A 72,089-nucleotide genomic window follows, 5' to 3' on the forward strand; every position below is an offset into this window, starting at 1 on the left:
AGAATGCATGACTCGTTAGACTCTGTTGAGGAGCTTCACCGCATCTGGTGCGAGAAAACCAAATGTGTCAAATGCAAAAGGTACAAACACATGTTGATTTTCTATACATGCATTCTCGTGTTTTACCACTTTGCACGCAACGGCTTTCAAAGCGGCATGCCCTGCTGTGAAACCCCCGCTCCCCAAACCAACGAGATGAGAGACCCTAGTTAGATCCACGCACGCATGCTTCTCTCCTATCCATCCAAAGAGCAAAATGTCAGCCGGTCTAAGTGTGGACCTTCCATCCTGCGGGTCCGTCAAAAAGTTCATTGGCGCTTCTTTCTTCGCAGAAATACCAGCACGCCGACAAGCATCAAAGAGAACATCCCGAACCACATCATGTCTGTACTTGAAACCAGGGAGCTCTCTACAATGAACCCAATGTTCCCCAAAGGTATCCAAACATGTCTTGCGACAAACTGGGCATATCTCGTCAATTGGGAATAGGGGAATCATGAGGCAGTAACGAAGGATAGTCCGGTACTCCACAGGAGACATATGCTAGCCAGGGCCATCAATAGGGATAGTTAGCAGAAAATCCGGAGCATGAGGTGCCCGCAGACACTCAAAGACTGCTTTATGTCTGACAGTCATGTCGAAGTCAACTTCCATATCTTTGACGATTTTGCTAAAAAGGGCACACGCCAATGCTTTTTGGGATTTAGGCGGGGCGGTGTCCTTATTAGTGAAACCGCTACAGTCAAATCCCGTAATCGTATCGCGAAGACTAGTCATAGCACATAGGTAATCCAAGTTCATACCACATACGCCACTGTCACGTAAGATGTGGTCTTGTAATGTCCAAGATTGGGCCTTTGAGGCTACAAATGCGTAGGAGGAAACCTCGTATGCCGAGTACAGACCCAAACCACCGAAACGAATAGGTAAGGAAGCCAGCCGCCATTGTAAGTCTTCAAAGAAGGGGCCTCCACATACCACCATATCCTCGATAGACCTGCGCAATCCTTTGTCAAAGAAAAAAGTTGCCTCTTCTATGTGTATTGGCTGGCATGTCCTTAAACTAAAGAAAAGTTTTGCAATACCCATACATGATCAAAGCAAAAGGAGCTCACTCTGCGGGTCACATAGTTGTGGAAGAAGGCCCATCAAATCAACGGCATTAACCGCTCTCTTCATGGCCAACCCGCTAATAAACCATGCGTCTCTACTCACAGCCTCCCCAAGGAGCTTCACCCCCAAAGAAGGTCTCCCTATATCCGTTGGGAATAAATCGGCACGAAGCTTCCTACCATCACAAAAGGGCCAAAAAATATCCGTTTTCTTGATGTTCAACTCAAGACCCAAGCCTAGACCATGCAACTGAATAATGTTCAACACTCCTGCCACCTCCTCTGAATCCCTAATGACAGTCCCATCATCTAGATACCAAGCATGGAGAAGGAGCTTACAATTGTCTCTAATCTTGTGCACAAGCGGGTGCAAAACGAGGGAAAAAAGAAGAGGGCCCAAGGGGTCGCCTTGTTGCACCCCAGTGGCAGACCATATATGTTGGTCTTCGATATAAAGTCTCGCTGCTTACCCGTACAAGAAATTCACCCACAAAGAAATGGAAGGGCACATCTTCTTAACCTCGTGGAGCAATGCTGATCTATCCACCATGTTAATATTTTTCTACATATTTAATCTTTAATATTTTTTGCTGCAAAATAAGTCATTTTTGTTTTTTTGTACTCATTCAGTACTTATAAATGATTTCTTTAGGTTTTTTCACGACATCTTACGTGGGACAATCATAAATGAGGTGTTTGGGGCTTTTGATTCTTATATCCATCGCGATCTCGACTACTTGGTTGCTTAGGTCATGTGTTCTGAACGTCATAACTTCTTCATACGATCTCAGATTGTAACGATCTTTATATCTATAACGCCCGAGTCGTCAGGTATAAAGTTTAGCCATTTTGTTATTAAAATCAAAGATTAGCCGAGAGTACGTTGGGCATGCACAAGGTACGCATGACATACTCCCTTTGCATGCGCGTTTCAGGATGGCCCCTACGTACACTGGGCATACCAATGCGTACGCAGGGCGTACTCAAGTCAGGGGCAAACCCAAATTTTTTAGGGTTTGCACCCTATTTAAACTCATTAAGTGCCTCAAGTCCATCACCTAATCAGCCTCCCTTTACTCTTAAGTTATATCATGAAACCCTAGCCTCCCATAGTGTGTTCTTGAGTTTTGTAAGTAATTTTGTGTTGTTTTGTATGCATTAAAGAAGGTGGTGCTTGGTGACCAAGCTTTTGTTGGACTTGAAGTTGTAGATCCAGAATCTTCATCAAATTTGCTAGCTCCAGAAGGTATAAAGTTCTCATCTTGATACCTCTTTGCGTTAGATTGAGATTAGGGCTTGTTTTTTTAGCTTATTATGGTTTTATGAGTCCTCCTTGTGAGTTTGAGCCACTCCAGGAGCTAGGAATGCTAGATCTTAACTTCTCTGATGTTCATTGTGTAAAAAAAATGTTATCTTGATGAATCATATTGGACCATGCATGTCACACCCCCGAACCAGACGGCGGAAACGTCCGAGGGCTCGCGTGACTTAAATTGAAATATCATCACAATGAATATATATGAAACATAACACATGCATCACCAACCATTACATAGTACAACTGGCATTGTTTACATCGAGTACAAGGGCTACTACAAAAGAAAACTTTCAACACATCGGATGCCTCCTTGTCTAATGATTACCTGAGAATACAAGTTATTTTGAAAACGGTCAACATATATAATGTTGGTGAGTTCATAAGTGTGTTTGAGGTAAAGTAGTTTATGTCATTGGTAAAACCCAGAAAATCTGATATTTTCTGTAATAAAACATTCTTGAAAAATATTGTGATGATCCTGTAAGTATATGCGTGAATGATTTCAAAACATGAATAAATGAGAAGTTTTGCATTATAATGTTTGAAAGTACAAGTGAGTAAGATTTATTTCCCCGGAAAACCCGATGTCTTCCGAATAAAAGTTATGATTGTTTTGCTTTATTGAATCGTTACATCGAATGAATATGATTTCCATTGATTAATGATCTTCCTTTGATTAATGATTTCCCTTGATTAATGATTTCCCCTGATTAATGATGTCGGATTTCTACGTGAGTCGTTATAACCATGCATGATAATGACTAGTTCGTCTGTCTTAGTATTCTAATGAACACCGAATTTTGATCTTAAGACTTTGTCACCCTAGACTTGCCGAGTCTAACTGTAGCGAACAGCTTAGGTGTGGGGGAGTCACCCCCGTATAGATCTATACACAAACTCTCGCTCTCCCTCCAGGAGACTTTGATTACAACTACAGACTACGACCGACACTTATTGGTGTCACCCGTTATTACTCACTCAATCCACATGAGTTTGGTTAACCTTGATTAATGATCGAATTTTATTTTATACGAAAAGAAGGTAAGCCTAACAGACGAGGAGAAGAGGACTACTAGGCCCTACTAATTTCGTATGTTGTATAAGGCTGTCGAGTATACGAAAAGCGCATTGGCCCCTTTCGCATATAATTTACTTGGACCTTACTAGTAATGCATAATGGGCCACTGAGGCCCAATAGCATGTAAAAACCATTGAGGGTCCATTAAGCATGTAATTGGGTCACAGGAGGCCCAATAACATGTATTATTTATGTTGGGCCCAAAAGCCATGTTAATGAATCACGAAGGCCCATTAAGCATGTTTAGAATCTCTCAAGCCCAACCACTTGAACGTTTACTTGTTTTATATAGAATTAATGTTGCGAGTTATTTAATCGATGTGTCGTATAATTCACGAATTCGTTTTATAACGATTTATAGATTTGTAAAAATAGCTATTTTTCTATTTACAACCCATAAGTTATAAAGTTTTGCATATTTTGACCAAATTTTTATTATCAACATAATTGACCAAAAACATTAGTTTGACCTATTCAGCCCCCTTATTTTTTTAAAGTTGGCAATTTTTGCCCTTTTTATAAAAACATGACATTTTAGGTCCTTGAACCATTTTTCTTGACATCTTTGACCCATAGACTTGTTTAAGTAATGTTTTTAGCTCTAAATTTACTCTTTGGCAGTTTCAACCCTTTCAGCAAAGAGTTTTTCAGTTAAAGTCCAACCTTTTCGCAACTTTTACAAATTTGACCCAATTTCCAAAAACTTTACATTTTTTATCCTTTTTGGAAAAAAATCATTTTAACCCCTGAAATAGTTTTGTTTAACCTTTTACTCCCAGTTTTGAGAAATTTACCATTTCAACCCCTTGAAAATCACATTTTTCGCAATTTTTGGGCCTATGGGTCGAAAAGCCGAAAATTTGGCCCATTAGGCTACAAATCACATTTCTAGTCCCTTAAAGAGCATAATATTCATAAAAACATTTCTTTTAACTGTTTTGACTCTTTTGGTCCTTAAGAAAACCGTGAATGACCATTTTTAACCCAACTTTTGTTTATTTGACAAATATAGTCCAAAAATGAGTTTTATGTTGCAATATGTTTATTATAACCTTAGAGGGTAATTTTTCTTGACTTGTTTAGTGTAATACATCTTAGATCATGTTTATTTTCCTTCTTGTGCCATAGATCTCGAGATTTCTTTCTTTTTGTTACATATTTACCACATAAACACATGAAATCACACATAACATACACATACACATAGATCTACACATTTTACTTGTATCCTCCCCCATAAAACTTGTGAAAACCGAAAATAGAGGGGTATAAACTCACCTTTGCTTGTTGTTTTCGATTTGAAGAAGAAAGGGAAGAGTTTGATGCTATTTTTCGGCCCTAGCAAGCTTTCTTGGGTTGATTTCGAACTTAAGAAGTTTCTAAGAAGTAAATCACGAAAATGGTGTAAGTTAGGAAGAAGTTTTGATGAAATAAAGAGACTAGGTTATGGATCTAAACAATAACTTACCAATGATGATGATTATTATGGAATAACCTCCTTGAAGAGCCCTAACTCTCGAAAATTTTGAAGGAGAAGTGAAGAAGTTGTTGTGAGTTCTTGAGAGGATTTAGAAGTGAAATAAGTGTGTGTGTGTGTGTGTGTGTGTGTGTTGATACTCTCGGCCGAGAGTAGTAGAAGGAGAAGAGAGAGAGGTGATAGGATGGATGCATGGAAGTATGTGATTTGATGCATGGATATCCCATGGATAATTATGAAGTGGCACCATGGAAAGTCAACCCTCCCTTATCCCTTCTTTTCCTATTTTTTTTGTTTTGTTTAACTTGGGCCAAGAGAGAGAGAGAGGGAGAAGAAAAGATTTGGGCCTTGGTGTTAGAGTCCAAAATATGGAGCCCAATTTAATAACTTTTGGCCTATTTGAGCCTTTGGAGTGGATTACGGCCCAAATGTGCATGCAAGAATGGATTTGAGGCTTTTTAGGGCTTATTGGATTGTTATGGCCCAATAAGGCCCATTAAAGGTAACTAGTCCATTTTAGACTTATAAAGCCCAAAAAGGTTAAGTCTTATGATAGTGGGCCCAATTAGAGCCCATTTAAGAGTTCTAAGCCCAAGATAGTCACATTGGAGGTTTATTGGCCCATTAGGCCCAATAAAGAAATCCTAGTCCATAATGGACTTAAACCGGGATTTCTAGGGTTTCCAACCTTTTGTTGACTATTTGAGTGTTTTGAATAGAGTGTTTGATGGAATTTGGTTGTCATTGAATAAGCATCATACATTGCTTTCAAGTTTTTAGTTACAATGTTATCCTTGTTCAATGTTTACAAAGCATTAGAATTCCTAGTTGTGACATCATCCCCCCGTTAGAGGGAATTTCGACCCGAAATTCTTTTTGAAACTAGATTTAAGAATGCGAGAATAGGTGAGGGTACTTTTGCTTCTTCTGGTCTTCGCGTTCCCAAGTGAATTCCGGTCCACGCTTTGCTTTCCACCGAACCTTCACTATTGGAATGCGGCTTTGCTTAGTACGTCTCACTTCCCTGTCCATGATTTCGACGGGTTCTTCGATGAACAGGAGATTTTCGTTGATTTTGATTTCTTCTAACGGAATGACGAGAGTTTCGTCGGATAAGCACTTCTTCAAATTGGAAACGTGAAACACGGGGTGTACACTGCTGAGTTCGGTAGGTAGTTGCAGTCTATAAGCCACTGGACCGATTCGGGAAAGAATCTCGAAGGGTCCAATGTATCGTGGGTTTAGCTTTCCACATTTCCTAAAACGGATCACCCCTTTCTAGGGGGAGACCTTTAACAACACTCGATCCCCGACTTGAAATTCCAAAGGCTTTCGCCGTTTATCGGCATAGCTCTTCTGTCGGTCGCGTGATGCTTGAAGTCGAGCTTTGATTTGGGCTATCTTCTCTGTCGTTTCGCGTATGATTTCTGGTCCTGTCAATGCATTGCTAGATGTCTGCCCTCTTGCCAGCTGAGTGTTGCCTACCTCTGTCCAACACAACGGTGATCTACATTTACGACCATATAATGCTTCGAAAGGAGCAACTTTAATGCTTGTGTGATAACTGTTGTTGTATGAAAACTCAATTAAAGGTAAGTGGGTATCCCACGACCTTCCAAAGTCTATCACACATGCTCGAAGCATATCCTCAAGCGTTTGAATGGTTCGCTCACTCTGACCATCCGTCTAGGGGTGGTAAGCAGTGCTCATGTCGAGTTGTGTCCCCATAGCCTTCTGTAGTGATTGCCAAAAGCGTGAAGTGAACCTACTATCTCGATCTGAGATGATAGATATTGGCACTCCGTGGAGTCTCACAATTTCCTTGATGTAGATCCTTGTTAGTCGCTCCATCTTGTATGTCTCCTTTATTGGCAGGAAATGAGCGGATTTCGTCAATCTGTCGACTATCACCCATATGGTATCCAATCCATCTGTTGTTTTGGGTAATTTGGTCACAAAGTCCATAGTAATCCTTTCCCATTTCCACTCGGGTATTACCGGCTGCTGTAATAGTCCCGAGGGCTTTTGATGCTCTACCTTCACTTTAGCACAAGTGAGGCATTTGCTAACGTATGCGACAATCTCTGCCTTCATGTTAGGCCACCAATAACATTTCTTGACATCCAGGTACATTTTATCTGACCCTGTATGGATGGAGTATCGTGTCTTATGAGCTTAATTCATGACTACTTCTCTGAGTCCTTAATGTTTAGGGACCCAAATTCGGTTCATGAAATAATATGTTCCATCCACCTTGACTTCGAAGTTCTTTTCCATCCCACGTAACGCTTCGCTCGTTCTGTTTTCTGTCTTCATGGCGTCGAACTAGGCTGCTTTGATTTGTGAGGACAGATGAGATTGGATGGTTATTGAAAGAGTCTTCACACGACGAGGGGAGTATTCCTTCCGACTCAAGGCATCAGCTACCACGTTAGCCTTGCCTGGGTGGTACTTGATTTCGCACTCATAATCGTTCAGCAGCTCAACCCATCTTCGTTGCCTCATGTTGAACTCCTTTTGATTTAAAATGTGCTGGAGACTCTTGTGGTCGGTGAAAATGGTGCACTTGGTACCATAAAGGTAGTGCCTCCAAATTTTCAAGGCGAAGACCACAGCTCCTAATTCGAGATCATGGGTGGTATAATTCACCTCATGTGTTTTCAGTTGTCGGGATGCATAAGCTATCACCTTGCCACGCTACATGAGTACACAGCCTAAACCCTGATTCGAAGCATCGCAGTAAACTACGAAGTCCTCTGTTCCCTCTGGTAGTGATAATACTGGTTCACTACAGAGAGCTTGCTTCAAAGTTCGGAAGGCAACCTCCTGCTTTTCTATCCATTTAAATGGTACACCCTTCTGTGTAAGCATGGTAAGTGGCTTGGCTGTTTTGGAGAAGTTCTGAATAAATCTCCTGTAATAGCCTACGAGACCTAAAAATTGACGAATTTCTGTGGATGTCGCTGGGACTGCCTATCCTTCAATGGCTTTGATCTTAGAGGGGTCCACATGTATCCCTTCTTGGCTGACAACATGACCTAAAAAGTTTACGCTACGGAGCCAGAACTCGCATTTAGAGAGTTTTGCGTATAACTTTTCAGTTCGAAGGGTTTCCAAGATTTTCCGGAGATGTCGGCCGTGCTCCTCTTCGCTTCGAGAATAGACTAGAATATCGTCGATGAAAACAATGAGAAAGTTGTCGAGGAATGGTCGGCAGACTCGATTCATTAGGTCCATGAATGCGGCAGGGGCATTCGTTAGACCGAAGGGCATCACCACGAATTCATAATGTCCATAGCGGGTTCGGAAAGCGGTTTTGGGGATATCCTCTTCCCGGACCTTGAGCTGGTGGTAGCCGGACCGTAGATCTATCTTAGAGAAGTAATTTGCTCCCTGGAGCTGGTTAAACAGGTCGTCGATTCGTGGAAGTGGGTAGCGATTTTTGACAGGGAGCTTATTCAGCTCTCTATAATCGATACACATCCTAAAAGATCCGTCCTTCTTCTTAACAAAAAGGACCGGAGCTCCCCAGGGTGAGAAGCTAGGTCAGATGAATCCTTTACTCAAGAGCTCGCTGAGTTGGCTTGACAGATCTTGCATCTCCGCAGGAGCCAACCTATAGGGTGCCAGAAACACCAAGTCCTTCTTTTGAAGACACTTTTGTGCCTTAATGCAAGAGATAAGACGAAGGTTCGTACTAGGTTTGTCTCCGTATATAATTAGGGTTTCGTGATTAGGGAGGTGAAAGCAAACGGCCTTCTCGCGACACAAAATTTCGGCATGATGGGGGCTTAACCAGTCCATGCCGATAATCACATCAAAACTCCTAATAGTTACAGGCATCACGTTTATTTGAAAGGTATGCTGATTTAAAGTTAGGGTACATCCTACATAGATTTCCCCAGCTGATTCTGTTTTCCCATTGGCCATTTCCACCGTAAAGGTTTCATTAAGCTTTTGGGGTTGTTGTTTTAGCAAGTGTTTGAATTTGTAACTCACAAAGCTACGCTCTGCTCCGGTATCAAACAGGATGCATGCATATGAGTGGTTAAGGAGAAATGTAACGCCCGTAGATTAGGGCTAGTCAATTTAGAGACGATAAGCGTCAAAAATGACTTTTTGATGGAAGATTATATAGAAGGATTAATCTTACTTAAGTCGTAGTATATGTTACAAGGATTCCGTACATATAAAGAACGCCGAAATCTGAGTTATAACGAAGAAGTTATGACCTGTCGAAGTTTCGCGACAAAACCGGTACGACACAGCGCGACGTAAATAGTGAATTTACGTTAGGGCGATATTTGGCCTTACTGATCTAAACGAAAGTCGTAGAATACGTTAAACCGAGAGCGTGCGTGAAAAGAACGCCCAAATCTGACTTCGTATGAGGAAGTTATGATTTTTCAAACTTTCGGCTTAGCAGTGTACAACCCGAAGTTCGAGTATGAGATCGAGCGATATTTAGCCAAAACAATCTAAACGAGAATCGAAGATCTCGTTGATAGTAGTCCAACGGTAAAAAGACAGACGAAAACGGACGTCAAATGAAGGAGTTATGAATTTCTAACGGAGTTTTCCTGTCCCGGCCTACTAAAAATAATATAATAAAAAAATAAAGTCAAAATTAGCCAACGGAGTCTAAATGAGAGTTGTAGAGCATAATCTCACCTACGCGTAGATATAAAGAACGTCGAAAACGGAGCTCGTATCCGAAAGTTATGAATTTCTGAAGTTCGAGGCGTGAACCCCAAGGCTGTGTCAGTTCACGAGGTGAATATTAGAAACTCACGAGGTGAACAGATGATGGACGTCTTCCAGGGCAAGTGGCCATGATGAACGCAATGACGTATCGAGCTCACGAGGTGAATATTAGAAACTCACGAGGTGAGTCAGTTCACGAGGTGAATATTAGAAACTCACGAGGTGAACTCAGAAAATTCACCCTATAAATAGAAATCGAGGGTCAGCCGAGTTTGGTTGCTCATCTCTTACTCTCCCACTCCCGATACTCTCTCTAAGCCCTATTTTAACCCCCCGAAGCCCCGGTATCATTCCCGAGACCCGAAGCGAGTCCCGAAGCCCGAAGATCCCGAGAAGAAAAGAGTTTCCGAGCCGAAGCTCTGCCCGCGAGAAGCCCGGTGTGTGAAGTGATCCCGGTTTCACCGAAGAATACTACTCTTAGAGCCGTAGTGCTGTCCGATCATCTTCTGATCAAGTGAGTGTATAGTCCCTTTCATAAACACGATCTTAGTACAAATATTGGTAGAATGTATTATATCTATGTTATGAGTGAGTGTGTAGTTACTTTCTTCTAACACATAAATATGAAGTATTTTCTATGAAATACGTGATATGTGTTTATATATTGTTGTTTATTTGAGATGAGTGCGGAATGGATGTTTTATATAGTTTTTAAATAAGTTAAACTGTATATGTATTTTATATCTACAAATATGTTGGGTAGAACATGGGTAGATGAAATAGTTGGTGTGTGATGAAATAATGTGATGAGGGATAGGTGAGGATATAATGGTGATGATAATTAGGAGATGATAGGTAGGTGATGAATTACGAGTCCAGGCGATGTTGTGGCTGCGTATTCATGCGATGATAGTCTAACCCTTATTATAATTTACGAGTCCAGGCGATGTTGTGGCTGCGTAATCATGCGATGATACCCTAACCCTTACTAGACACATATTGAGGGAGTGATCCCCGAATTAGTATTGTCTATGCGATGTAGGCGATGATCCTTAGGAAAAGTTCTTAGGAACAAACATATAAGGAAATAAGATGTAAGGAGATGAGAAGTAAATATGATATAGGAGATGACCGTTAGGATAATATCTTTAGGGAAGATTAAATAAAGATAATGGGGATGGGTAATTGGGTTGATTGTTTGATGATTAAATATAATAATTATGTTATTGTGGGTTTAAAACCCTATACGCTCACCAGGCTCCCAAGCCTGACCCACTCAGTTTTCTTTGTATTACAGGTAATGGCACAAGAGTATAAGTTGGTTGACTCGACGAGAGATTTTGGATTATAGGCCATTAGATATAAATAAATGTTGTAAGGCCTATATGGTACTGTTTATGCTTTTGGTCTGTATCGGAACATGACATCCCGATATTTTACTATTTAATGAAAAGTACATTCTCTTTGAGAAATGTTTTGATAAATTTTTATCATATTTTGTTTTTGGGACAAATTCCGCAACTGTTTTCTTTAAAAAAGATTACTCTGATTTATAAAACAAAGCATAAACAAATCGGTCTTTTCTGGCCTTGAATTTGGGGATGTCACAGTTGGTATCAGAGCATTAGTTTAAGCGAACTAGGAATTTTGTAGAAAATTTCTAGACTTAAACTTAGAATGCCAAGTAATGATTGTGAGGAGTGTGTCCAAAATATGTTAGGTAGTACACCTAAATTGACACAAGCACTAGTATATTTTAGGAATGATGCCTAAAATGCTTTTATGTGCTAAATGTTATATGTTTGCCATATATGTTATTATTTGTTCGGATCTATGGTTTGTTGCCGACCGGATCTGGAGACCTTATGTGTTTAGGATTCTAAGCGTTTGATACGATATTAGAACTAGCATGTAAACGTTTCAGAGTGATAAGAAGATTTATACGTCTATCGTAAATAAAGCTTTCTTATCTTAAATTCTCGCCCGGTACACCGAACGTCTGCTTGGGTGTACAAAACGTTATGGTGGAGACTCGTAGAGAATTGAGTAAATAGAGGAAATGAAAGGCTTATGATAGTGAATGACACTTATCGGAAGATATCGTAAGAGTGGTATCTTGCCTTTAGAATATGGATGATAAAATAACGAAACGTTTAGAGGAGTACGGTACGTCTGAAGTACACCTTCGATTGGCAGGATGATGGAACGATTGGCGTAATTCTTGAAGTTGTCCCGTAGTCTGGAATTTCCATCACCAACCGAGTTGAAGTAGAATTGATGATTGAAGATACGCATGGAAGAAGTCCTAGTAGAGTCTAGGAAAATTTGTATGATAAATTGGACACATTTGTATGTGTTAAATTGTTTTGTGATTTTAGGACTTGGGGACTGCGAGACAATACTTGGGATGAGTATGAGTAGGTGTGAATAGTAGTAGAGATCTATACTACCGGAAGCACATGACTCACGCTTGGATCAGGGAAAGTCACAAGGTTACCAAGAAGCTAGTAATTGATTCCGTTTTATTCAAGTATGTCATTACCCTTGTTTCGGTAATGGCTAGTAGGATGATGGTTATTCCGACCCTAGTGGTCATAATAAATTGAGTCCGACTACGATGAGTTGGTTACATGGTCTAGAGGACCAAGTTCGATGTAACATCTGACTTAACTCAGAAGATTGGAATCATTTAACAAGCCCTATTTCGTTGATGATTCCGGGACGTAATCATCCTAAGGGGGTGATAATTGTAACGCACGTAGATTAGGGCTAGTCAATTTAGAGACGATAAGCGTCAAAAATGATTTTTTGATGGAAGATTATCTAGAAGGTTTAATCTTACTTAAGTCGTAGTATATGTTACAAGGATTCCGTACATATAAAGAACGCCGAAATCTGAGTTATAACGAAGAAGTTATGACCTGTCGAAGTTTCGAGACAAAACCGGTACGACACAGCGCGACGTAAATAGTGAATTTTCGTTAGAGCGATATTTGGCCTTAGCGATCTAAACGAAAGTCGTAGAATACGTTAAACCGAGAGCGTGCGTGAAAAGAACGCCCAAATCTGACTTCGTATGAGGAAGTTATGATTTTTCGAAGTTTCGGCTTAGCAGTGTACAGCCCGAAGTTCGAATATGAGATCGAGCGATATTTAGCCAAAACAATCTAAACTAGAATCGAAGATCTCGTTGATAGTAGTCCAAAGGTAAAAAGACAGACGAAAACGGACGTCAAATGAAGGAGTTATGAATTTCTAACGGAGTTTTCCTGTCCTGGCCTACTAAAAATAATATAATAAAAATATAATAAAAAAAATAAAGTCAAAATTAGCCAACGGAGTCTAAATGAGAGTTGTAGAGCATAATCTCACCTACGCGTGGATATAAAGAACCTCGAAAACGGAGCTCGTATGCGAAAGATATAAATTTCTGAAGTCCGGGGCGTGAACCCCAAGGCTGTGTCAGTTCACGAGGTGAATATTAGAAACTCACGAGGTGAACAGATGATGGACGTCTTCCAGGGCAAGTGGCCATGATGAACGCAATGACGTATCGAGCTCACGAGGTGAATATTAGAAACTCACGAGGTGAGTCAGTTCACGAGGTGAATATTAGAAACTCACGAGGTGAACTCAGAAAATTCACCCTATTAATAGAAATCGAGGGTCAGCCGAGTTTGGTTGCTCATCTCTTACTCTCCCACTCCTGATACTCTCTCTAAGCCCTATTTTAACCCCCCGAAGCCCCGGTATCATTCCCAAGACACGAAGCGAGTCCCGAAGCCCGAAGATCCCAAGAAGAAAAGAGTTTCCGAGCCGAAGCTCTGCCCGCGAGAAGCCCGGTGTGTGAAGTGATCCCGGTTTCACCGAAGAATACTACTCTTAGAGCTGTAGTGCTTTCCGATCATCTTCTGATCAAGTGAGTGTATAGTCACTTTCATAAACACGATCTTAGTACAAATATTGGTTGAATGTATTATATCTATGTTATGATTGAGTGTGTAGTTACTTTCTTCTAACACATAAATATGAAGTATTTTCTATGAAATACGTGCTATGTGTTTATATATTGTTGTTTATTTGAGATGAGTGCGGAATGGATGTTTTATATAGTTTTTAAATAAGTTAAACTGTATATGTATTTTATATCTACAAATATGTTGGGTAGAACATGGGTAGATGAAATAGTTGGTGTGTGATGAAATAATGTGATGAGGGATAGGTGAGGATATAATGGTGATGATAATTAGGAGATGATAGGTAGGTGATGAATTACGAGTCCAGGCGATGTTGTGGCTTCGTATTCATGCGATGATAGTCTAACCCTTATTATAATTTACGAGTCCAGGCGATGTTGTGGCTGCGTAATCATGCGATGATACCCTAACCCTTACTAGACACATATTGAGGGAGTGATCCCCGAATTAGTATTGTCTATGCGATGTAGGCGATGATCCTTAGGAAAAGTTCTTAGGAACAAACATATAAGGAAATAAGATGTAAGGAGATGAGAAGTAAATATGATATAGGAGATGACCGTTAGGATAATATCTTTAGGGAAGATTAAATAAAGATAATGGGGATGGGTAATTGGGTTGATTGTTTGATGATTAAATATAATAATTATATTATTGTGGGTTGAAAACCCTATACGCTCACCAGGCTCCCAAGCCTGACCCACTCAGTTTTCTTTGTATTACAGGTAATGGCACAAGAGTATAAGTTGGTTGACTCGACGAGAGATTTTGGATTATAGGCCATTAGATATAAATAAATGTTGTAAGGCCTATATGGTACTGTTTATGCTTTTGGTCTGTATCGGAACATGACATCCCGAGATTTTATTATTTAATGAAAAGTACATTCTCTTTGAGAAATGTTTTGATAAATTTTTATCATATTTTGTTTTTGGGACAAATTCCGCAACTGTTTTCTTTAAAAAGATTACTTTGATTTATAAAAAAAAGCATAAACAAATCGGTCTTTTCTGGCCGTGAATTTGGGGATGTCACAAGAAACGTACCGGTGACGACAGCGAGATCCTAAACCGCTTCTCCTTGCCCCATAGTCAGCACTCTTCCTGCTGTTCATGTCGCCTGGGTGTTCGCATTGGGACAATTTCGTCTGAAATGTCCAGTCTTCCCGCACCCATAACAGGTATAACTGGCTCCGTCCTTGGTGTTGTTGTTGTTGTTGTTGTTGTGCATATGGTTTTGTGGAAACTGGGCCTTACAATATTTTGCTGTATGGCCCTTCCGGATGCATCTTGTGCACATCATCTCTCTGCATTCCCCGAGGTAATGGTAGTTACACTTGTTACACTTGGGAAGATTCCCTGTGTACTGCCTCAGAGTATTCGACGTGGATGAGGCTGGAGCATGTGGTGCTGGGGTAGCTTGGGTTGCTGCATGGACAGTCACTGTCTGTTGCTTCATAAATGACTCTGAGTTCTGTTTACCTCTTCTCTTGCTACCCGGACACAGAAGGGATAACTCGCTAAACCTGTCAATCTTTTTCCCTTCTAAGGTGATCATACCCGGACACAGAAGGGATACAGAAGGGATAACTCGCTAAACCTGGATATGTATGCTTCGATGTTGGAGTTCTGAACCGTCAAGTTCCATAATTCTTGTTCCATCTTTTGTATCTTGCCGCGAGGACAGTACTCTGCCAACATCATCTCCTTCAGTTCTTCCCAGGGCATCGCGTTTGCCACTGGAAGGGTCATGGTTTCAATGTGACCATTGCACCATGAAAGAGTTTGATCAACAAAGGTACAGGCTGCGAACTTGACCTTGCACCCATCTGGACACCCGCAAATTTCAAAGACGGATTCGATTTTCTCAATCCACCTCTTTAGGGTTATGACGCCTCCCGTTCCATTGAAGGTTCGTGGCTTGGCGTTGGTGAAGTCTTTGTAAGAGCATGTTTTGGTAGGTCCTTGATTTATTCCATTGTTTGAACTTCTAGCTCCCTGCCCGTTTCCTCCGCCATTTTTCCCCTGGTGGATTTGCGCCATGGCTGCTGTGACTACTGCAGATACAGCGGCTTGAAACGCGGCTGAGTTGACTTCCGGTGGCGTCGGTGGTTGGTTATTTCCGCGGTTTGGTGTCTGAGGCATCTTGCTGTTATGGAACAGAAAGATGTTGAGTATGAATTGTTTTTAAGTTGAAGATTTCGTGAATCGATTTTTGTATCTAAGTGTTCCCATAAATTCACACCACACAATAATAGTATAAAAACACATAGCAGGTCACAACATCACCATAAAACACATAATATTTTTCACTACTAATATCCGTACTTTGATACATTAAAATTTGCTCGAAAGAGCATACATAGAGGTACAAAGTTTGACAGCATAACGACTCTATGAGTAGTGTAATAACTTAAACATGGAGTCGGTAGTACGTAATATAGCGAACATAGAGAACCTAGCACTAGTAGGGAAAAGCTACAGGTCTGAAGCGCTCTGAGATGTGTCGGGTGGTGGGGCTGATGATGTGGATGCACCCTGAAGTCGTGCCACCTGACGTTCTGTGGCTCGTAGTCGATCCTCCCACATCGCTTGACGTACTTGAAAGTTATGGATTACCTCTTGAGTTTCTCGCCCCGCCCGGGCCACTGCGGCTCGCATCTGATTCAGTTGCTCGGCCATGTCCTGGGCCAGGTCGCCAGTGTTCCGTAATCGTCTCACCATGACAGGAAGTGCTCGGTCAGCCGGTCCTCCCTCCCTCAGGTCATAGAACTGGCGAGCCATGCCAAACGGGGGTCGCTGTCCCTGTTGTCGGCTCCATCTCCAAATGTCGATACCCCAGGGAGGGGTAGGGCCGTTAGGGCCCATCCGGTGAGCTGGCACCCTCACTAGGTATGGGGGGTTGATGACTACAGACTCAGTGTCCGAATCATCGCTGCTGTCGCCACCCGACTCTTCCTCTTCCATGTCTGCCACAGGTTCTGTAGGTTCTTCTTCTATTTCCTCTTCCGGTTCCTCTTCTTCCATGGGGTCCTCTTCAGGCTCCTCGTCAGATTCCTCTAGCCATCCGTTATTTCCCTGATTGGGGAAATACGGATCTCCAGGGAGATGGAATCCAGCCATACTGTCTGCACCGGGGGGGGGGGGTATACGTGAAGAGGTATATAAATAAGCTATTTTTAATCCTAAAATATTTTTAGTTGTTATAAAAAGAAATTGGGTTGATGCATTCCTCTTGTTTAACAATAGGGTATGCCTTGGGTTTACTGACCATCACGATCGTTCCAGGGCATGTGATAGTTGTATTATGAAGAAATGTAGTTGATCAGGCTACATTCATCCATAATATAGCTGTGAACAGTCCTGGCTTAACCGGGATGTCAGATTCTCCCAATTGTTTTATTCGAGTTGTTATTGTGTTCGTTTTTCTTAGTCGCACAAATAAGAGTGTTTATTGGTATATTTTATTTGTTTTGTTCAGAGTTATTTAGTCCCTTGCTGGGTTTATAGTTGCATATCAATGTGTGGTTAGATATGCCAGTTCACTATAAACAGTGCTCTGATACCAACCTGTCACACCCCCGAACCAGACGGCAGAAACGTCCGAGGGCTCGCGTGACTTAAATTGAATATCATCACAATGAATATATATGAAACAAAACACATGCATCACCAACCATTACATAGTACAACTGGCATTGTTTACATCGAGTACAAGGGTTACATTACATGATTTCAAAATATAAAGTGTTTGGTGATTAGCTACTACAAAAGAAAACTTTCAACACACCGGATGCCTCCTTGTCTAATGATTACCTGAGAATACAAGTTATTTTGAAAACGGTCAACATATATAATGTTGGTGAGTTCATAAGTGTGTTTGAGGTAAAGTAGTTTATGTCATTGGTAAAACCCAGAAAATCCGATATTTTCTATAATAAAACATTCTTGAAAAATATTGTGATGATCCTGTAAGTATATGCGTGAATGATTTCAAAACATGAATAAATGAGAAGTTTTGCATTATAATGTTTGAAAGTACAAGTGAGTAAGATTTATTTCCCCGGAAAACCCAATGTCTTCTGAATAAAAGTTATGATTGCTTTGCTTTATTGAATCGTTACATCGAATGAATATGATTTCCATTGATTAATGATTTCCCTTGATTAATGATTTCCCCTGATTAATGATGTCGGATTTCTACGCGAGTCGTTATAACCATGCATGATAATGACTAGTTCGTCTGTCTTAGTATTCTAATGAACACCGAATTTTGATCTTAAGACTTTGTCACCCTAGACTTGCCGAGTCTAACTGTAGCGAACAGCTTAGGTGTGGGGGAGTCACCCCCGTATAGATCTATACACAAACTCTCGGTCTCCCTCGAGGAGACTTTGATTACAACTACAGACTACGACCGACACTTATTGGTGTCACCCGTTATTACTCACTCAATCCACATGAGTTTGGTTAACCTTGATTAATGATCGAATTTTATTTTATACGAAAAGAAGGTAAGCCTAACAGACAAGGAGAAGAGGACTACTAGGCCCTACTAATTTCGTATGTTATATAAGGCTGTCGAGTATACGAAAAGCGCATTGGCTCCTTTCGCATATAATTTACTTGGACCTTACTAGTAATGCATAATGGGCCACTGAGGCCCAATAGCATGTAAAAACCATTGAGGGTCCATTAAGCATGTAATTGGGTCACAGGAGGCCCAATAACATGTATTATTTATGTTGGGCCCAAAAGCCATGTTAATGAATCACGAAGGCCCATTAAGCATGTTTAGAATCTCTCAAGCCCAACCACTTGAACGTTTACTTGTTTTATATAGAATTAATGTTGCGAGTTATTTAATCGATGTGTCGTATAATTCACGAATTCGTTTTATAACGATTTATAGATTTGTAAAAATAGCTATTTTTCTATTTACAACCCATAAGTTATAAAGTTTTGCATATTTTGACCAAATTTTTATTATCAACATAATTGACCAAAACCATTAGTTTGACCTATTCAGCCCCCTTATTTTTGTAAAGTTGGCAATTTTTGCCCTTTTTATAAAAACATGACATTTTAGGTCCTTGAACCATTTTTCTTGACATCTTTGACCCATAGACTTGTTTAAGTAATGTTTTTAGCTCTAAATTTACTCTTTGGCAGTTTCAACCCTTTCAGCAAAGAGTTTTTCAGTTAAAGTCCAAACTTTTCGCAACTTTTACAAATTTGACCCAATTTCCAAAAACTTTACATTTTTGATCCGTTTTGGTAAAAAAATCATTTTAACCCCTGAAATAGTTTTGTTTAGCCTTTTACCCCCTGTTTTGAGAAATTTACCATTTCAACCCCTTGAAAATCACATTTTTCGTAATTTTTGGGCCTATGGGCCGAAAAGCTCAAAATTTGGCCCATTAGGCTACAAATCACATTTCTAGTCCCTTAAAGAGCATAATATTCATCAAAACATTTATTTAACTGTTTTGACTCTTTTGGTCCTTAAGAAAACCGTGAATGACCATTTTTAACCCAACTTTTGTTTATTTGACAAATATAGTCCAAAAATGAGTTTTATGTTGCAATATGTTTATTATAACCTTAGAGTGTAATTTTTCTTGACTTGTTTAGTGTAATACATCTTAGATCATGTTTATTTTCGTTCTTGTGCCATAGATCTCGAGATTTCTTTCTTTTTGTTACATATTTACCACATAAACACATGAAATCACACATAACATACACATACACATAGATCTACACAATTTAATTGTATCCTCCCCCATAAAACTTGTGAAAACCGAAAATAGAGGGGTATGAACTCACCTTTGCTTGTTGTTTTCGATTTGAAGAAGAAAGGGAAGAGTTTGATGCTATTTTTCGGCCCTAGCAAGCTTTCTTGGGTTGATTTCGAACTTAAGAAGTTTCTAAGAAGTAGATCACGAAAATGGTGTGAGTTAGGAAGAAGTTTTGATGAAATAAAGAGACTAAGTTATGGATCTAAACAATAAATTACCAATGATGATGATTATTATGGAATAACCTCCTTGAAGAGCCCTAACTCTCGAAAATTTTGAAGGAGAAGTGAAGAAGTTGTTGTGAGTTCTTGAGAGGATTTAGAAGTGAAATAAGTGTGTGTGTGTGTGTGTGTGTGTTGATACTCTCGACCGAGAGTAGTAGAAGGAGAAGAGAGAGAGGTGATAGGATGGATGCATGAAAGTATGTGACTTGATGCATGGATATCCCATGGATAATTATGATGTGGCACCATGGAAAGTCAACCCTCTCTTATCCCTTCTTTTCCTATTTTTTTTGTTTTGTTTAACTTGGGCCGAGAGAGAGAGAGGGAGGGAGAAGAAAAGATTTGGGCCTTGGTGTTAGAGTCCAAAATATGGAGCCCAATTTAATAGCTTTTGGCCCATTTGAGCATTTGGAGTGGGTTACGGCCCAAATGTGCATGCAAGAATGGATTTGTGGCTTTTTAGGGCTTATTGGATTGTTATGGCCCAATAAGGCCTATTAAAGGTAACTAGTCCATTTTAGACTTATAAAGCCCAAAAAGGTTAAGTCTTATGATAGTGGGTCCAATTAGAGCACATTTAAGAGTTCTAAGCCCAAGATAGTCACATTGGAGGTTTATTGGCCCATTAGGCCCAATAAAGAAATCCTAGTCCATAATAGACTTAAACCGGGATTTCTAGGGTTTCCAACCTTTTGTTGAGTATTTGAGTGTTTTGAATAGAGTGTTTGATGGAATTTGGTTGTCATTGAATAAGCATCATACATTGCTTTCAAGTTTTTAGTTACAATGTTATCCTTGTTCAGTGTTTACAAAGTATTAGAATTCCTAGTTGTGACAATGCATGAGTTGAAGTCCTTATTATGGGTCTTAATGGACACAATCAGGTTTTGGTTCCAATTAAGACATGCAAAGTGGTAAAGTTGCCAACTCTATGCATGAATACCTTGAAATGAAGTAGATCCGAGGTTCGAAATTTAAGAGCTTAAGTGGTTAAGACTAAAATTTGACAAATGGGAATCTGGCCGGTACGAGGGGCGTAATTCCTGGTACGCTGCGCGTACTGGGTTAACTGTCCGTTTTCCAGTCAACATTCGTACGTCGCGCATACGAGGAGTACGCCGAGCATACTCAGTGAAGTGGGCTTTTGACGCTTTGGGACTTTTTTTGGACTCGGGATTCTTTTGGGCTTTGGACCTTAACTAGATTTTGGGCCTTATGTCTGTTGGGCCATGGTTAGGCCTTAGGTTTATGATTTGGGCCATTTTTGGGCCTCAGGCCATTATTGGGTTTTTAGTTGGGCCCATTAAGGGAAGGGTAAAATAGTCTTTTACTCTAGGAGTGAAGTTGAGCAGTTGGGACCCGATTATGATTATTGACCTAATTATTAACTAGAGTTTTGTTTGTATGGTTAGTGAGGTGATTACCAGTTGCAACAGCCTGCTTATTTCGTTATCAGCAAGATCGAGGTGAGTTTGCTCACTATATTGTAGGACACTAGGATATGTTATGTGCTTGTAGTCTCTGTGACTCCTGTTGTATGTGTTATATGCATGTGTGCTTGTTTGCTATATATATGTGGGGGTGAAATAGACCCGGTACAGCCTTGTGATGAGATATGAGTTGAAATAAACTCGGGGTGAAATAGACCTGAGGTGAAATAGACCCGATACGGCTTGGGCCAACACATGAGTTGAAATAGACCTAGCACAACCTTGACCTGGATGATATGTATGGTATGAGGTATTTTGGGGAAATCACTAAGCTTCGTGCTTACGGTTTTCAGTTTATGTTTCACGTACTTCCGGATCGAAGGGGAAGAGCTCGGGATGATCGCATCGCACACACCATGTCGCTCCGCATTTTATTCAACTCTGATATATTTGGATGATTTTGACATATTCTAATTTTCTTATGATTTTATGAAAACACTTTGGATGTTGGTTTTATTATTATAAAAATTTAAATTTTAGTCTTAAATTTTAGGACGTTACAATATTAATGTGTTCGTATTTGAGTCCACTACAACTTTAGTTTAGATTACTCCCGTTAAAAAGTAATATATTTTTACTTATGATCTTTATATCCATACGTTTTTTATGAATGTATGAGTGTATGTTTTTTTTTTGTATAAAATCGTAAGTAAAAATGTATTACATTTTAACGAGAGTAATCTTAACAAAAGTTGTAGTAGACTCAAAAAACGAACACGTGCATATAAAGATCGTTAAAATCTGATATCGTATGAAGAAGTTACGATGTTCATAGCACAAGATCTAAGCCAAACCACAAAACCTACGCAACCAATCAGTCGAGATCGTGATGGACATAAGCATCAACAGCCCCAAACACCTCATCAACGATTGTCCCATGTAAGATGTCGTAAGAAAACCTAAAGAAATCACTGATAAGTATTGAATAAGTACAAAAACAAAAATGACTTATTTTGAAAACAAAAAAAAATTATATTAAAGACTAAATGTGTACAAAAATATTAAGGAATAAATGTGTATAAAATGAGAAATATATTACCCAATTAAGTCATTTTTTCCGGTTAACCTGGAGTAATCGGTCATAAGGACTGCATGTGTACAATTTAACAAGTTGAAGGGGTAAATATAGATGATAAAAAACTTAGAGACCAAATATGTATAAATCGAAAAATATATTACCCTTTAAAGTCATTCTCCCATATATATATATATATATATATATATATATATATATATATATATATATATATATATATATATATATATATATATATATATTCATTTGAGACTATGCTAATTTTGGGTCGCGATCCTAGCCATTCATCTTATAGATAAAAAAAATGTAGAATGCAAACTAAAAAGAAAAATCCAAAAAGTCTTTTTTTAAATATTATTTTCCTCGTTTAATTTATCCAAAAAATAACAAATAAATGATTTATTGTTTTTTTTTTGAAATATATGTGAAATATTATAATAGAATATTACACTGTAAATATTTAAATCGAATTTTTAAAATGTTAGAATATTCTAATATTCTACTAAAATTGTTAGATATGTTAAAAAATTCTAATATTCTACTAAAATTGTTAGATTTATTAGAATATTCTAATATTCTATTAGAATTGTTTGAATATTTATAGTATAATATTCTAATATACTAAAAATTCGATTTGAATATTTACAGTATAATATTCTATTAGAACATTTCATGTTTATTTCGGAAAAAACGGTAATTCTTTTTTTTTTAACTTTTTGAATAATATAAATGACAAAATTAATATTTAAAAAAAATTCAAAAATTTTCATTTATTTTGCATTAAATTTTTTTTTTATCTCCAAAATTTATGACTAAGATTGCGTCTCCATGTCTCACAAAATATGATGGTTTCATATTATCCTGACCTAATATATATATATATATATATATATATATATATATATATATATATATATATATATATATATATGGGTGATGTTGAATATAGAACCATTATTAACAACGAACCAAGAAACCAATTTTGAATGTCGAAAATCATAATGATCAACGGACAAGGGAATAGATGTGTACTTATACATTAGGCGCACATATACCAGATTATACCATAAACTAACCCCTTTACCAAAAAACTTATCTATTTTTTTCGTTTTAATTTTTTGAAAGCCATGTTTTTTACCGAAAAAAACTGAATATACCATTCACAGTTTTTCGTCATCTTTCCATAGAGATCAATGTTGATATATAAAAAACAATTTTTTTTTTCGAAAAAAACTCACTTTGTTTTGCTGTTTTTCTCAATATTTAAGTTTATTTTTATCCAAAAAATTAATTATACAAAAAAATCTGAAATTTTTGTCCTCTATTAATAAACATCAACATCGACTAAAAAAAATTCGATTAGTTCAGATTGAAATTGTGAATCTAAACTGTAAATATTTCAATTTTAATATTAACAATGTTAATCTGACTTACTATTTCAACTCTTTGATCATTCAAAAAGTAAGTGAAATTTTACATATGAATCGAGATATATTTCCATGAAGTTTTATAATATTTTAACGTTTTGATTACTCGTAAATTAGTTTTGTTTAATCAACAAATAGATTTATTCACATTGTGAATTTGAACTTTATACGATTTAGTTATACAATTTAGTTTTTAGAATTAACAATGTAATTCTGACTTAATATTATTCACATTGTGAATCTGAGCAGATTCACAATGTGAATCTGAACAAAAATTTCGTTTTTTTGTTTTTTTGTTTTTTTACATCAATATGAATCTATCTTTAAAGAGTACCAAAAAATTATGAATTTTGATATATTTATTAACTTTTTCCGATAAAAATTAGACCTTAACTTATCAAAAAACAAAGAAAATGAAGTGAGTTTTTCTGAAAAAAATAAAAAGGTTATTTTTTTATATATCAATATGGATCTTTATGAACAACGATATATTCAGTTTCTCTCGATAAAAAGCATTGCTTAAAAAATTTAAACTAAAAAAAGAAAAAATGAGTTTTGTTATAATCCGGTGCATGTGTGTCCATTGTAAAAGTGCACAACCCTTCCTTTTGTCATTGATCGCTTACATTACGACGCTTTGGATTGGTTCCTTGAATAACAATGGTTCTCTATTTAACTTTTCTATATATATATATATATATATATATATATATATATATATATATATATATATATATATATATATATATATATATATATATATATATATATATATATATATATATATATATAGTAGACGAATTGCACAAGAATATATTTATATAGTTTTTTTAACAGCAGACACACACATCCATACAATTATTTAATCCTTCTCCTAATTCTATAAATTGTGATTTAATATTTATAAATGAAAAAACAATGTTAATAAATGTATGTAAAACATATATTGATTTCTATATTTAACGAATAACAAATAGTATAAAAAATAAATATTTGATGATTTTATTAACCATTTTAAGGTTTGTAAATTGTATATAAATTGTATGGTAATTTATGTATTTTAATGAATAACAAATATATGAAAAATATAAATAACTTTTAATAACATAAAAACACTATAATATCTACTATAACATTTGTAACAAAAAAATCTTATTAAACACTGATAAATCATAGAAAAAATATATATAGAAGAAACATATTATATATATATATATATATATATATACACACACACAAACACACACACACACAGACACAGACACATACATACATACACAATATTAAAATAATCATATCACTATTATTAACTTTGAAATAATTATATTTATACGAAATTGATATAAAAACTCATTATAGCATGTTTGATGCCTTTAAGGCATACAACAAAAAATTATTAATAACATTAAACTAATTATGAAATAATATTTATTGCTCCAAGAAAAATTCGCATTGTAATAACCATGATGCGGCAAAACACTCTTTTTTTTCAACTCTTCATATTTTAATTAAAAATATCTTAAAACACATGATTGTTTGTGAAAAAACTTATTTATATATTACTGATACGGATACATTGTATATAAATTAGAGTAATATAAAAGTCACTACCAATTACTAACCATTAGTTACAAAAACTTTTGAGTTGTAGTGATTAATAACTTTATATTTGAAATCATAAGTATACACAAATTAAAAAACTCTTTTGTTGTTGTGAAAATTTCAATGAATTTGATTTAAGTAAATTTCCTGCGTAGCGCAGAATAGAATTATATATAAAAAGCATATAATAAAAAATTATTAGTAACATTAAACTAATTATGAAAGAAAATTTTCTAAGCTTGTAAACTTCTCATTTTAGGCCACTTCATATAAGATTTGTACAACTTGCTATAAGGATGAACTTGAAATAAGCTTTTATGATACAAATTATGGAACATATCAATATATTTAACATGTATTGCTTTAATCAATTACAATATGTGGTTCAAACAACCTTTTATACATGTACGAATGTAAATATAAAAGCAAACAAAAATCTAAGAAAAAACAAAGCATATTGAAATATTCATAACAAAAACAAAGAGATAAAAACAAATAACCTAATGATGATGTTCTCACATGTAACTTCAAAAATTGCAAACCACAACTCGAATTGCACATCACTACTGGAACAAAAATATAACACGATCAAACTATGAGTAAAAAATGATACATTCATCCACCACCCACCACCCACTACAACCACGACCAACCCACCTCTACCACCCATCACTACCACCTAGCCACTACCCACCATTATGACCACCACCCGCCACTACCACCGACCACCACCCACCACCCATCACCACCACTCGCCACTACCACCGACCACTAACCACCACCATCCATCACCACCGACCACCACCATGTATCACCACCACCCGCCCCAATCACCCCTACCCACCACCCACCAAAACCACCACCCACCACCATCACTACCACCCACCCACCTCCACCACCCATCATACCACCCATCCATTACCCATCATTATGACCACTACCTGTTAATACCACCAATCACTACCTACCACCCATCACCACCACTCGCCACCACCACCCATCACCACCACCCACCTCCACCACCCACCACCCCTCCCCACCACCACCATTACCCATCGCCACCGACCACCACCACCCATCACCATCACCAACCACCATCACCTCCACCCACCACCTACCAAAACCACCGACCACCACCCATCACCACCACCCACCTTCACCACCCATCACAACCACCCGCCACCACCACCCCACCCATCACCCACCAAAACCACCATACACCAAAACCATCCTCACCACCAACCACCACCCACCCACCCACCACCACCTATCACCCTCACCCGTCTCCACCACCCATCACCACCGCTCGCCACCTGCCACCTGCCACCTACTATAATCACCGCCCCAAATGTCACCCCCACCACACTTCACTACCTACCACCACTAAATATCACTACACACCACCACCACCCATCACCACCACTCGTGATTATGTGTATATAATCACATGTGATTATTTGTATTTAATCTCATATGATTTATATGGACAATATTGTTTTTTGTCCATATAAATCATGTGATTAGATACATATAATCACATATGATTAGATATATTTAATCACATATGTCATTATTGCATTCTCGATTCAATAATTATTTTTTGTCAACTTTAGGTTGTGCTTTGTTGTATTACTCCTATAAAACTTATATATATATTTTCTTATTTTCTTTTTGATTGTAGTGCTCCTTTTGGGATCAATTTTCTTACCTTTCAACCCATTCTTAAATTTCAATAAAATAATATTGGTAAAGTTCCCTCTCTTATCTTTTCAGAAATATAACAATCTCAGTCTAATGATTTTATATTAAATTTACAAGTTAGTAACTTTAAGCTGTCAGTTTATGGACCACTCAACACTCCTGGAATAAACTGTACCAATCTATTAAGAATTACATCATTCCCTTTATATGTGGGAAACTATAAATCCATATATAACTATAGGATTTGGAATTTTGGTATTTGGAGTTATAATGAATTTATTATGATTTTTTGAAGTCAATGCACGAAATCTATGAGAGCATGGACCAGTATGAGAAGATTGCAAGTTTTACCCCTCAAGGATTTGGAATTTCGAAATGTGATTCAAAGTTTGAAGAAACTAGACACACTAAGATTTCCGGAAAACTAAGTCTCATGATTTTTAGGTGTTCTTATTGACTTTCACGAATTTTAGAAGTTGGAGGACAGATTTGGGAAAATTGATCTCAATAGCTTTTAAATCACTTTTGGTGTTCTATTAAGGACTTAACGGTTAAGCCATACGTTTATCACTTTTTATATGATTGTTGGTTACTTATTAGGCTATTGAGATGAGAAATTCAATTTAACCTAAGGGCCTTAATGTGACAACCCGAAAATTTTTATCTTGTAAAGTCAATTCAATCAACCAGAAGTCAGACTAAATTCCATTGCCTTCTAGCCTTGTTTAGGGTCATTCGAAAGAGTTCTAAGCCTAGCAGACTTAAGGATTGAGTGTTAGGAAGTGTTAGCTCGAGATCAGAAGGCTGCACCCGAACCACAAAGCCAACCACATGGGGTTTACGGCCGTAAACTCCATTCATGGCCGTAAACACCCTCCTGGCCGTGAACTCCTTCCATAAGGATGATATCCCTTCATTTTTCATCATTTCTCACAATTTCAAGTCAAGAACTTCCATTCTCTCTCAAGTATCATCAAGGATATCCTCCTTGATCTTCAAAAGTGTAAGTTATTCTTCCATTATTTCTTGATATCCTTCTTGATCTTGTGGAACCCTTTGATTTCATCCATGAATTCATCACTATTGGTCTAGATCTTCAAGATCATCATCTTTCACCAAGAACACCAAGAACATACTTGTTCTTGGGCCGTGAACTCCCTAAAGCCTTCCAAAGGTGAGTATTTCTTCCATACTCTTGTTAACCACTAGAAACACTCAAAGCCTCATGAAACAAACACCCTCTAAGCTTGAACCAAGATCCAATTTGCGCCATTTTGGAGAGTATACAGCCATGCAATCTCCCTTGGCCGTAAACCCTCCTGTTCCTTGTTTGGTTGTGGGCTTAGAGCAGATTCACCCAGTCTACTATCTAATCGACCTTAGCTATATATATATATATTCCGTATACACCAAGTAATCATAAGGAGTACCAGGAACGGGTCAGGTCATAGTATACAAATTCAGTAAACCGTTTTCTAGTACAAAACATACTTTTTAATTAGAACATTTGGTAGAAAAAACTAGAAACTTATCCGTAAAAGGGTTTAATCCATTTTATTAAACCAATATAACTTAAAGGACCTTTAGTGGTTAATTCTATAATACCTTAGTTTATACATCAGGGTTATATCTAATTAATATCTGATAGATAGTTGGATGTGTGCTTTCCGCCTTACTTCTGTTCCTTGTTTGGTTGTGGGCTTAGGGCAGATTCACACAATTAACTATCCATTCGATATTAGATTATATATAGCTAGTATAAACTAAGTGATTATGGAAGGAGCTATTGTGGTTACCATTTTTACTAAATAAAATAAGGGATTTTCTTAAAGAATGTTTTCATCAAATATAAAGGAACTATTACAGTTAACTCCGTGAGTACCAAATGAATACGCTAGGGTTATATACAATGAAGATCTAACAAACAATGGGATGTGTGACTTCCGCCTCATTTCCTGTTCCTTGTTTGGTTGTAGGCTTAGGGCAGATACACACAATCGATTGTTTGTTTACTCTGGGTTTTATATAACTTGTATCCATTTAGTACTCATAGAAGGAATTATAGAGTCATTTTTACTTTTATTCATCATATCAAAAGATATAGGATTTTCTGAAAGAACATACGAACTTTTCTAAAAGAACTTTCAACTTAATTTACATCACTAAAATACTTATGAACTCACCAGCTTAAATGCTGATCTACTCTTTCAAAATAACTTGTATTCTCAGGAAACTAGTAGACAGGTATGCATACTGGGAATCAGAAGATGGAGCATAGTAGCTTCATGTCTTGTTTTGTTATTTACTTTTGGAGTCTAACTTTTATGAATCACATACTTTGTAAACACTTTAATATTAATGCAACGGTTGTGTGTTACTTTGATTACTATGATACATGTGTTGTGATACTAGACATGACGTCCTCCGCCCCCGAACGTTTCTGCCGTTCCGTTTTGGGGTGTGACAGATTGGTATCAGAGCATTGTTTATAGTGAACTAAGTATATCAACCTATAAAAGATATACAACTATAAATGCAATCGGGCCGAAGTGCTCTGAATAATAATATATTTTAAAAATATAAAAATACTTTATAAAAGTATACCTACTTGCTTATACATATATACATACTAGAACAAGTATCACAAGAAGAACAGAATATAAGTATTTAAAGGTTGAACACTGCGGTCAAACCTGGACAGTTATGTAATCATATCTAGGATCAATATAGCATGATCAACTATATTCATTCGAGATGTGACCGACATGTGTTTGGGAGTGATGTGGTGTTGCAACAGTATTAAAACTTACCTAACTCTATTCAAGGGATTTCTAGATCAGTACATAAAGTTAGAATACTATGGGAGTATTTTATGATACTATAAGACAACAACAGGTTTAAAACATACCAAGTACATTATATCAAAAATACTATAGGAGTATTTTCGGCACTATATAAATAACTTACGTGATAATTTAAAGACCCTTCTGGTAGGTCTATGATTCTGGAGTGTATACTTCCAAGGTTTTATATAATTTAGATTTTATAGACTTAGAATTTGTGATCTATGCTTCACTACATGTTCCTTGGTTTGTTGTGGTTTTGGAGTAGGATCACTTATTCGAAGGTCTATTTAATCTTAAATTATATACAACTTGTATACATTGCGCAATTATAGGAGGACCCGGAAAGGATCACCCCATAATGTTACACTTAAACTCATGAATTCTTTAGACACTTCCATTATCGCACGACAAACCCAAATAGATGTAACCACTTCCTCATAGCGGTTAGTAGAAGAGTCAAGGAGGAACAAGAGCAGGTTCATGAGAAGTTTTCAGAGAAGGATCAGCCGGAGAAACTTAAACGTCTTATGCGTCACACTGATAAATAATACCCATGAATGACTTAGTGAGCTAGTGAATACACTACTCACGTTATGTGTTAGGATTATTTCTTTTTCGTGCAACTGGTAACAGTTATTCAATTTACAGATATTCATTCGAGGATAGTTACTTCTAATTGATAAAGTTTATTTTTGTATAGACTCTCTTTATGAATCATTTTTCAGAACCTTAAGAAGGCTAGAACCAGATACACTAGGAAACAAGGATAACTTAGTTTAAATATCACTCGTACAAAACCCACTTCTACTTACTATCATAGACATATATCAGAAATGTTGACAGAAACATTGAGAGTAGTCCAGTAAAGCATGAAATTGTTTAATACATTTAAGTTAATGGGATACAACTAGTGATGACCATCATTACTCATGAAATAATTCTTCTCCATGCAACAGAATCATGTCTTCACAAGGAGGAAACCAACCAACAGGCGAGGCACCAATTCTGCAGATAGACTCCGCTACTTTTCAGGCTGCGGTCATAGCTGCTGTGACAGTCGTCATGGCTCAGTTCAATGTTAATAACGCCAGCGGAAGCGGTGCCAGTTATGCTAATCGCGGTAACAATCAAGGGAACCAGCGAGTGTCTGTTGACAAGGACACCCCAGACCACAAACCTAAGAACAAGAAACGAAAGTTCTGGGATAAAAAGGGGAAAAAGTCGGCTCAAGGTTCTAACAAGAGACGACAGCCCGTGGCTACCCCTGCGGTCACAACAACAGTCACAACATCTGGCACTTCATCTGCCACTACAACCTCCGTCAAACGATATATACTGGAAATCTCCCAAAGTGCGACAAATGCACTTACCACCACAACGGAGCTTGCCGAGAGATGCAATGTACCAATTGCAGCAGGAAGGGGCACACTGCCTGTTTCTGCAGGGCGCTGTCACAACCAATCTCCCAAGAAAAACAGGTTTGTTTCAAGTGCGGCGAATCTGGACACTTCAGGAAGGAATGTCCAACGGAGAGAATGACGAAGGAGTTCGCTTCTGCATAACTCCGACTCACTATATCACTTCAACCACCGATGCTGGTATAGTTCAGGTATGCCATGCATGTGGTGAAATGGGACATGCCAAGAGAGACTGCCAAACAAAGAGATGTGACAGAGGAGAAGGAGGAATTTAACGACAAGGCATAAGGGAGCAACGAAGAACCCCTCTTTAGAGATTTTGGTACGTTTTCTAAATAAAATTACTTTAAAATTTAATTTATATTTATATAAGATTAAAACTTGGGGAAACATTTAAAAGTAATTATAATAACTCACTCGTCTGAACAAGTCACAACGTTCATAAGAGAACTAAAGATCCGTACATGTGAGCTATGATGGCTTAGTATGTACACCAGGGTTGTGCATAGCTAAGATTTTACAGACTTAGAGTGAGTGATTCTGTCTTAATTCCTGTTCCTTGTCTGGTTGTGGATTTAGGGAAGATTCACTCAGTCGACCGTCTTATTCATCTTAATTATACATAACTTGTATATGCCAGGCGATCATAGGGATACCGAGGAGGATCATAATATAAAGTACCGACACTAGTTATCAAAACACTTGCACTATTAGTACTCACTCATCGCGGTACGACTTGTGGCAGTGGTAATATCAAGGAGAAAACAGAAAGCACTAGAACGTTTACACAGAGTACATTGTCGAACACACTCGGGATACACCATCTTATAACAAACGTTTCTTTCAAATCGGCCTAACATTTGTTTCTGTAAAGAGTCCGTTGTCATCATTCGTCATGGATTGGCGTGGTCCTCACCATACTAAGTTCATATATTTCGAAATTTCATCGCCTTAACCGTCAAATCAACGAAACCCTCGTCATTTCGTAACGACAGCCCGACCCAGACCTCATAATCGTCTACCTCATATTCTAAACCCCAAAGTAGTCATGCAAGGAGTTCCTTGCCCTCCGAAACCTTAACACCGTATACTCAGCAGACCTTCCCGAAATACCACTCGTTCAGCAGATCAAGTTCAAGCACAGAGGCTAAGGACGAATACAACCCACCTATCACTATTAAGTGTATACGTGAGGGTGGTATATAATTATGATTATGCAGATTTAGTATGTGTGTTTCCGCCCTATCTCCTGCTCCTTGTCTGGTTATGGACCTGGGGCAGAGTCGCACATCCGGCCGTCTTACTAATCTTAATTATATACGACTTGTATACACGAGGTAAGGATAAATGGTGTGACATCCCCATTTTCCATGGCCAGAAAAGACCGATTTTGTTTATGCTTGTTTGAAAATCAGAGTAACATTTTAAATAAAAGTGTTGCGGAATTTGTCCCAAAACAAAATATGATAAAGATTTATCAAAAGCATTTCCAAGGAAATGTATTTCATTAAAAGACTCGGGATGTCATGTTCGATACAGATCAAAAGCATAAACAGTACAACATAAGCCTTACTACATTATTTCATATCTACAGGCCTATATCCGTAATCCCTCATCCAAAACATCACATCTATGCTCGAGCGCCACTACCTGTAATACATGAAACTGAGTGGGTCAGGCTTGGGAGCCTGGTGAGCACATAGGGTTTTCAACCTACAATAAATAAGTTTATTAATTTCATCAATCAACAATAACCCGATTACCCGTTCCCGTTATCCTCACTTTACGTCCCTAAACACCTATCATAAGGGACCTAGCTTAAGGATCATCATCGAGATGTACACTACTGCTAAGGGGGTTCGTCAGCAATAAATGTCCTAAAGGCAACCATGAGGGGGATGGAGTACACCGGTGAACACATCGTTCACAAACACCTACAGGTCGCGAGCCTGCTAGCGTTCCACTGGACTGTCTAGAAGAGTCCGTGGTCGTCATCTATACTCCGCTAGATGACTGGATCACCAACAACATCGAGGCCTCTCATCATTTTATCACACATCGTCTTATAACACCTACCCATGTTTTACCCCAACATTTTTGTAGATATAAAATACATATACAGTTTAAATAACGAAAAACGTGTATAAAATCATTCATCCAACATAGACAGCAAGTATTCAGATAATATGCACACATAGCACGTAATTTATATAAAATACTTCATATCTATGTGTAAGATGAAACTAGCTATGCAGTCACTTGATTAGGTGGTGACTCGATACTTGAACAACACTTCGTTATCTCAAAACAATTTTTCCTTGACCAAAACCTAGTATTAATACCACTAGTTTTTAGTTTTAACGTTAACCGTGACTAATTAATAGTCTAGCTATTATTATTATTATATAAGCGTTAAATAACACTCAATATAACTCATAATAATAGCTCAAATAATTATTTTAAGGACCTAATAACATTACTATAATTATTTAAAAGTTATATTAAAAATTTGGTAGGCGTAGCTCACTTACAACGGATTTTAAAGAAAACCGGGCTTTGCTCGGAGCAGCGTTTCCGAACCGAAAGACCCTTTTTCTCGGGACTCCGGGAGCCTCGGGGCTTCATTAGGGTGCTAGGGATTTTTCCTAGGGTTTAGGGGGTTAAAATGGGTAGTGAGAGAAAGGAATGAAGAAATGAGTGATTTCCTCGGCAGCCCTCGCAGGGTATTGATAGGGGTCAAACTTCGGATCTACGCGGGGCGTTCAGCAAGTTACGCAGGGCGTAACTTCGGATAAGGGTGCCAGCTCGCACCAGCTGGCTCGCACTCGCAAGAGGATCAGGTCCGAAGGTACGCTGGGCGTACCAGCCTTGGAAGCGGGGCGTAGGGCGAAGCGAGGCTACGTGGCGTTCATCGGATGCGAGACCGTGGGGAGCAAGGGAAGGCTGGGATTGAGCCACGTCATCGCGTCTTGCATCAGATTTTGCAAATTGCATTCTCGACTTTAAAAATTCGTAACTTTCACATACGAGCTCCGTTTTCGACGTTCTTTATATCGACGCGTAGGCGGGAACGTACTCTACAACGTTTTTTAGACTCCGTCGGCTAATTTTGAGTTTATTTTAAAAGTTATATTTTTAACAGGCCGGGACAGGATTGGTCCGTTAAAAAAAATTCATAACTTCTTCATCCGACGTCCGTTTTCGTCTGTATTTTTATCGTTACGCAACTATTAACGAGATCTTCGATTCTCGTTTAGGTTGTGTCGGCTGAAAACCGCTCGATCTAATATTCGAACTTCGGGCTGTACACTACTAAGCCGAAACTTCGAAAAATCATAACTTCCTCATACGAAGTCAGATTTGGGCGTTCTTTTTATGGACGCTCTCGGTTTAACGTTTTCTACGACTTTCGTTTAGATCGCTAAGGCTAAAACTCGCTCTATCGTAAATGCACTATTTACGCTTCCCGGTATCGTGCCGGTTCCATCACGAAACTTCGACGGGTCATAACTTCTTCGTTATAACTCGGATTTCGGCGTTCTTTATATCTCCGGAATCATTGTTTCGACCACTACAACTTTATGTAAAGATATCGGGCTTATCCCATACTTTAATTTTGATGCTTATTTTTATTCTTTTTTAATTATACATTTATAATTAAATAATAAGCACATAAATTCACATAATTCACAAAATACTCAAATATTTCATCTTTATTACATCAAAAGAGTTACAATGGTTGACCTAGACTATTACATCGTCTAAAATGCTTAGCCCCGAAACCCGGGCGTTACAATTCTCTCCCCCTTAGGATGATTCCGTCCCGGAATCATGCGTCAGCAAACAGATGCGAATAGCGACTCATCATGTCATCCTCTGTTTCCCAAGTGAGATTCGGCCCATTTGAATGTTTCCATTGGACTAGCACTAAGTCGACCATCTTACGTCGTAACTTCTTAGTCTTACGGTCAACAATTGTCTCGGGCTCTTCAATCAGCCTTTTGTTTTCATCCGTTCTTAACTCTGAGATCGGAATTATGTCGGGAACTTCTCCCGTGAATTTCCTCAGATAAAACACATGGAAGGTGTTATGAATAACATCGAGTTCTTCGGGCAATTCCAGCTTGTAAGCTTGGTTCCCAATCTTCTGAAGAACTTTGAACGGTCCAATAAACCTTGGACTCAACTTTCCTCGTTTTCCGAATCTTATAAGTCCCTTCCACTGTGAGACTTTAAGCAAAACCGAATCTCCAACTTCGAAGGTCATCGGTCGTCTTTTCTTGTCAGCATAGCTCTTCTGACGATCTTGAGCTGCTAACATTCTTTCCCCGATCAATTTCAGCTTCTCAGCAGTCTCATGGACTATCTCGGGGCCCATATACTGCTTTTCTCCGGCCTCAAGCCAACAAGACGGCGTACGACACTTCTGTCCGTACAAGGCTTGATAAGGTGCCATCTTGATGCTCGAGTGGAAACTGTTGTTGTAGGAAAATTCTACCAGAGGTAAGTGCTCATCCCAGTTACCTTGGAACTCGAGGGTACATGCTATCAACATATCTTCAAGCGTTTGAATCGTTCTTTCGCTCTGACCATCAGTCTGCGGATGGTAAGTCGTACTCAAACACAACTTCGTACCCAATTCCTCTTGTAGACTCCTCCAAAACCTTGACGTGAATCGACTATCACGATCTGACACAATCGTTAGAGGAACACCGTGAAGTCTCACAATTTCCTTCATGTAAGCATTTGCAAGCTTATTCATATACCACCTTTCGTTGGCAGCTATGAAGTGTGCACTCTTTGTGAAACGATCCACGACCACCCAAATCATGTCGTGTCCGTTCTTCGTCCTGGGAAGTTTAGTCACAAAATCCATGGTGATGTCTTCCCATTTACCCATGGGTACAGGTAAAGGTTCTAAATTCCCATACGGTTTCTGATGTTGTGCCTTAACTCTTGCACAAGTTACACACTCGACCACATACTTTGCAACATCGAGCTTCATCGTTGGCCACCAGTAGTAGGGTTTTAGGTCCCTATACATTTTTGTGCTACCGGGATGAATCGAGTACATGGTCTTGTGAGCTTCTTCCATCAGAAGATCTCTTATTCCTCCCGTCTTAGGTTCCCAAATCCGATCTTGGAATAACTTCAGTCCTTGACGGTTTGTACCGAATACCAACGTCTTTCCCAAACGTTCTTCTTTTCGGTCATTCTTTTCCGAAGCTTCTTCTTGAGCTTTCTTGATACTTTCCACAATTGTCGAGACAACTTCAATTCTCAACGCTCTTGGCCTTTTTCTTTCAAGATTGACTTTCCGACTGAGAGCATCAACAACAACATTTGCTTTACCGGGGTGGTAAAAGTATCTCACAGTCGTAGTCCTTGAGTAATTCTAGCCAGCGTCGTTGCCTCATGTTCAATTCTTTCTGATTAAAGAGATACTGGAGACTCTTATGATCAGTGAAAAGCTTGCACTTCGTGCCATAGAGGTAATGCCTCTATATCCTTAAGGCGAATACTACCGCTGCCAAATCCAGATCATGAGTGGGGTAGTTCTTTTCGTGCTCTTGTAATTGTCGAGATGCGTATGCTATTACCTTTTCTCTTTGGGTCAGAACACAACCCAACCCGACTCCAGATGCGTCACTATAGACCGCGAAGTCTTCAACTCCATCGGGTAGAGAAAGAATCGGTGCTTCACATAACTTTTTCTTTAGCTTCTCGAATGCTTCTTCGTGCTTCTCACTCCATGTATAAGTAGCTCCTTTGTGGGTCAAAGCTGTCAACGGAGAAGCTATCGAAGAAAAGCCTTGGATAAATCGTCGGTAGTATCCGGCTAATCATAGAAAGCCTCGAATCTCCGTGGGACTTTTTGGTCGTTCCCACTTCATCACAGCTTCGATATTTGCTGGGTCAACCATTATCCCCTCCTGGTTAACCACATGACCCAAGAATTGGACTTCTCGGATCCAAAAATAACACTTTGAGAACTTTGCATACAGTTTCTCCTTCTTCAAGACTTCCAACACTTCTCGTAGATGCTGGCCATGCTCCTCCTGGCTTTTCGAGTAGATGAGAATGTCATCTATGAACACTATCACAGATTTATCGAGGAATGGTTTACAAACCCTGTTCATCAAATCTATGAATGCTGCTGGAGCATTGGTTAGTCCAAACGACATAACCAAGAACTCGTAGTGTCCATATCTCGTTCTGAACGCAGTCTTCTCGATATCCTGATCTCTCACCTTTAGCTGATGATATCCTGACCTGAGATCGATCTTTGAGAAATAGCTCGAACCTTGCAGCTGATCGAATAGGTCATCAATCCTTGGCAATGGATACTTGTTCTTCACCGTTGCCTTGTTCAGCTCTCGGTAGTCTATACACATTCTCATGCTTCCGTCTTTCTTCTTCACGAATAGCACCGGAGCTCCCCAGGGTGATGAAATAGGTAGAATGAAACCGTTGTCCAACAACTCCTGAAGTTGTGTCATAAGCTCCTTCATCTCCGTCGGTGCTAATCGGTACGGTGCCTTTGCTATCGGTGTTGTACCTGGCAATAAGTCTATCCGAAACTCTACTTGTCTATCAGGCGGTAATCCGGGAAGATCTTTGGGAAAGACTTCTGGATAATCACACACAACCGGTATATTCTGCACCTCTTTCTTTTCCTTCTTAGCATCGATTACGAATGCCAAGTATGATGAACATCCCTTGGTAAAACATTTTCTGGCTTTCATCAGGGAGATGATTCCAGAATTTACTCGGCGTTTGTCCCCGTACACCATAAATGACTCTTTTCCGGGTGGGTTTACCCTTACTATCTTCTTTCGGAATTTGAATCTCAACATCTTTGGCGCTAAGCCAATCCATTCCCAGAACGATGTCGAAACCGTTCAATTCTATGGGTAACAGCTCCTCGTGGAATTCGTTTCCGTTTAGGTCGATGACGATGTTCTTAATACGATTACTAACAGGTACGAACTTGCCACTGGCAACTTCCACAATTAGGGCATTATCAAGTTTTTCTACAGGCAATGCTAATTTTCCTCCAAATCTATGCGATACAAAGGAATAGTTTGCTCCCGAATCAAATAGTATATTGGCAGGCAATCCATTTACAAGAAAGGTACCTGAAGCGACGTCTACTGCCTCCTTTGCAGCCTCGAGCGTCATCTGGAAGGCTCTTGCCTTCGGCTTCGGTGGAATGTTGGGTCTTCCTGCCTCCTTCTTCTTCGGACAGTCCCTCGAAATGTGCCCTTCCTCGTTGCACTCATAATAGACCTTCTTAGTGAACGTGCACTCGTTGGCATAATGCCCAGGTTTTCCACATTTGAAACAAGTGACTCCTCCGTCACATTTCCCCTGGTGCTTCTTCTTGCACTTGTTGCACCATTTGGCTTCACCTCCTCGAGACTTCTGCGTACCAGACCTTGAGAACTTGCTTTTCTTGCTGAATTTTGACTACCCATCAAATTTCCTTTTCTCTCCCACCTCCGCTCTCTCCAGACCCTTCTCTCGTATCTGGGTCTCCACATTCTTAGCAGCCCAGATGGCGGCTTTCAGAGTGGTTGTTTGCTTGACCATTGGACCGAAGTCCGCTGGTAATCCGAGGCCAAACTTGTTAACCTTGGAGAGTTCAGTTGGGACGAGGTGAGGAACAAGCTTCATTTTCTTTGTAAAGCTTGCAACGTATTCAGTAATGCTCATTCTTCCCTTCTTCAGATTCTGGAATTCGTTGTTGATCTCCAGAAGATCCTGCTCAGAGCAGTATTGCATCTTTAACTGCACCAGAAAATTCTCCCACGACATCTTGCTCGCTTCTCCTTTGGGCATTGAATCAGCTAGTAGCTTCCACCAGCTTAGTACTCCAGATTTCAACAGAGGAACCGCGAGAGCGGTCTTCTGCCTGTTGCTACACTCGCAACTCTCAAACATCGTTTCCATCTCGGAGATCCAGTTCATGACTTCCACCGGCGTCGGGCTTCCAGTTAGACACGGTGGTTTAGATGCCATGAAATCCTTGTATTTGCATCCACGTCCGTCATTTCCTCCATCCTGGTGGTTTTGCCTAACTATCGGTGGGTTGGCTTGACCAACAGTCCCACTGTAGTTTCCCCCTTCTAACTGCCCATCATTCAGCTCGGGCTCTACGATTGGCATGGTAGATTCCTCACGATTTTGTTGGAGCAAACGCCTGGTTTCCTCCATTTGACGATCCAACATCATCTGGATCATCGCTTGCACTCCGGCCATCATGATTGGCTCAGGAACATCTGCTACAACAGGTATTTGCTGAATCACTGGGGGTTGATTCCTATTCCCATTTGCATTCCCAGTTCCACTGCGGGTTCTTGCCATTTTGATCTATACACCGAATAAGGTGAATTTAGATCTTTATTCAGGATAGACGTTTAAATAATCCTTATCTCTCCGAAATGTTTACATGCTAGTTCTAATATCGTAGTCGTACGTTTAGAATCCTAAACACATAAGGTTTCCAGATCCGGTCGGCAACAGACCATAGATCCGAACAAATATCATCATGTCAGCCACAAAGCATTTAGCACATAAAAGCATTTTAGGCACAATTCCTAAAATAAGCTAGTGCTCACACCTCACAATCATCGCTTAGCATTCTAAGTTTAAGTCTAGAAATCCTACAAATTCCTAGTTCGCTTAAACTAATGATCTGATACCAACTGTGACATCCCCATTTTCCATGGCCAGAAAAAGACCGATTTTGTTTATGCTTGTTTGAAAATCAGAGTAACATTTTAAATAAAAGTGTTGCGGAATTTGTCCCAAAACAAAATATGATAAAGATTTATCAAAAGCATTTCCAAGGAAATTTATTTCATTAAAAGACTCGGGATGTCATGTTCGATACATATCAAAAGCATAAACAGTACAACATAAGCCTTACTATATTATTTCATATCTACAGGCCTATATCCGTAATCCCTCATCCAAAACATCACGTCTATGCTCGAGCGCCACTACCTGTAATACATGAAACTGAGTGGGTCAGGCTTAGGAGCCTGGTGAGCACATAGGGTTTTCAACCCACAATAAATAAGTTTATTAATTTCATCAATCAACAATAACCCGATTACCTATTCCCGTTATCCTCACTTTACGTCCCTAAACACCTATCATAAGGGACCTAGCCTAAGGATCATCATCGGGATGGACACTACTGCTAAGGGGGTTCCTCAGCAATAAATGTCCTAAAGGCAACCATGAGGGGGATGGAGTACACCGGTGAACACATCGTTCACAAACACTTACAGGTTGCGAGCCTGCTAGCGTTCCACTGGACTGTCTAGAAGAGTCTGTGGTCGTCCTCTATACTCCGCTAGATGATTGGATCACCAACAACATCGAGGCCTCTCATCATTTTATCACACATCGTCTTATTACATCTACCCATGTTTTACCCCAACATTTTTGTAGATATAAAATACATAGACAGTTTAAATAACGAAAAACGTGTATAAAATCATTCATCCAACAAAGACAGCAAGTATTCAGATAATATGCACACATAGCACGTAATTTATATAAAATACTTCATATCTATGTGTAAGATGAAAGTAACTATGCACTCACCTGATTAGGTGGTGACTCGGTACTAGAACAGCACTTCGTTATCTCAAAACAATTTTTCCTTGACCAAAACCTAGTGTTAATACCACTAGAGTTTAGTTTTAACGTTAACCGTGACTAATTAATAGTCTAGCTATTATTATTATTATATAAGCGTTAAATAACACTCAATATAACTCATAATAATAGCCCAAATAATTATTTTAAGGACCTAATAACATTACTATAATTATTTAAAAGTTATATTAAAAATTGCGTAGGCGTAGCTCACTTACAGCGGATTTTAAAGAAAACCGGGCTTTGCTCGGAGCAGCGTTTCCGAACCGAAAGACCCTTTTTCTCGGGACTCCGGGAGCCTCGGGGCTTCTTTAGGGTGCTAGGGATTTTTCCTAGGGTTTAGGGGGTTAAAATGGGTAGTGAGAGACAGTAGAGAGGGAAAGGAATGAAGAAATGAGTGATTTCCTCGGCAGCCCTCGCATGGTATTTATAGGGGCCGAACTTCAGATCTACGCGGGGCGTTCAGCAAGTTACGCGGGGCGTAACTTCGGATAAGGGTGCCAGCTCGCACCAGCTGGCTCGCACTCGCAAGAGGATCAGGTCCGAAGGTACGCTGGGCGTACCAGCCTTGGACGCGGGGCGTAGGGTGAAGCGAGGCTACGTGGCGTTCATCGGATGCGAGACTGTGGGGAGCAAGGGAAGGCTGGGATTGAGCCACGTCATCGCGTCTTGCATCAGATTTCGCAAATTGCACTCTCGACTTTAAAAATTCGTAACTTTCACATACGAGCTCCGATTTTGACGTTCTTTATATCCACGCGTAGGCGGGAACGTACTCTACAACTTTCGTTTAGACTCCGTCGGCTAATTTTACTTTATTTTAAAAGTTATATTTTTAATAGGCCGGGACAGGATTGGTCCGTTAAAAAACATTCACAACTTCTTCATCCGACGTCCGTTTTCGTCTGTCTTTTTATCGTTACGCAACTATTAATGAGATCTTCGATTTTTGTTTAGGTTGTGTCGGCTGAAAACCGCTCGATCTAATATTTGAACTTCGGGCTGTACACTGCTAAGCCGAAACTTCGAAAAATCATAACTTCCTCATACGAAGTCAGATTTGGGCGTTCTTTTTATGGACGCTCTCGGTTTAACGTTTTCTACGACTTTCGTTTAGATCGCTAAGGCTAAAACTCGCTCTATCGTAAATGCACTATTTACGCTTCCCGGTATCGTGCCGGTTCCATCACGAAACTTCGACGGGTCATAACTTCTTCGTTATAACTCGGATTTCGGCGTTCTTTATATCTCCAGAATCATTGTTTCGACCGCTACAACTTTATGTAAAGATATCGGGCTTATCCCATACTTTAATTTTGATGCTTATTTTTATTCTTTTTTAATTATACATTTATAATTAAATAATAAGCACATAAATTCACATAATTCACAAAATACTCAAATATTTCATCTTTATTACATCAAAAGAGTTACAATAGTTGACCTAGACTATTACACCGTCTAAAATGCTTAGCCCCGAAACTCGGGCGTTGCAGATGGACTAGGTATGAGTCCTATCATGAGCATTAGGGCAAAATTGCCAGGTCTACGAGTGGTTATTCTGCCATTCAGAGGAGCACAACCCCAAGAGTGCTGCTAAGAAAGCTAATTTCGGGACGGAATTTCATCTAACGGGGGGATGATGTGACAACCCAAAAAGTTTTATCTTGTAAAGTCAATTCAATCAACCAGAAGTCAGACTAAATTCCATTGCCTTTTAGCCTTGTTTAGGGTCATTCTAAGGAGTTCTAATCCTAACACACTTAGGGATTGAGTGTTAGGAAGTGTTAGCTCGAGATCAGAAGGCTGCAGCCGAACCAGAGAGCCAACCACATGGGGTTTACGGCCGTAAACTCCATTCACGGCCGTAAACACCCTACTGGTCGTGAACTCCTTCCATAAGGATGATATCCCTTCATTTTTCATCATTTCTCACAATTTCAAGTCAAGAACTTCCATTCTCTCTCAAGTATCATCAAGGATATCCTCCTGGATCTTCAAAAGTGTAAGTTATTCATCCATTATTTCTTGATATCCTTCTTGATCTTGTGGAACCCTTTGATTTCATCCATGAATTCATCACTTTTGGTCTAGATCTTCAAGATCATCATCTTTCACCAAGAACACACTTGTTCTTGGGCCGTGAACTCCCTAAAGCCTTCCAAAGGTGAGTATTTCTTCCATAAACTTGTTAACCACTAGAAACACTCAAAGCCTCATGAAACAAACACCCTCTAAGCTTGAACCAAGATCCAATTTGTGCCATTTTGGAGAGTATACAGCCATGCAATCTCCCTTGGCCGTAAACCCTCCTCAAGATCTTCACTGGCTGTAAACTCCCATGGCCGTGAACACCATGGCCGTAAACCACCATGGCCGTAAACCACCATGGCCGTGAACACCTTGACCGTAGACACCAAGGCCGTTAACACACTTGTGTGGCTGTAAACTCCCTTTGATCAATCACATGTGATTTATACACTTCATTTCAAGTGTTTCCTAGTCCCTAAGGTTGTTTCCTTGCATGTTAGTTGTTTTAAACACTAATTACATGCCTATATATGCCATCATATGTCATTTAGGACTCGCTTGTGTCTCAGGAATTCATTCGTGGAACTTTTCATCCTTACGCGAATCGTCATTTAAATCGCCCACATAAGGCGAGTTCATACCCCTATAATCAATCTTTTAAACGTTTTAAATGCTTTGGGGGGGGGGGGAATACAAGTTGAACACAATGTTAATTGTGTAGATATTTATCTATGTTAAACACCATTTTAAAGGATTTCTTATGCTTTTATAAGTTATCAAATCATTTCAAAAACTCTTTTAAAGTTATGTTACTTTGTTGTTTATAAAACTATGTTTTTAAAGTACAATCATAACTCAGTAGATAAATGAGTCTTTTCTTCAAGTCAGTATCAGTTCAAGTAAACATACTAGTAAACTATAATAGGTATAGTTTAGGGGTTCAGTTCATACTATAACTAGTACAGGGAGGAACATACTATAGCTAGTACATGGAACATCCTATAACTATAACAGAAGAACAAATCATGATTTACACACTTATACAAATTATTCCCAGTAACCTAGGAAGGGAACGTATCATTAACTCATTGTTCTAACAAAAGATGATAATAAATGTGGTATAAGGTTATATATATATATATATATATATATATATATATATATATATATATATATATATATATATATATATATATATATATATATATATATATATATACGGTGCATCTACAAAATGCCATGATTTATATATATATATATATATATATATATATATATATGTATATATATATATATATATATATATATATATATATATATATATATATATATATATATATATATATATATATATATATATATATATATATATATATATATATATATATATATATATATATATATGGGGAACATCTATCTACAAAGTACTAGATTTATGTATTAAGGATAAATCTACAAAGTACCAGACAATAATAAATAAAACACATAAATATATACAAAACTCACAACAGTATCGACTGCGGCGTTAAGAGTACAGTATTTCATTACTTCTAGTAGTCGTCCAAACAATAGAACAACGCCACATAACTTACTCGTAACATGAACATTCAGTTAGAAGGGGGCCTATAATGCTAACTTTATGATTCCTCGGTAGATGCATCAGGGATATAAATTAATCGGGTCCGACAGATAGTAGGATGTGTGCCTTCCGCTTCATTTCGTGTTCCTTGTTTGGTTGTGGGCTTAGTGCAGATTCACCCAGTCTACTATCTAATCGACCTTATCTATATATATATATATATATATATATATATATATATATATATATATATATATATATATATATATATTCCGTATACACCAAGTAATCATAAAGAGTACCACGTACGGGTCATGTCATACTATACAAATTCAGTAAACCGTTTTCTAGTACAAAACATACTTTTCAATTAGAACATTTGGTAGACAAAACTAGAAGCTTATCCGTAAAAGGGTTTAATCCATTTTATTAAACCAGTATAACTTAAAGGACCTTTAGCGGTTAATTCTATAATACCTTAGTTTATACATCAGGGTTATATCTAATTAATATCTGATAAATAGTTGGATGTGTGCTTTCCGCCTTACTTCCTGTTCCTTGTTTGGTTGTGGGCTTAGGGCAGATTCACACAATTAACTATCCGTTCGATATTAGATTATATATAGCTAGTATAAACTAAGCGATTATAAAAGGAGCTATTGTGGTTACCATTTTTACTAAAGAAAATAAGGGTTTTTCTTAAAGAATGTTTTCATCAAATATAAAGTAACTATTACAGTTAACTCCGTGAGTACCAAATAAATACGCTAGGGTTATATAAAATGAAGATCTAACAAAGAATGAGATGTGTGACTTCCGCCTCATTTCCTGTTCCTTGTTTGGTTGTGGGCTTAGGGCGGATACACACAATAGATTGTTTGTTTATTCTAGGTTTTATATAACTTTTATCCATTTAGTACTCATAGAAGGAATTGTAGAGTCATTTTTTCTTTTATTCATCATATCAGAAGATATAGGATTTTCTGGAAGAACAGGCGAACTTTTCTAAAAGAACTTTCAACTTACTTTACATCACTAAAATACTTATGAACTTACCAGCTTAAATGCTGATCTACTCTTTCAAAATAACTTGTATTCTCAGGAAACTAGTAGACATGTACGCGTACTGGGAATCAGAAGATGGAGCATAGTAGCTTCATGTCTTGTTTTGTTATTTACTTTTGGAGTCTAACTTTTATGAATCACATACTTTGTAAACACTTTAATATTAATGCAATTGTTGTGTGTTACTTTGATTACTATGATACATGGGTTGTGATACTAGACATGACATCCTCCACCCCCGAACGTTTCCGCCGTTCCGGTTTGGGGGTGTGACACTTAATGCTTGGCTTAATGAGGGTTCAAAGTTAAGGATTTTCACTAAAAATATCACTTTTACACTTATTAGAGTTAAGTTGCCAACTTAACCCACTAAGCTCTTTAAGTTACCTATTGGAAGGAAAAACAAGTCCTACACAGAGGCAAATTAAACATAGACATCAAAATATGTTTGGGGAAACTATGCAAGAATATAAAATCCGGTTTATAAACTCAACAAACAAACATTCAAGTTGTTAAATATGTTTGGGGAAATAAAGTCCAGTAAAAAAACAGAGGCAAATTAAACAGATCCATCAAAATGATGCTATTTCAGCAAAAAAAAAAAAAAGACAACAAGCAGCTACAAACTGCAACAATAAATACACCACCTTGCTCTTGATTTATTTGTGGAGGTTTTTTCATTGATGTATTTCATCGAACACTTGGTGTTCATAAAAAATCTATAAGCTGTTACAAACTTGAATGTGTCAAATGGATAACAATAAATACTTATAACAAAAGTACATACAATATCTATGCCCAATTAGAGTTCTACTTATTTGTATACTTCATGTCTTCGACAATTTGCTAAATCGTGTAAACAATATATTACATCAGATTTTGTTGAAATCGATTATCAATTTGGAACAATGGACTTCTTATTTCAGTGAACAATAGTTTTATTGAGCGAGAAGCTTAGGGTAAGTACTAGGAGAGCACAGATAGAGGTACCTTGTTTCCACGATGAGTGAAGTTGAGCTAGGATTATATGGTGGGGAAATCGCAAGTAAACCATAAGCCTAATGAAATTGATTGGAGATGACAATTTTGAGTTGAAATCTCGTCGCCGTCCCTCCAACAATTTGTAATCGAGCAAATTTGAATTTCTCAAATGGATACCTGACTCAAAATCATCGTTTTGTTGTAGTAGAGACGCTTCATAGTGAGGTTAAGGATCAAACAGAAAAGACTGGAACCGTAGAAAACATCACGACCATTGGCGATTGACTCAGATGAGATGTTAGAGAAGATAAGACCTGCGACGGAGATGATTGCGACATATAATATCATCTGATTGTAAGCAAGACGTTGACGATGATGTTTTGCATCAGTTGATATGAACGGAAAATTGATTGAGATAGGAATATTGGAATATATATAGATAGAATGTATATATTAGGAAGAAGAAAGGCACAAGGTGGGGTCATTGTCGGAGATGCATAACGGGAGGAGGTGGTGCAGGGTGGAGGGCAGCATCAGAGTGGAGAGTCGCTTGTTCTGTGCTTGAAGAAGCAAGACACAGGAAATCGTTCAAATAGAGAACCATTATTAATTAAGGAACCAAGGAACCAATCTAAAGCTTTTGAATTTAAAGCGATGAACGGTAAACTGATGGGGTTGTAAACTTTTACAATGAACGCACATGCATCAGATTATAACAAATCTCACTTCCTTTTTTTCTTTTAAATTTTTTAGGCCATGCTTTTTATCAGAAAAAACTGAATACACCATTATTCATGATTTTTTGTCATCTTTCCATAGAGATCTATATTGATATGCAAAAAATGATTTATTTTTTCAAAAAAAACTCACTTCATTTCTTTGTTTTTTGAAAATTTAAGGCTTATTTTTTATCGAAAAAATTTAATAAATATATCAAAATTCATATTTTTTTGGTAGTCTTTAAACATAGATTTATAAAAAAAAAGATTAAATTCACATTGTAAATCTGCTCAGATTCACATTGCGAATCTGCTCAGATTCACATTGCGAATCTACTCAAATTCACAGTGTGAATAATAGTAACTCTGATTCACATTATGAATTCTGAAAACTTAATTATATACAAGTTAGATTTACAATGTGAATAAATACATTTGTCGATTTTACAAAACAAATTTATTAGTAATTAAAACGTTAAACTATTATAAAATTACATGAAATTATATTTCGATTCATATGTAAATTTCATTAAATTAATTTTTCAATGAACAAAGAGTTGAAATATTAAGCTAGATTCACATTGTGAATATTAAAACTGAAATGTTACAGTACAAATTCACAGTGTGAATCTGAACAGATTGAGGTTTTTTTTTTTTAATCGATGCTGATGCTAATTAATAGAGGACAAAAAATTGAGATTTTTGGTATAGTTAGTTTTTTTGGATAAAAATAAACGTAAATATTGAAAAAAAACAACAAAACGAAGTGGGTTTTTTTGAAAAAAAAGTTGTTTTTTATATATCAACATGAATCTATATGGAAAGAAGACGAAAAGTCATGAACAACGGTATATTCGTTTTTTTTCGATAAAAACATGGCCTAAAAAAATTTAAACGAAAAAAAAAAGATGTGGATTTTTTTGGTAGGAGGTGGGTTTTATGTTATAATCCAGTGTATGTGCATCCAATGTACAAGTGAACATCCATTCCCTTGGTCATTGATCATTATGATTTCCGACGTTCACGATTAGTTCATTGGTTCCTTATTAATAATGGTTTTCTATTGAACCCCACCATATATATATATATATATATATATATATATATATATATATATATATATAATTTTTCTTGTCTATTACATAGTTTATTTTAGATACCACCAATGACTTTGGGGATCATTGATCCATTCCTGATGAATTCGAAGGTTTTCAAGCTCAAAAACACAAAAATTGGTTTGTTACATCATAGTGCACAACACATATGTTATTGTTCTTCTCGACTTGCCTTCTTAACCACCATCTATCATTATACCATAATTCCACTATATCTTCTTCCTCTAAGTTCACCATCACCTTCGAAGGACATGGCCTGACCAGACGAAGTTGTGTCACATGTTGCAGTCACACTCCATTCTTACCCATAATGTTGTCAAAATTGACCACATACTTGACTTCTTCTATACTTGAAACCACTCCAGATTAGTAGGATCCATTGAAACCTTTCTCGTTCAACATTACTTCTACCTTGTCTCTATCCTGAAAAACCATTATGGTCTAATGAACAACTATTTAAATGTGTTTGAAGTTTGATGAAGTATAACACATCTTTATATAGTAAATAGAAGTTGAAATGTTTTGTGTGTTTACGCGACAACATTAATTGCTCTGTAAGTTATTTATATTAAATATCCAAGATTTCACTTTTCAAAGTGTCTTGTCATGACAGATTAAATGTCTCCTGGCAGCATATATTTGACAAGATTAGTTTTTTAATTATGATGATTTGATGGTATTCTTATAGAATTTTTTACTGTAACTATTTTAACTTTCACTGTTCATGGAAGCATTCTATAGAATGTGTCTAAATCTCTCTAAGTATCTCATCAGTGCGACCCACTACTGAGATGTCATTTAGTTAGCCCACTCATGTCAATTTTCTAGCGTGGTCTAACATTCTGGGTGAGATAGTATGGTCCAATCAGAAAATTTTATAAGGCTTGGGTGTTTATTTTATGATTAATTGATTTTATCTAGACCCTCTCTTTGGAAACATGCTATCGTATGTACAAAGTCTAATGTTCCGTTAAAACATTAAGCCCAACCCAATGGCTATACTGAGAGCATAGTCTACAATTTGAGAAGATTGCATGTTTTTCATGTGTCAGTGATATACATATTAATACCTAGGCTATGTCAAACACAACATGCACTTGATGTCCTTGACTCCTTCCACTCTCACCAAAGATTTGGCTATGGCACCAACAAAACTTTTCCGACTATCCGTGATCTACCTATTTAACCGTAGGCTATGTGAGACATAATATGCACTAGCTTTCCCTGGCCTCTTCCATTATTAAAATAGATTTGCTATAACGCCAGCCTTCCTTTCCTATTAAAATAGGTTCTTACAGTAACAATGTAACACACCCTGATGACTCTCTAAAGTTTTCGCTGCAAGCTCATACGATTTTAGTTTTCACGCTGATGTTCTCTTGTGTACAACGTTGACATGTCAAAGATGATACAAATTTCTTCTCCGAAAATATTGGGATAAGGAAAGTAATGATTATTTTTGGGGGTGATGTGAATTATGACTATTTCCCTGACACCATAATTAATGGACGTTAGCAACATTTCAAAAATCTTTTGCATTCCCAATAATATAAAAATCTATCCCATCACTAATTATCTGTTTACGATCTAAAAAACCTTAAACTTTTCTCTACAAAAACCTAAAACTTCAAATCTTCATCCATGGCTTCTGTCTACACATATACTCCTACCCCAAATGTTCATAAGTATTAGAATAATCCTAATGCCCCTAGCGTGATCAAAGCAACAAAGTTCTACGCATCGTATGTTATACACCCAAAATACATAAATAAAGGCCTCGAATACTTCATCTGATTTCTTCATTATCATCCACTAAGATATGCTCTTTCTGATTATCCAGTGGCTTTTTACACTAATTATGTCTGAGAACTCTGTTACTCTTATGGATTAGATAAAGCAACTCAAACATTTACTGGTATAATTGGGGATAGAGGATATGAAATCCTTCTTACTGCATAGAGAGTTTGTGATGCCCTTGATCTCCCAAACTATGATTCATTCGCAATCCTTCATAAGAGTTAAAATGTAAGAAATTCATGAAAGATTGGGGTATGACTGTAAAGTACCAAATTTCAAGGCAATTTTTATTGCTATGCTAATCATGTCTAAGAACTCTATTACTCCTATGCATTCGATAAAGAAAATCAAACATTTACTGGTACAACTAGGGATGCAGGATATGAAATCCTTCTTACTGCAGAGACGCTTCATGATGCCCTTCGTCTCCCAAACCATGAGTCCTTTGCAACTCCTTCATATGTGTTAAAATGCAAGATCATTAATGACAGATTGCGGTATGAATGTAACGTCCCAAATTGCAAGGAAAAATTTTCATTTAAAATTAAAAAGATTTGTTCCAATTCCATTCTCAAAATCAATAACATCCAGTGGTTTATAAATATCAATCCCCAAATCAAATCAAAGTTTCAAAATGTAGTGTGGAAATCACTAAACATAAATGCAGATACGATAAAATCACTCCATGCTCTTCCCCTTTTCTGTTGGAATAACCTAAAACATATTTAAATTAAACAATAAGCACAAAGCTTAGCGTTTTCCCCAAAATGTCACATACAACACGAAATTATGGGCCCAAACCAACGGTTTATTTCAACCACTGAGGACCAGCCCAACGATCTATTTCAACCAAGCTGGCCCAACCCAATGGTCTATTTCAACCAGGCGGGCGTAGCCCAATGGTTTATTTCAACCTAGCGGTTCCAGCCCAACAATATAAGCATACGCGCATGAGGCATAAGGACAAAAATCACACCATGACACCTAGTGTCCTACATAACATAATGAGAAGACTCACCTTACAGATAAACCAGATCATCACAACTGCACATGAATAATGTAACGACCGATCTCACAAACCACCTAGCTAGACATGAAATAAAAGGTCACACCTCAGTTATGAACCAAAACCCTAAAGTTTGACCCAAGGTCAAACTTAGTCAAAAAGTCAAAAACTTAACTTTTGGTCAAATAGACGCTTGCGCCCTCTCTTGGTGCCTAGCACCCACCACGAGACAAAACACCCGGCTCTACTGTAAAATAGACGCGATTCCAACTCTTCAGAGGTGCCCTGCTGACTTAGCATAATCCCAAAGCATTTTTTGACTTAATCCAATAGTTCAAGGTCCAAATTTTTGAATCTAACTCACAAAAATGTATTAATGGATAAAGTTTCCAACTTTATCCATTAAGATATTCCAATCATGCAAGATTTAAAAGTTAATACTCAAAAATGACTTAAAGGACTATATAACTTGCATAGTTTAATAGGAAGGAAAAAGTTCCTAACTTTCCAAGTCCAAAAGGTCCAAGGAGCAACACAAAGTACTCAAAAGGTTTTGGAGTTCTCTCAACTCCAAGAACGCAAGAAATATGGATCAAAAAGTGAATAATGCAACAAATAATAAAATTTAATGAACCAAAAAGCAAGTTAGGAGCTTAATACTCACAAAGGTCCACAAATGATGCAACTTTGATGGATCTAAACTTGGATCTTAATTCTATGAAACAAGAGAAACTTCTTGATGTTCAAGCATCACACAAAAGTGAAGAAATAAGATCACAAATTATCCAAAAGCTCAGAAACAAAAGAGATGAGGCTATGGTTTATAAAGAAACATTCTAAGATTGTTGTAGGATGAGAATGATCAAATACTAGGGGTTAATGGCCTTTTAATACCCCTAAAACCCTAAATAAAACATTCAACTCATGGGCTAGGCACCACGCCCCCTGTTAAAGGCACCATGACGCCTCTTGCACAAGTATACAATTTTTCAGCTTTCAGCTTAATGTGATTAAATCCTTCAGGCTTTGGTCTTAACTTCTACCTTTCCCTGGACTTCAAAACCACCAATTATAGCTTGGGAAAAGCATAGTTGGGGCTCATATGTTACAATTTAAAAACCTACAGAACACGAAATCCTCCAATAGGAAAATCAGCAAGCACATCCGCCAAATACTAATATCAGGAATCAAGTATTACAATGACCTAATTATACAAGGATCAAGAGATGGTATAAAATTTGTGCTTCATCAATTCCTTCCTCCTGGATGGAAATTCTTAATAGGGTTATCGAAAAATGCTTAGGGAACAAAATAGGAAGTCTCGATCAGTTGAATATCTTCGAGTTACGCATTCTCTATGCAATGGTGAAGAATAAGCATCTGAGCTTTGCACAACTGATTTTTGATCAGTTTGTGTTGCTGATCACAGGGAAGAAGAGACCAACCTGTATTCCATATCTAAGACTCATTGCTCTGTACCTAGAGTTCATGCGATCATGGTATTAAGGTCCAAGCGCGAATGAAATTTCTATTCCTAGAATGTCATCAAAGCTTATTAATGATGTTCTTGCACCAACCGACCCTCTACTAACTAAGTGGATATTGTAAAGGCTAGAAACTCCTTACACTATTTGGATAAGAGTTTATAACCCCATTTATGTTCAAGTTACCACTAAACGATCTGTTAAGGGTTCTTCTAAAAAGGATGAAAATGATGATGAAGAAAAATAGGTTCAAAGATATGAAGACTTTGTTCGAGAAACTGAATACGAGGAAGATCATGATGGGTATTCCACTAACTTACTTCCTTCATCAAAGTATCCTTCAACTAAATCATGCCCTAATCCAACAGCTTCGCCAGGGCCTCCTCCTCATCTTAATAAACACATATACTTCAAGTCATCTTCATCTTCTCACAGTCTCCACGCTGAACCTTGTTCTTCACAATCAACATATCAAGAAGGTATGAACATCAATTCCCTTACAAGGTCCAAGTCACTTTCCCCTGACAACCCTAATTTACCATTTGTCCATACCTCCCCTCCACGTGCTCAACCTGATCCTATCCCATCCACTTATATATCTTTCTCTAATGCTCAAATCTTCTTGATACTTAACACCCTTCTTGGTTTAACCCAGACTTTGGTAACCCATATGGAACATCTTGTTTTAACCACAACCTTCATAATTACCACCACTTCTAACACCACCATCTCATCCTTCACCTCCACCCCTAAACCACCAACTCAAGCTATATTAAATGTCCCTCCATCTGGTTGAACAATTAGAGCATCTCTCTTCTTGGCACTTGGTGTTTATGATGATGATAAAAAGGAGGGGAGAACTTATATGAGGGGGAGTCTTCATCTAAAGATGAAAGCAATAGTGATGACTCCTCTGAATCTACTGAATATGTATACATTGATGAACTAGAGGATATTCCTAGTAAGGAAAGTGATAACAAGGAAGGTCACCATGAAGGCGAATCTCAAGGTGAGGGGGATCAACTAGTTTAGAGGAACCCCAACATGAGGGGGAGCATCAAACTAAAAAATCTTCTTCTAAATCTTATGAGGTTCAACAACATATCTCATCACTTTCAAGAAACAAAGCTGCTACATCCTCTCTTCCCTCAAAAGCAGCCAAGCATGTCAAAATGGTATCCTCAATCAAAGAAAAGGTTGTAGAGTAATAACTAAATATGAAGTTAGAGACCAAGCTATTGAACATAAATTGTTCATGATTCATATGTATGATGACAAGGTTGTCAAAAGATGGTTGCTATTGAAGGATCACTGGATGAGCAGAAATAAGTATTATTCTAGTTTAATGCACTAGTTGTAAAGAAGAAAAAACTAGAGGATGTAAATGCAATGTGTAACATCCGCCTTTGGCACGTATCACAATAATATCCGCTTTGGGCTCCCGACGCAAAAACTTCCCAGGGGGTCACCCATCTTTGAATTGTTCTTGCCCGGACATGCTTAACTGCAAAGTGCTTATGGGATCTGTTGCCCCCACGACCGTAAAACATGTTGTGATAGGGAAGGTATCCACACTCCTTATAAAGAAATGCTTCGTTCCCTTCCCAACCGATGTGGGATCATGTACAACCTACTTTCATCTCCCACTGTAGGGTCCAACTTTAAAACGCATTGTACATCCCCCTCTGGCACGTATCACCATACTCTCCGCTTTGGGCTCCTGACGCGAAAAATTCCCAGGGGGTCACCCATCCCTGAATTGTTCTCGCCCGGGCATGCTTAACTGCAGAGTTCTTATGGGATATGCTGCCCTTAAGACTTAAAAAACGTGTTGTGATAGGGAAGGTATCCACACCCCTTATAAGGAAATGTTTCGTTCTCCTTCGCAGACGATGTGGGATCAGGTGCAACCTACCTTCAAATTGTAACATCTTATTTGATGTACTTTCACTTTTGACCCTTATCTTGAGATTTATTACATTTCGGTCCTTAAAATGTAAGACTTGTGGCTGGGAGGGGCTAATATTGCCATTTAGAAGTTGTGGGGCGAAACCACGTACACTGGGCATGCGTTTTCATACGCAGGGCATACGGAGTGAAGTACCAAACAATAATATTTAGGGTTTGGACTCTATTTATTCTTCATTAAATCTCAAACCTAGTTCCTTTCATCAACCTCCATCCTCTCAAAACGTTTTTGCAAACCCTAATCTACCTTGTGAGCATTTTTGAGCTTGTGTGTATGTGTTTTGTGCCTTTGTAGAAGAAAAAGGGAAGTAGAGACCATCTTGGAGGAGTGAAGCACCATAGATACAGAATCATACCATCATTTGGCATTACTTGGAGGTATAAACTTCTGAACTTGGTGAAGTTATACTTAGATCTTGTTTTGGGCTTGATATTATGTTCTTTTGGTCCCGTAAGCTTGGTATTTTGATCAGGGGTTACTCTAACCCATTTGAGTAGTCCTTTCAGAGGTTTTGGAGCCTCTTGAGTCATAAAAATGGAATCTTGGACACTAATTTCTTCTTATGCATGGCCTAAGTTTTCTTAATGGATTAAGAGGTTAGGAACTTTGGTGTTGGGCACTTAATGTCCATGCTAGACCATAAAGTTGTAAACTTTATGGTTAAGGATATCATTTTGGACTTGGATATGGAAAATGAACTTAAAGGCTTGATGATTAAGCTCTTAATGATTTGAGTTGGCAGCCTGCTGCGTACGTCGGGCGTACAAGGCGTACGTTGTGCGTACGTGGTCAACAGGCCCGTGCCTAGTCAACCAATGCGTGGGCATTCTCAGCTGGGTTGACTCGATTGACTTTTTGGGAATTTTGACTTTTACCCGATTTTGGCCAAGTTTTACCTAGGGTTATTTTGGGTATTATTATGGTTGAGAATTGGTCATTTAGATGTATATGTGACGGTTAGAGCTGAGATTCGGAGTCGGGACCTCATCAACTATTGTTCATATTGAGAGTTGAGTCTTCCTCACTGTACTTGCGGGTCGAAGGCACCAAGGTTGGCCCATTGGATTTGTATCCTGTTATATGTTGACTTATGATATGCTGAGTATGGGATAGACCTATATGACTATATGATTGTTGCTGATATGCGTAGACCGGTAGAACTGTAGGAATACCTGTGATTTCTGGCTGCATGATTATCTGTCTGTTGATTTTGTTTGTTATCTGTTATAAGTCGAGATATTATGTTGGCTAATGAATTTAGTGCATTGTACGTGAGTCAACAGACCGGGGGTATTCCAGCCCGATGGCTGAGTGGACCCGAGGGTATTCCAGTACGATGACTGAGTGGACCCGTTGTATATTGGTATTCCAGTCTGATGACTGAGTGGACCTGTTGTATATTGGCATTCCAGTCTAATGACTGATTGGGCCAGGGGTAATCTAGTCTGATGGCTGTGGACCCGAGGTTATTCCAGTTCGATGACTGAGTGGACCCGTGATATATTGGCATTCCAGTCTGATGACTGATTGGGCTAGGGGTAATCCAGACCAATGGCTGTGGACCCGAGGGTATTCCAGTCCGATGACTGATTGGACCATGCTTGATTGTTTGTATATGCTATGTGTATTGTGTGGTGGTACTTTGGGGGATATTCACTAAGCGTTGGCTTACAATTTTAGTTTTGTTTGAGGTACTTTAGAGGACCGTGGCAAGGAGAAGGCGTGACCGTACACATCCTTGGTTTTATGACTGATTAGATCTTGGGAGACTTTGATTTTAAATAATGTTTCGAAAAAAATGGTTTTGTAAACACTTCTTTTAGTAAATGGGTTGTTTTGAAAAGTTTAAATTTGTTGTGATTTTTGGGAAATTACACAAAGATAAACCTTCCAAAATATGTTGATGTGTTTACAAGGAGATTCTCCAAGGATTCAATAGTGAAAGTAAGGTGCACCAAGCCAAAGGGTTAATGAATCTTGACAGTACATCTTAGTAGGAAAGATGATAAGGGCGAATACCCTGAAAAGGCACTTGCCTCTTAACTTCTCAAGTATAAATACAATGAACGGCTAGAAACAACCGTTATTATACAAGGAAATCGGAGTATTCATAATGAGGAGTTGAAGATTGCACTCAACATGATGATGAATAAGTTTCGTAATCTTTACTTTGCTTCTACAAGTGCCTCAGCTTTAATGTCTACCTTTAATCCTCCTTCCACTGTTTTGGAAAGGAAAAGAAGAAGAAGGGACAAACATGCATGTTATCTACTGCCCTTTGGTTCTTTTTTTTTTATCAAAAACTCCTTGCCAATAGGAGTTGACCATGAAGAACATTTATTCATCAAATCTCAATTTCATGAAATGTTTTATAGATATGGAAAAGGTATTATGTGTTTCATGCGATATGGTGACTTTCCTAAGGCTCCCACCGATCATTTATTTCATTTATGACTGGTGAGCATGTATTAAGATATTTTTAATTGTTTCCATTGGTTGTTATATTTCGAGCTTAGTAAGAGGAGGAAGGAATTACTAACACAATACTATAGATGTATGAAGCCTGAGATTATCCGCAAAGCCGATAAAGTTTTGACTTGTTATTTTAAGTAGTTTCCCTGGAGGTTGTGACATCATCAGATTGGGGGAGATTGTAAGGTCGAACTTTATAATCTAATGAGTGTCAAACTAACTTCACGGTGATCATCAGACAACGTCTCACATGTTGTATAGAACTTATTAGCGCCATCATGGAATATCCTTGTGCACAAGGTTTCTGATCAGAAGTCTTAGTGATTATCATCTTATCTATGTATACTTTTGTTTAAATCCCTACTTGTTTTGGTCAAAAATCGACTAAGTGGATATCAACCAAATTGCATGAGACGCTGTGGTGTTGTAGGTGAAGTGATTAAAGAAATTAGAACAAGATTGCACAAGTGATTTACAAGGAAAGCCCTTGATCCTTGCTAGGATCTCCAGCATAAAACCTTGGGAGGTGATAATGATCACCTGCCTTGTTTGATTTTATTGTTTTGAATGAATATTATAGAGAAAATGATGAAGATACGATTACAAATGTTGGAGTAGCTCAAGGTATCAAAGGTTCCAACATATTGTGTGTTGTGTGTCATTTACAAGTGTATTTATAGTCTAGGTTAAGTAACTACAAATCCGAGAATTCTGGGATCCTGCTGAACTGGTATTTGGAACATGCTTTGACTTAGTATTCCCGAGTTTTATGTATGGTTGGACTGATTCTTCATTGTGAATGAGTCCTATGTTGACCATTTATGCACATGTGAGAAATAATGAAGAAATATAGCTGTTAAACTTGTTAGGAAATAATAATGGTGATATTCAGGATCCTGATGTATGTTCGGGTCCTAAGACTCCTTTAAGATCTGGGATCTTGAATAGATTTAAGGATCCTTAGATATCTTTTTGATATCCAGGATCCTGGATAGGATTGAGAATATTGGCCCTAACAATTGCCCCCAAATTATACCTGCAAAATATTAAGTTAACTTTGAATATTTAAAGGTATAATTTTATTTAAAAATAGAGATACGGTTGTTGAAATTGAAACTCTAACGGATAGAATTATATTCGTTGAAAAGATATGATTATGTTGTTAAATCTCTTCTCTATCCTCTGCGATCCACATAAATAGTGGTTAATGTTTACCGATCTTTTGTTACTTCTTTTAGCTCTCTTTCAAGCGTTATCGATTATCTTGAAGGTAAGTTTCCCGTTTCTTTCTTGTCATTTCCTTGTTTGATGATCATGGGTAAAAAAGGCACTCCGTTCTTGCTCGAGCATCCTTACTCTTTCCGATGAGGACTTCCTCGATAAAAAGATTCCGTCTTATGAGGGGAGTTGCTCTTTTGATGATAACAACACCGAGTCCTTGAAATCAATCGGAGCTTCTCTTGATGATGTCATTTTCAAGCCTTTTGATGCTAAGGCCAAACCTGGCTTTGTCTTTCCTACTTGGGTTTGCTTCCATCCAAACTGTGCCTGTGATTTGGAGGATCCTGTTTTAGGTTGATTAATTGAATCAATCTACGCATAGGATTAGGTGAGTTGGCCCTTGTTTATGATCTCCAAACTTTTGGGTCTTCTAGTTTCCTACTCAAAGTTAAAGAAAAAATCACATCTTATTTTGAAATTGAAACAAAATAATGGTTCTTGGAAAGAGCAATATTTCTTTGCAAAAATGTTAATCCATCCCCGACACTTATCTCCTGCCAAGGAATTAGGTTAGAAAGGATATGATTTTATTTTATTTCATTGAGGATCTGAAATTCACACTTCCTTGTTTCATTTGTTTTGATGCAGCTTTCAAGTTCAAGGATCCCGTCCCTGCTGCTGAAGATACCGAGGAGAAGATTGGGAGTTTCCTTGCTTTGCGTGAGACTGAAAGATCCTTTAGGTTCGAACAACTTATCTTTCAAGAGAGTACATCTGCTATTTCCCCCATGTCGACATGTAAAGATGCTTTGTCTGTCTATCTTTTATTTTTCATGGAGGATCCTGAACTTATTGAGTTCCTTTGTTATGTTTTGGATCCAAGGCTATACACTCTAGTGTTTGGTTCACCCTTGTTGATTTCGACTCTTCCATGTCCGTTGGCCAGCTTGTGGTCAAGAAGGAGAAGACCTCATCTTCTCTTCCTCTGAAGAGAACCTCGATAGATCTGACTGTGAAGACTCCACGATTCTGAAAGAGGAAGTCGGATGAGACCTTGGATTTAGAGAGCCTTTGGGTGGATGAGACGCTGAGGAAGATGATCTCTTTCTCGCAAGCTGCAAGGATCTTTGTGCTTTTTTCTATTTGATTTTAGTTCTCCGACCATGGTCCTTCATAGGTTGATGATTATGTTTCTCGATCCACCAGATATCTAAAGGTTAAGCTTAACCGGGTGGAGCAAGCCTTGAAGGAGTAAGAAGGGATCAACAAGGAGCTTTTGAAGAGGGTGGAGAAACTAAGTAAGCAGAAAGTTGAGAAAGAGGATGAGCATGCTTTGGGGATCGATGTCACACCCCAAAACCGGAACGGCGGAAACGTTCTGGGGTGGAGGACGTCATGTACAGTATCACAACAATGCAAAGTAGTAAAAAAGCAACAATATCATCCATTGCATTAATAATATAATTTAATACAAGTGTGTTCTGTCAAGTTATATAGACACCAAAAATATACATCAAAATAAAAGATGAGTCTTGAACGAGCTCCATCTTCTCAAAACCTGGCACCGGTACCTGTCTACTGGTGACCTGAGAATACAAGTTATTTTGAAAGAGTTTATCAGCTTTAAAGCTGGTGAGTTCATAAGTATATTAGTGTCCGTATTTATATGAAAGTGTTTGTAAGTCTGTAATGTATAAGTTTGAAAATGTTTGTAAAAGTTTGTAATTGTTTGAACTCCCCTAGAAAACCCTATGTTTCCTACTAAAAGTAGCCTTCTACCAAGGCATCTAGTGTCTGTGTGTGTGTCTCTTGTAAGAGTATGTATTTTCCCAAATCTGACTATCATGAACCAAAAATATACTTTTTACATTACTGTTTATTGCGTGAATATCACAAATTGAATGCAATGGGAAAATGAAATAGTACTGTAGTGTTGTATTAAGTAACTACTGCTGTACTAACTACCTTAAACCAATTGTTATTTAAAGTACCATGTGATTGGCCTGTATCCTGCTACCGACTATAGAACGTGACGATGTAAGACGTCGAAAAAAAAATGACGTTTGGCACCCGTAGACTTGCAAGTCCCATTGTAGCGAGCAACAAGGTGTAGGATAGTCAATCCAGTATAGATCTATACACAAACTCATACGCTCCCCACTTAAGGATATTCTGGATACAAAAACGGTCATGACAGGTAATGCCATGCCCCGTTACGTGGCTCACATAACTGTAGTAATGTTCTAGTATATGTATGTGCTAGCTGTATTGTCTGGTCTCTCCCTGTCTAGCATGTGTGTATGTTCTCTCTGTATGGTATTGTTTGTTTCTCATCATAGTATTCTCTATCTGTATGTTATGTTCTCTCTGTATAGTATTGACTCATGTATGAATTGACTCTTTGTATGTTTCATTGTTCTAGTAATAGTATTAGTATCTCCCTAAACTATACCTATTATAGCTTACTAGTAATGTTGTTTGAATGTATGAACATGTGTGTATACCCTTGCTACCCAAAGGTATTGAACTGAACGAAAGAAGGAACCTTTATACCTATATACATATACATAATATATAACTAGGATTCAAACGACCTTCAGACAAATAACCTGAATACCCTAAGTCCACAACCAAACAACGTACATGAAGTAAGGTGAGCTATCAGTCCTAAGTCCTTTCAATCCTACTTATATAACTATATCTATATAGGTACACATTTAACAGAAAATAAGTTTAAAAGAGTTTAATAAAATTAATTGATATGTACAAGAGTTTGTAAAACAGTTTGAAGTAAAACAGTTTGATAACACAGTTTGAAAAGTAAGAAATCCACTTGTTTGGTAGTTATTAATCACATGTGATTTATATAATAACTAAAATTGTTCAACTTGTATTCCCCTCCCATCAAAGCATTTAAAAACATTTAAAAGGTTAATTAAGGGTATGAACTCACCTGTAGTGAGTGGTTTGGATGAACGGATGGTATAGGATGCTAAGTGTCAAGTGAAGACTTGAACACACATGCGGATCCTATTTAACATATAATGATACATATATGAATACAATTAGTGCTTATAATAACTAATTATTGAATTTTAACCACCTTAGGGACTAGTAAACACTTATTTTGAAGTGTTACAACCATGTATGATTGTATATAAGGGGTATATGGCTATACAAGGGATTGTATGGTCAAATTACACACTATTTGTGTGTGTGCGGCCAGGGTGTGTGTGCGGCCGCACACTCCCTATGGAATGTGTCAAAACGTATTTTAAGGCTTTAGGACTCATCTAGGAAGGTTTCTTACTTCATGCTTTAGCCTTATATGGAGTTCATTGCCATTTTTGGACCAAAAAAGAGTGTGTGCGGCTATACTTGGGGTGTGCGGCTATACTTGGTGTGTGCGGCCGTACACATGGTGTGTGCGGCCGTACACACATGAAGATCATATGAAATGGCGTTTTTCATTTATAAATTCAAGGGTCTTTAGCTTATAACAAGCTACTGCAAGTGTATACCCGATTTAGAGGCTTAAAAGTGTAGTTAGAAGCCCCAAAACTAGTGTGTGTTCTTGGTGTTCTTGACTAAAAATGGATGGTTTCATGGATCAAACCAAAGGGTTTTGCTAGTTAGGGTCGTGTATCAACAAATAAAAAGGAAGGGTTACTACCTTTTATGAAGATCAAAATGAATATTTGGATGATACTTGAGAGGATTTCGAGTTCTAGCTTTGAAGAAGTGGAAAAAAGTGTTCAAAATGACTAAGTGTTCTATATATAGGTGAGAGTGTGCGGCTGGGATGGGTGTGCGGCCGCACACACCTTGTGTTGGTGTGTTTGGCTCAATTGCAAGGTGTTACACTCACAATACTCATCCCATGACTCATACCTTGATTATACTAGGTTCTAACCACTCTAATTGACTCTAAATAGTGCTAGAAAATAGCAAAAACGAGTCTAACCTTCATTGATTTGAATAAGTGTATAAAATAAAAATTTCGGATTGTCACATCATCCCCCCGTTAGAGAGAATTTCGTCCCGAAATTAGAGTTTAAGCCAGTAGTTACAAATAACTAAGCAAAAAGATGAGGATATTTCAGTTTCATCTGATCCTCTCGCTTCCAAGTGAATTCAGGTCCTTGCTTGGCGTTCCAACGAACCTTCACTATCGGGATACGGCTTTGCTTTGTTTGCTTGACCTCTCGGTCCATGATCTCTACAGCTTCTTCCATGAAGTTGAGGCTCTCGTTGATCTCGATCTCGTCGAGTGGAATTACAAGAGTCTCGTCGGACAGACACTTTTTCAAGTTCGAGACGTGGAAAGTAGAATATACGTTACTGAGTTCACGAGGTAAGTTAAGTTTGTAATGCTACAGGGCCGATCCTAGCGAGAATCTCGAAAGGCCCTATGTATCTTGGGTTTAGCTTTCCACGCTTTCCAAAGCGTATTAAGCCCTTCCAGGGTGAGACCTTCAAGAGAACACGGTCGCCCACCTGGAATTCCAACGGTTTCCTTCGTTTATCTGTGTAGCTTTTCTGTCGGTCTCTAGAGGCTTTCAATCGTTCACGAATCTGAACGATCTTCTCTGTTTTTTCCCGAATGATCTCCGGACCTGTGAGAGTGCTTTCAGGAACTCGTCCTTTAGCTAACTGGGTATCACCCACCTCAGCCCAGCACAGAGGAGATCTGCACTTTCGGCCATAGAGGGCCTCGAATGGAGCAACCTTTATGCTCGTGTGATAACTGTTGTTGTAGGAAAATTCGACAAGGGGTAAATGAGTATCCCATGCTTTCCCAAAGTCGATCACACAGGCTCACAACATATCTTCCAAGGTTTGGATAGTCCTCTCACTTTGTCCGTCGGTCTGTGGATGGTAGGCGGTACTCATGTCCAGCCTAGTTCCTAGGGAACTTTGTAACGACTGCCAGAACCTCGAAGTGAATCTACTATCTCTGTCCGAGATAATGGATATGGGAACACCGTGCAGTCGTACAATCTCCCGAATATAGGTTCTTGTAAGCTTCTCCATCTTGTCTGTTTCTTTGATAGGCAGGAAGTGTGCGGACTTGGTCAATCTGTCGACGGTGACCCATATGGTATCAAGTCCACCCGTTGTTTTGGGCAACTTGGTTATGAAGTCCATAGTGATCCGCTCCCACTTCCATTCAGGTATCTCCGGTTGCTGGAATAATCCTGACGGTTTCTGGTATTCGACCTTGACCTTGGCGCAAGTAAGGCATTTACTCACAAAGGTAGCAATCTCTGCTTTCATGTTAGGCCACCAGTATAGCTTTTTAAGATCCAGATACATCTTATCTGAACCTGGGTGGACGGAATAACGAGTGTTGTGCGCCTCGTTCATGACCAAGTCTCTGAAACCACCACGTTTCGGGGTCCAGATCCGATCCATGAGATAATAAGCTCCGCCACCCTTGACTTCCAAGTTCTTATCCATCCCTCTCAGGGATTCACCCGCCACATTTTCAGGTTTCAAAGCGTCGAGCTGAGCTTCCTTAATTTGTGTGGACAAGTGTGAATGGATAGTCATAGTCAATGATTTGACTCTACAACCAGAATATTCTTTTCGACTTAGGGCGTCCGCTACTACGTTGGCTTTACCCGGATGATAACGAATTTCGCATTCGTAATCACTGAGTAGCTCGACCCACCGTCGTTGTCTCATGTTGAGCTCCTTCTGGTCAAATATGTGTTGTAGGCTTTTGTGGTCTGTAAAGATAGTGCTTTTTGTTCCATACAGGTAGTGTCTCTAGATCTTCAGAGCAAACACAACTGCTCCTAGCTCAAGATCGTGAGTAGTGTAGTTGAACTCGTGTGTCTTCAGCTGTCTCGAGGCGTAGGCGATGACCTTACCTCGTTGCATCAGAACACATCCGAGTCCTTGATTTGACGCATCGCAATAGACGACGAAGTCTTCTATCCCTTCGGGGAGGGATAGTATTGGTGCAGTGCACAAGGCTCTCTTAAGCGTTTGGAACGCTCTCTCCTGCTTCTCTTCCCAGTCAAAGGCCACGCCCTTCTGGGTCAGTGTCGTAAGAGGTTTCGCGATGCGGGAGAAGTTCTGAATGAACCTGCGATAATAGCCAGCGAGGCCTAGAAATTGACGAATTTCTGTAGGCATCTTCGGTGCTGACCAGCTCTCAATGGCTTTGATTTTGGAAGGGTCCACGTGTATTCCCTCTTCACTAACCACGTGCCCTAAGAATTCGACTCTTCGGATCCAAAATTCGCATTTTGAGAACTTCGCATAGAGCTTCTCCGAATGCAGTGTTTCTAAGACTAGTCGCAGATGTTGACCATGCTCCTCCTTACTACGAGAGTAGATAAGTATGTCATCGATGAAGACGATGACAAACTGATCCAAGTAAGGACGACACACCCTATTCATTAAATCCATGAATACTGCGGGCGCGTTGGTTAATCCGAACGGCATCACTACGAATTCGTAGTGCCCATAACGAGTTCGGAAGGCTGTCTTCGGGACATCCTCCCCTAGCACTCGGAGTTGGTGATATCCGGATCTTAGATCGATTTTTGAAAAGAAGCTCACCCCTTGCAGTTGATCAAATAAATCGTCAATGCGAGGCAGAGGGTAACGATTTTTGATGGTCAGTTTGTTGAGCTCACTGTAGTCGATGCACATACGAAACGATCCGTCTTTCTTCTGGACGAACAAGACTGGAGCTCCCCAGGGTGAGAAGCTTGGTCTTATAAATCCCTTGCTGAGCAGTTCGTTAAGTTGACCGGATAGTTCTTGCATGTCTGCAGGTGCTAAGCGATAGGGCGATTTGGCTACGGGGGTAGCCCCTGGAACTAAGTCGATTCTGAACTCGACTTGACGTTGCGGAGGTAATCCTGGGAGTTCCTCTGGAAAGATATCGGGAAAGTCGCGTACTACTGGAATGTTCTTAATGTATTTCGTTTCTTTGCTCACATCGACCACATGAGCAAGAAATGCGCGACATTCCTTTCGCAAGAATTTCTGAGCTTGAATGCTCGAGATGATACGAAGGTTAGTGCCGGGTTTGTCGCCATAAACTACTAGAGTTTCACCAGACGGCAGATTAAGGCGAACAGCCTTTTCATAACACATGATGTCGGCACGATGAAGACTCAACCAATCCATGCCGATAATGATGTCGAAACTTTTAATTGAGACCGGCATGAGGTAAATCGAAAATGAATGGCTATCTACTGTTAGGGTACACCCTATGAATATACTGCTAGTGCGCTCTGTCTTTCCATTATCTATTTCTACAGTGAACGGTTCTTTAAGTGCTCGTGATTTTTGCTTAAGTAAATGAGCAAATTTTTGGTTCACGAAACTCCTCTCCGCTCCACTATCAAATAGTATGCATGCATAAGAGTTATCGAGGAGAAACATACCAGTGACCACTGTGGGGTCGACAACCGCTTCCTCGTGGCCTATGGCCAGAACTCTTCCCACTCTATCGGTATTCCCTGCCTTTGGGCAGTCCCTCTTGTAGTGGCCCACCTCGCCACAACTGTAGCAAGCTTGGCCCACTCCTGCGTCGGGGACTTGGTTGAGTGGCCTCGCCGGAGCTTTGCAGAAACGGACGGTGTGTCCCTTCCTGTTGCAGTTCGAACACTGCATTTCCCGGCAGGCTCCTGTGTGGTGGAAGTTGCACTGGTTGCACTTAGGCAAGCTTCGAGCGTACTGCTTTATCGGATCAGCAGCAGTGGCAGGTGCTATTGCAGCATGAACTGCCACGACCCGCTGCTTTTTGGCAGCCTTCTTCTTCTTCTTGTCATCCCAGAGCTTCCGCTTGGAATCAGCGGTTTTGGAAGGTTCCGAGATGGCCAGAGTTGTTGTTGCGGCCGGGGTACGAACCCCATGGTCTATAAGCCGCTGTGCCAATCGCTTGGCACTATCGAATGTAGTGGGGTTTGAAGCCAAAACATTTCCCTGGAATGGAGGCACCAGCCCCCATATGAATCTCTCTATCTTCTTCCCCTCTGTATGAACCATGTTGGGACAGAGGGCCACCAGTTCACAGAACCTGGCGGTGTAGGAGACTATGTCGGAGCCCTTCATGGTTAGGCTCCACAGTTCCTCCTCTAGTTTTTGGATTTCGCCCCTCGAGCAGTACTCCTCAATCACGAGGTCTCTCAAAGTTTCCCAGCCCATAGCATTAGCCACCACAAGAGATAGTGACTTTACATGGCTATTCCACCATGTAAGGGCTTTGTCTTCAAAGGTGCAAGCATCGAACTTGACCTTGCTCCCTTCTGGACAAGAGCAGATTTCGAAAACCGATTCGGTCTTCTCGAACCATTGCGAGAGGGCAATGACTCCGCCAGTCCCTCTAAAGGAGTTGGGCTTGCAGTTAGTGAAGTCCTTAAAGGAGCACTCTCTCAAGCGCACATGAGCTTCACCATGAGTAGATTGAATAGGGGTTCCTCCTCCAGTGGAACCTGAAGAATGGTATTGAGCCATGGCTGTAGCTACAGCCGCAACTACAGCAGCATTCAGTGCTGCCGTATCGATTTGAGGAGCAGGTGGTGTTACAGTTGATGGAGGATCGCGTCTTATTGATCGACGTGGAGGCATCTTTGAACTATAAGTTTAGAAAGATGTGGATAGTGATAAGAAGTTAATAGGGAGAATTGATGAGAATGACTCATGGACTAACTCTCCATAGCCCAACAGCACAATTGAATAGCACGATTAAATGTAGATCTAGTACTAAGAGATGATAGCATTTGGATAATAATTTCCATGAGATTAGATATATGTCAATGTTACGGGAATTACAGATGTAATAAGTTCGGAAAAATGACCTAGAAGTAGGCCTTACATCAACCAAGATGGGAAAATTTTGACAGAACTACGACCTAATCAAGACCTAACAGGTCTAATATTTACAAAGATAGGAAATTAGACTAAAGTTTTTACATAAACTATATTATATCCAAAAGAGAAGTCGGGGAGACTCTAGCGGCGACGAGAACTACTAGAGTGAGTTCTTGAATCCGACAGAAGGCGTTCTATGTCCCTCATGCGCCTTTCAGATCTTACTTGCTGAGCTCGAAGTTCCCTGACTTCAGCTTGGGTTTTAGCAAGTTCCCTCTGCAAAACTGCATTGCGGACCTGAGTCCTTTCATGAGCAGACTCTAGTTGGCGAATGCGGACTATGTTAACGCCAGAGTTGGCGTCAATATCCACGACTCGGTCGATAGCCGCTCGACCCTGTACGGTGTTCCGAGAAATCCTACGAACCATGATGGGTAGGACCTTGTCAGCTGAACCTCCCTCGGTGAGGTCATAGAAGCTTCTGTCTCCATTGTAGGGAATGGGTTGACCCTGTTCCGGACTCCATCTATTCAAGTTTGTGGCCCACAAAGGTGTGGGTCCTTGAAATGCTGGACGATGGTTTGGGTTTGGGTCTTGAGCAGCTGGGGGTAGGTTGTTGACTTCTGGCTCTGAGTCAGAACCATCAGAAAAACCTTCAGCTTCGTGATCATCCAAAGGTATTGGGTGGTCATCATCTGGCTCTTCTCCCAGCCATCCAACATTGTCGTGGTTGGGATAGTACGGGTCTCCGGGGATATGGAATCCAGCCATGATCTACGCGAGAAAAGGGATATAAGAAATAACTAAATAGACGAACTAATTAGATAACTATAAGATGATCTTTATCAGTTACTTCAACATTTGCGTAGTGCATACCAGTCATATGTAACCGAGACAGGATAGACCTTCGAATAAGTGACCCTAACTCTAAGCCCACAACCAAACAAGGAACATGAAGTAAAGCAAAGATCACATATTCTAAGTCTATGATATCCTAGATACATATAAATTTAGCGTATCCACTCAGCAACTATTGATATACTAATAAAGACCTTTAGTTCTCAGATAAGTAATTATAGTAACACAAAATACTCTTATAGTATTTTAAGTTTATGTTCTGTTTTACTGTTCTCTTTGTAGTAGTGTTGGTAAGTTTTTAGACTTATTGCAACCTCACAACCACACTTAGGCACATGGTAGTCACTCCTCGGATAATATAGTTGATCATGCTATATCTTCCCAGGGTTGACCATATGTCTATAAGTCTACTTGTGCTGCCCAACAATCGTAATACTTTTGTTCTGTCCTAGTGACACTGATTTTAGTATGAATGCAGGTATGTATACCTAGTTAACTATTTTATTATTTAAAAGTATAAACTCTTTATCAGAGTATTTTAATCCCGCTGCGTTTATAGTTCATATATCTTTTATGGGTTGATACACTCGATTCACTATAAACAATGCTATGATACCACTCTGTCACACCTCAAAACCGGAACGGCGGAAACATTCTGGGGTGGAGGACGTCATGTACAGTATCACAACAATGCAAAGTAGTAAACAAGGAACAACATCATCCATTGCATTAATAATATAATTTAATACAAGTGTGTTCTGTCAAGTTATATTGACAGTAAAAATATATATCAAAATAAAAGATGAGTCTTGAACGAGCTCCATCTTCTCAAAACCTGGCACCGGTACCTGTCTACAGGTGACCTGAGAATACAATTTATTTTGAAAGAGTTTATCAGCTTTAAAGCTGGTGAGTTCATAAGTATATTAGTGTCCGTATTTATATGAAAGTGTTTGTAAGTCTGTAATGTATAAGTTTGAAAATGTTTGTAAAAGTTTGTAATTATTTGAACTCCCCTAGAAAACCCTATGTTTCCTACTAAAAGTAGCTTTCTACCAAGGCATCTAGTGTCTGTGTGTGTGTCTCTTGTAAGAGTATGTATTTTCCCAAATCTGACTATCATGAACCAAAAATATAGTTTTTACATTACTGTTTATTGCGTGAATATCACAAATTGAATGCAATGGGAAAATGAAATAGTACTGTAGTGTTGTATTAAGTAACTACTGTTGTACTAAGTACCTTAAACCAATTGTTATTTAAAGTACCATGTGATCGGCCTGTATCCTAATACCGACTATAGAACGCGATGGTGTAAGACGTCGGAAAAAAATGACGTTTGGCACCCGTAGACTTGCAAGTCCCACTGTAGCGAGCAGCAAGGTGTAGGATAGTCAATCCAGTATAGATCTATACACAAAATCATACGCTACCCACTTAAGGAGATTCTGGATACAAAAATGGTCATGACAGGTAATGCCATGCCCCGTTACGTGGCTCACATAACTGTAGTAATGTTCTAGTATATGTATGTGCTAGCTGTATTGTGTGTTCTCTCCCTGTCTAGCATGTGTGTATGTTCTCTCTGTATGGTATTGTTTGTTTCTCATCATAGTATTCTCTATCTGTATGTTATGTTCTCTCTGTATAGTATTGACTCATGTATGAACTGACTCTTTGTATGTTTCATTGTTCTAGTAATAGTATTAGTATCTCCCTAAACTATACCTATTATAGCTTACTAGTAATATTGTTTGAGTGTATGAACATGTGTGTATACCCTTGCTACCCAAAGGTATTGAACTGAATGAAAGAAGGAACCTTTATACCTATATACATATACATAATATATAACTAGGATTCAAACACCTTCGGACAAATAACCTGACTACCCTAAGTCCACAACCAAACAACGTACAGGAAGTAAGGTGAGCTATCAGTCCTAAGTTCTTTCAATCCTACTTATATAACTATATCTATATAGGTACACATTTAACAGAAAATAAGTTTAAAAGAGTATAATAAAAGTAATTGATATGTACAAGAGTTTGTAAAACAGTTTGAAGTAAAACAGTTTGATAACACAATTTGAAAAGTAAGAAATCCACTTGTTTGGTAGTTATTAATCACATGTGATTTATGTAATAACTAAAATTGTTCAACTTGTATTCCCCCCCATAAAAGCATTTAAAAACATTTAAAAGGTTAATTAAGGGGTATGAACTTAGCTGTAGTGAGTGGTTTGGATGAACGGATGGTATAGGATGCTAAGTGTCAAGTGAAGACTTGAACACACATGCAGATCCTATTTAACATATAATGATACATATATGAATACAATTAGTGCTTATAACAACTAATTATTGAATTTGAACCACCTTAGGGACTAGTAAACACTTATTTTGAAGTGTTACAACTATATATGATTGTATATAAGGGGTATATGGCTATACAAGGGAGTGTATGGTCGAATTACACACTATTTGTGTGTGTGCGGCCAGGGTGTGTGTGCGGCCACACACTCCCTATGGAATGTGTCAAAACGTATTTTAACGCTTTAGGACTCATCTAGGAAAGTTTCTTACTTCATGCTTTAGCCTTATATGGAGATCATTGCCATTTTTGGACCTAAAAAGAGTGTCTGCGGCTATACTTGGTGTGTGCGGCCGTACACATGGTGTGTGCTGCCGTACACACTTGAAGATCATATGAAATAGTGTTTTTCATGTGTAAATTCAAGGGTCTTTAGCTTATAACAAGCTACTGCAAGTGTATACCCGATTTAGAGGCTTAAAAGTGTAGTTAGAAGCCCCAAAAGTAGTGTGTGTTCTTGGTGTTCTTGACTAAAAATGGATGTTTTCATGGATCAAACCAAAGGGTTTTGCTAGTTAGGGTTGTGTATCAACAAATAAAAAGGAAGGATTACTACCTTTTATGAAGATCAAAATGAAGATTTGGATGATACTTGAGAGGATTTCGAGTTCTAGCTTTGAAGAAGTGGAAAAAGTGTTCAAAATGACTAAGTGTTCTATATATAGGTGAGAGTGTGCGGCTGGGATGGGTGTGTGGCCGCACACACCTTGTGTTGGTGTGTTTGGCTTAATTGCAAGGTGTTACACTCACAATACTCATCCCAGGACTCATACCTTGATTATACTAGGTTTTAACCACTCTAATTGACTCTAAATAGTGCTAGAAAATAGCAAAAACGAGTCTAACCTTCATTGATTTGAATAAGTGTATAAAATAAAAATTTCGGATTGTCACAATCGAGGAGTGTTTTGATATGTTGGAGAGGATTGAGTTTAACTCGTTGAGGATATCAGTGTAGGTATCCTCTCCTGTTATCACGGTGCAAAAGAGAGATGACTGTTAGTCGACGTCCGGGAGGAGTTCCCGGGACAAAGCTCGGACGATCAAGTTAGTATGAGATCTGATAGAGATTGTAGTTGATTACAGGAAAGAGAGAATTCCTTCCCCTTCTTCGTGAGGAAGAAGTATCCTTTTATACATGTTTAAGAGACGTGTCCCTCAACTGATTCTGTTGAGGATTCCCTCATGAGGTGCGACATGGCGGACCCATATTGGAGGGCCCTCCGTCACGTCTTTTGCCTCCTTCCCTCATTGGCTAGAAGGAGATCTTCTAAACGTTTACAAAGATCATGGCTGTCGTCTAATGGGCGAGTGGGACTCTCTGATTGGTCCCATGTTTGCCGGGATATGATTTCCTGGAGAAGGGGTTAAGGCGCGGCTCTGCACCTTAACTACCATATCAGCGCTCTTTGCGTTGGCGAAGGCCCGCACTTGGCTTTAGACTAGGTTCTGACCAGGCCAAGCCCGATGTTAGTTTAACTTCTTTTTTGACGTTCCCCTAAGGGATACGTTAACAAGTCCCTTAGGCTTGTAGGCGTATGCTTTGGTTTGACAACGTCGCCGTTCGAGCCTATATTTCAACACGTGTATGCCTGGGATTAGTTATATCGTTTGACAGGTCTTAGGCAGCACCGTTAATGTGTGTCAGACCCATCGTGAGACGGTTCGTGATGCCAGTTTTTTCTTTAAACCCCCCATT

The sequence above is a fragment of the Lactuca virosa genome, chromosome 9, assembly GCF_052849685.1.
Source record: "Lactuca virosa cultivar CGN04683 chromosome 9, Lactuca_virosa_CGN04683_v6, whole genome shotgun sequence".
Taxonomy (NCBI): Eukaryota; Viridiplantae; Streptophyta; class Magnoliopsida; order Asterales; family Asteraceae; genus Lactuca; species Lactuca virosa.